Genomic DNA, 60,948 nt, shown 5'->3' with positions numbered 1-60,948 from the left:
AGAAGAAACTGAGGCCCAGAGTGGTGAGGTAACCTTGATTGTAAGCTCCTTAAGGTCAGGGACTGTCTTTGGCCTCTTTTTTGTATCCCCAGCACTTATTACAGGGCCTGACACATAGTAGGTGTTTAATAAATGTTTATTGAATTATTTATTGTTTATTGAAATTATAGATTTATTGAAATTATTTATAAACATTTATTGAATTATTAAATTGCCCAAGATAACAGAACATATTTACCTGCCTCCCAGGTCAGGGTCCCTTCCATCTCCGTTCACCAGCTTCCAAAAGTGTCGAGTTCTTTTCCAGGAGTGAGATAGGGAGAACATTTTCTAGCCCTCTTTAAAGTTTATGATTCATTCTATAGCCTTCTCTCTCCCTAGAGCCTCCCAACTCTGTCATTATCAGTTGACCAAGAAGGAGACCATGGCCCCCAGAGAATAAACAATTTTCCTTGGGTCTAATAGCTAATCAGTTGCCTGAGATGGATTTTGAACCCAGATCTCTCCAGAGCCCTGGTCCAAGACACTTATCCACAACACTCTGCTGTCTTTAAGTAAAAGGAACAGCAATATGCAGGAGTGTAGGAGTCAGTTTCGCACAAGCATAGAGAAAGGAACCTGTCACCTAAATGGATTTTCTTCATTGGGTTTAATGGTTTTTTAAACTAATTGCAAAGTCAATATAAAATTAATTTGGGGTTGATGAGCAATCATGATTTATTATTAAAAAGTAGACAATTTTCTTGTTCTCCCTGGCTATAATGTGGTCTCGATGATCCCAGAGGGCCTTTCCAGTTCCGACTTTCTATGACGGTGATTAGGAGTCAGAACACCTTGGTTGGATTCCCAGCCCTACTAAACTACTTGAGGAGTCACTTCTCTCTAGGCTTCTGTTTGCTTATCCATAAAATGAAGGAGATAGGATTAGCAAGTTTCTATATTTTCTTCCAGTTTCAATCATCTCTGAGTTTTTCAAGCTATGACCATTCCAATACTCATTAATATGTGTATCCCCTCCCATGATGAAGATAGCAACCCATTTATGCCTGCCCATCCTGTGAGACTCTCGTCTGTGTCCTCTTCTTAACCCAAAACAAGGGGTACACTAAAAGTGATAGAGGGGCATCCTTTTGATCTCTTGACTTTGTGCAGCTATCAGTAGACAATATATGACCCTACAAATGGGGGTAAATTAGTGACAACCAGCTTTTGAGCCCAGGGCAAGAGCAAGGGAGCGGTTATGGCACTGACTCCTCTGGCATAAGAGGATCTGGGTTCATAACCTTCCTTTGATACTTCCTAGCTGTGAGACCTTAGGAAAGTCACATCCCTGGGCCTCAGTTTCCTCATGTGTAAAATGAGGGGGTTGGGCTACATGTTTTCTGGAGTCTCTTCCCACTCTGAATCTATGAGCCACAGTTTAATAATCCCTCCCCGGAGCAACTGTCACTTTTTAGTGGGTTATTCCCAATAGTTTCCCTTCCTGTTTGTCAAGTTTTCAGCTTTTTCTCTCTCTAACCAGTCTGAGTCCCAACTCGAGATTTTTAAGAAGCCAAAAGAGGAAAAAAAAAAGGAACCAGGGTTATTTTAAGGAGATGTCAGGCAGGGAGTAAGTCACTGAGTCAGCAGGCGTGTGAGCAATGGTTATTCAAGGCAATGTGGGGGCTGTGTACTAGCTGTCATGCTCAGACCCTGCAGGTGAATGGTTAATCTGCTCTGGGGGGGAGGTGGGGGAGGTTCCAGGAGAGCTATGCATCTCATTTTAAGAAACACAGGTAAGCTGGAAGGCATCCAGAAGAGGGCACTGACGATGATCATGGGACAAGATAACACATATCGCAAACTGAAAAGTGGGGGTGGGAGGGGTGGGGAAGAGGGGGAAAAGAACTCCAGAGAGCTGAACCAAAGAATGAAGTGGGAGAAGTATCCCAGAGTGGAATGGGCTTCCTCAGGAGCTGAGGATTCCCCATCTCTTCAAGGAATGGCTGGTTGGCCATTTGTCCTTAATATTACAGAGAGGATTCTCAATGAGGCATAGGTGGGACCGGATGATCTCTCAGTGGTTCTATGACCTCCTCAGTCCAGGAAAAGGCCCTGCTGGACCAGACACCCAGGCTCTGGACCGGAGGAAGCATAGCTAAGTTAGGGGAGGGGTTGGCAAAGTTGCTTTTCATGCAGCACTCTTAACCCCCTCTCAGTGTTTACCCCAAACTCTCATCACCCAGACCCCCTGATACTAATCTCTGTTGGCCCAGGTGCCCCCTCCACTGTGGGGCCCCACCCTGACTCTTTGGGGATAGGTCCTATGGTTCTCATCTGTTCCTTTCCCCTACCCCCACCAGTACAGGTGTTCCCACCACCACCATCCCAGATCCTATCACTCTGAGCCTGGTTCTCTACATTTTAGACCAGTCTAAGAAATCAGGCTATGCTGCCATGATAATGGGTGCCCCTGAATTATTGTGCTGCCCCAACCAGGAAATATATTCATGGTGTAACCGGGGTCTCCTAGAGACAAAGCCTTAACCCAAAGGAGGGTGCTTATTTGTTACAGTTGTTGAAGAATGGATTGGATTAGGTGGTCTAGATTAGACTAGGAGGTTATATGGCATAGTGCAAAGTCTTGGGTTTGGAGTCAAAGATCTGACTCTGCAACTTACTACTAGTGTGACCCTGGGCAGGACCTCAGTTTCCTTATCTGTACAAAAATGAGTAGTTTGACTTGATGAACTTGAATGAATGAATGGATGGATGGATGGATGGATGGATGGATGGATGGATGGTGATCCCTACCAACTCTAAAATCCTGTGCTCCTAAATACTCTCTGAGTCCCTATCAACCACTGAGATTCTATGACTCTGATGAAATAATCAAACATTCCTTAAACTCTTAAAATATGCCAGGCACTGTGCCAAGTGCTGGAGAGACAAAAACAAAAATGGAACAAATCTTGCCCTCAGGGAGCTTACGGTCTGCTTTGTAGATTTCAGGCTGGCATGGGGGGAGCGTGGTGCCTTTAACATAGGCTGGTGCTGGGGATAAAATCGTTGGGTCACTCCCAAGGAGGGAAGAGTCCATAATATACTCCTCATCATGGCCCTGAATAAGATCCCATCCCTGGAAGCATTTAAAACATCCAATCAAATCCCACAGTAGAGCTTTGTAAAGCTTTCTCTCTGAAAATCACCTCATTCTTTCTTTGGCCCCTTCCCCACTCAAGGCTCAAAGAAAACTCATGGTCCTAAGAGAGTGTATTCCTGACCAGGCAATGTCAGTGACTTAGATCTAGTCCTGGTTTCACCACCAAATGACCTTAGGCCAGGCACATGTCCTCATTGGGCCTCACTTTCTCCATCTTGTAGAGATGATCTCCGAGTCCTCTTTGATGTTGATAATCTTAGGATCATTGCCTTCACGATCAGCATGACAAGATCCTTTAATCCACTATATTAGCTCGTAGGTCACAGAGAGGAGAGACAAGGTAGCAAGCTGACTAGTCAATGCCCTTAATTCCATCTCCTTGGGACCCTATCTCAAAATCTCATCAAATTTAATGAGCCATCAGCTAACACATTCACCAACCTTGGTGGAAATGTGATAACCAGATATATTCTTGCCCTGCCTTTAGGCAGTTTGGAAGCTTCCCAACTGAGCCAAAACCAAAGGGAGGTGCCTGTCTCTGTGGACACTGGGGGGTCCTGAGGTGACACTCATAGCATGCCCGTCTCCCTCTCATTCATAGAAGACCTTTCATTCACAGAGGACATCTTAGTGATACTCCTGTGACTCATGAAGGAAGAGTGAGCAGTGGTGTCCTCACTCAAGGCATTGACCAGCCTGGAGAAGATGGTCACCTTGAACTTCTTGAAATCCTGGCCCATGAAGACGTACAGAATGGGGTTCATGCAGCTGTTGGAGATGGCAAGGGCTGTGGCCAAGGGTAGCCCCAGACTGAACACAGAAGCTGGCACAGAGGTGTGGTGGAGCTCCAGCAGGTACAGGGTATGGTAAGGACACCAGCAGAGGAAAAAAGTGACGATGATGGTCACGATGATTTTAAATGGCTTCTTGGATTTGGCCAACCTGTTACGCTTTAGCTTGCAGACAATGATGAGATAGCACACCGTGATGATGAAGACAGGGAGGATAAATCCACACAGGAACCGGGTGACAGTCACTGTCACATGCCTCATGTATGCCACTGAGTCCTGGGCCAAATGGGAATGGTGGGGGTGGGAGACATTGGCCAACAGGCTGAAGTTGTTGAAGCAGACAATTTTGTTCTGGTGCATAGTTGTATCCCGGAAAATCAAGGATGGGGAGCCCAAGAAGAAGGCCAGGGTCCAGATGGCTGTACATGCAATGGAAGCCAGCCGGATGCTCCGATGGTTCTGGGACCACACTGGGAAGATGACAGAGACGCAGCGGTCAAAGCTGATGGTGGTCAGTAGGAAGACACTGGTGTACATGTTGTAGACCACCACAAAGTGGCTGATCTTGCACATGACCTTCCCAAAAATCCAGTGGTAGTCCATGGCAGCATTGATGATGTGAATTGGGAGGAAGACATTGAATAAAAAGTCTGCCACTGCTAGGTTGAGAAACCAGACGGTGTTTACAGTTTTTTTCATCTTGAAGGCAGTGATCACAATGACCAGGCCATTCCCCAAGAGTCCCAAAAAGCAGACTAAGCTGTAGACCACCACCAGGAAGGTCCTGGCGACCCCATCATCATTGGGGGTTGACTCTTCAGGAGCTATGACAAACCCATCACCTTCGTATTCATAGTAGCCATCAGTGAAGTTGTAATCGTCGGTGGCCATTCTCTGTAAATAAAAGACATAATTCAGTCATTCATCCATTCTTTTGGAAAACATTCCTTAAGCATCTACTCTATACTCCCTTGCCCACTCTAATCTGCACACTGCCTGAATTCCGTCAAGGCCCCAGCAGAGTGTGATCCTTTCCCTCTAACCGTTTTAATGCGTCTCTCTTTCCCCTACCTGGCAAGCATTTGTAAATATGGAAGAATGTTAATTATCAGGAAGAAGTCACTAGAGAAAGCATTCAAAAAGTGTAATGTGGAATCTCACTAGAGAGTCATCCAAGATTCAGGACTGTGGTCCTTGCCATACAAGGCTCATCCGCTTTCTGGCATTGGTGAGTTCCTCCTGGGGCTTCCGTTTTGTGGAAGGGTCGAGGCTGATCTGCTTTTATTCTCCTCTAGGACCCTGTTCCTAACTCCCTCTGGAGGAAAAAAAAAACCATGCCCCTTCAGTAGGTACCCACAGCCCCCATTCCCCTTGCTTTTCGGCTCCTCTCATTGTATTTTCTTCCCCTATTAGAATGTAAATTCCTTGAGGGAAGAGGCTGTCTGCATTTTTGCTCTTATTTGTATCTCCAGTACTAAACTATAGTACTTCCTTGCAACACATTCCAGTAAACTGAGGAAGTGTGTAGGTCACTTGAGTCAAGCATTCAATTACCGATTCCCACTTAAAGTACGTAACAAGATGCTATGCTCTAATACTTTCTTTGGAGAACGACAATAAGTCAGTCAGAAGCATGATCAAAGCCTAGACATCCCTCTGTCTAGGGATCAGTCAGTCAATCAGTCATAGGTTTTAGGCTAAGTTCAAAAAATCCTCAGTCAGTTAGAAGCCCTTGAACAACAGGGGGTAAAAGGGAATATTGCTACATTGGTGTTAACTGAGGAAACTTGGTCATGCTCTTTGGGTCTACTATAATTGAACAAGCAAGTTCAGAACCTGGGAATTCAAGTTTCTGGAAGCCTTCCAGCCGAGCCCCTGACAAGGAATAGATTGGGGGGAGCCTCAGTCTCAGCACCCTTCTCCCTTCCACGGCCAGAGGAGGAAAGTGTAACTTCAAAGGGTCTGCAGGACTTTGGGCTTCCCATTGACATTTTAGCGGTGTACCCAGAACACCTGGAGCCATTGTCTTCCCTGAGAGCAAACTGAGCACCCTGAAGAATGGAAGTTTCCAGACTCTACAAGAACCCCATAAATCTATACCATGCTTAAGGGGAAAGTCATGAGTATCCCCACCCCACAAAGGGAAGAAAAGTACTTTCAGGGATCAGAAGCTATGAATTATCCCTATGCCACAGAAGCTTTTTAAGTCTGACTCCACTTTCTCCTGGACTCTGTATGTACTTGTGGGAGAGTATGTCACTGACTCTATGGGGAAATGGAGAGAGAAAGAAATGGGGAGCTATTTTGCTCCAAATATTTTTATATCAGCTTAGTAAATACCCCTAATACCTAATTAATTCTGTCTGACTAATTGATTTAGAATGATGATGATGGAGGGGAGCACACCAGTGGGGGCCCATGAGCTATAGGACTAGAAAGGACATTTCTCCAACTCCTCAGGGCTACTCTTAAATCCTGAGGGGAGATAGAGCAGCAATGTTCTGGGGACCCAGTCTGCCATTGGGAATGGGGGTTAGGATGGTAGCTCCAGAGCAGGGGGCCACTGAACCGCATAGAAAGATACCTGCAGGCTACATATTGACTTAGAAAAGCACATGTCAACATTAATTATATTCTGCTGTATTTTTTTATTTTGTTAAGCATTTCCCAATTACATTTTAATCTGATTCTAGCAGTGCTGCCCGTGCTCCAGAGCATATGCTACATGTCTATTGGTGTAGATATTATCTCCTCCGTTAAAAACGTAAATCCCTTGAAGGCAAGGATTCTTTTTGTCTTTTTCTTTGTTTCTCTTAGTACAATAAAGACACAGTAAGTACTTAATAAATCCTTTTTGATTGGTTGTTTTATTGACTGGACTTCACTCAGCAAAGACCCCTACAGAAATCACCTTTTATATTGGGGACATACACTGGACTATTGCCCCACAGTCCTGTCCTTTGGCTATTACAGTGCAGAAGACTTGGAAAATCTCCACAAGACCCCCACCTATCATTTCTTTCCCTTGATTCTGAGAAGTTTTATACCTTCTTCATGGGATAATGGAAAAATATGGGATTCATGTCAAAGGACTTCAATTCCGATCCCCAATCTGCCAATTACAATATCATTAGGGACAGATCATATGCCCTCTCTGGACCTCAGTTCTCACATCTTAAAAACGAGGTGGTTGGACCTCTAAATATCTCTCCTAGCTTTAAATCTATAAAACTTTAATAGGGATCTATGCAGCATACCTTCTTCTAGGGTTCGGTCATATATTTAGAGCTAAGAGACACCTACAATTGAAGGACTTGAAGCCCAGCAAGTGACTTGCCCAAGGTCAAACATGTAACGTGTGGCTAAGCCAAGATTCAAATCTAGAACTCAGGGTTAGGGCTTCTGGTCTCACAGTTGTGTTGTAAAGATTATAGAATTGCTGGCTTAGAGCTGGAAGCATCCTGTGGACTCCTCTGTGGCCTCCAAGTCATATGTGGCCCTCTAGGTCCTCAAGTGTGGTCCTTTGATTGAATCCAAACTTCACAGAACAAATTACTTTAATATAAGAATTTGTTCTCTAAAACTTGGACTTAGTCAAAAGGCCATACCCGAGGACCTAGAGGGCCACATGCGGCCTCAAGGTCGCAGGTTCTCTATCTCTGGAACCCCTTCCTTTATCTTACAAATGGGGAAACAGAGGTTTTATTAGGTCCAGTGACTCCCCCAAGATCATGTAACTAGGATCATAGAATCACAGTCTTAGAGCCAGAAGGTTCATAGAGATCGCCTAATTTCATGGTTCTCAAATTTTTTGGTCTCGAGGCCCCCTTTACACTCTTAAAAATTAGTTTAGGACCCCAGAGACCTATTGTTTATGTGGGTTACACAAACATAGCAATTATACCATAATTGTTTAGTCGTTTCAGTCATATCTGTCTCTCCGTGACCCCATTTGGCATTTTCTTGGCAAAGATACTGGAGTGGTTTGCCATTTCCTTCTCCAGCTCATTTTACAGATGAGGAAACTGGGGCAAACAGGGTGAAGTGACTTGGCCAGGGTCACAGAGCCAGTAAGCATCTGAGGCCAGACATCAGCTCGGGTCTTCCTGACTCCAGGTCCAGCACTCTTGACTACGGCACCACCTAGCTGTCCCAATCAGAAATCAAAACATCTTAGTATTATTATGAAAATAGTTTTAGCCTTACAGGTCCTCTGAAAGGGTCTCAGGGATGTCCAGGGACCCCCAGACCACACTCTGAGAATTGTTGATCTAATAAATCCCTTCATGTTACAAACTGCGCTCTGCAGGCCTTAGACTCCCACTCTATCAAATTGGGATAATAATACGTGGGGTACCCTTTCCTGCCGGCAAATCTCCTGGACCGCGTTGGACAAAGTCTATAGTCCCAAATCTCAGATAGACACTTTGCTCATGGTGGAATCAGATGATCTGATATATGAGATCACTTTGTAAACTTTAAACCACCACATGCACATCGACTATTACACGGGAGCTGAGCGAGTTGGCTGAATGACCTCTGAGGTCCCCTCCCTACTCTAAATCTTAGAGCAAGAACGGGTGACGGGATTCTTTATCAGCAAACTCCAAGTGAGGGGCAAGAGAGCAAGGATTCTCATTATTTTCATTATCAACAGCGATGCTGATACCTTTGAGTTCAAAGTAGCAGGCTAAGTCTTAATGCCGAACCTGGAACAAAGGACACCCGAAGTCTGAGACTCTGAAATAGCTCTCGCCGCCTCATCCCGGGGTCATCCCCATCTCCGATTTCTGCCAGTCAGGGCAATTGTTCTGCAAAACACAATTTGGTATTTTTTTTTAACTCAGGAGATAGTGACTTTTTTCAACGTAAGAGAAAGGCTCTAAATGGCACATTAAAAGGGGCTGCCAATGGACACGTGGTTATGAATGACTTGAGACTCAGTCATCATCTGTATCCCAGAGCCAGCTCTAACCAGCTCCTGAGAGCTGATTGTTAGATTTTCGGCACTAGCATTTACACCTCAGAAACCGGAAAATGATGAAAAACAAGGCTTGATTGAATGTTTTGTTGATTGACTTGACTTAAGAAAGTGATGGAGAAAATAGCTAAACTTAAAAGTGTGTCCTGTATACATTTTTCTTTTTTCCAGAAGGCCAGTTGTTCAACCTTTACAGCACACCTCTGCCTAGAACTGCCTTGAGCTGTTCCTTCCTAATCACTGAATCATCTTACTTCCCAAATTTTTCCTGGGTATTTCTACTCATCATAGAGGGGGTGTGTTGAAGGACACAGAGAGCTGCCCTTGGAAGCCAGAAGACCTGGGTCCAAACCCTACCTCAAACACATACTGACCATGCGTCCCTCTGAGTAATTTAACCTCTGAGTGCCCCAGGCAACTCTCAGGGAATCTAATGTGTAAATAAGACATTGATCTGTGTCAGAGAAGGGAATCTCCGCACCAGGATTCCAGGGATTCTTCCTACTGATAAAATCACAAACTGGGTTTTAAAAAAGAAAACTAGAAAAAACATTGACTGAAAATGTTGTTTCCAGGAACCATTACCTCCCTTTGAGAATTCATATAAATGGAAATAAATATACTAGAATGGCTGAGATTACAGTAGAGTCAGAGGACCTGGGTTCAAATCTTTGCTCTTACTACTACTACATGAGTTATATCTATTAATATTTGTTGTATTAGCCATGAAAACATCTTAGCATTATTAGGACAATAGTTTTGACCTTGTGGACTCCCCAAAAGGGTCTCAGGGTGCCCCACTGACCCCCAGGCCACTCTTTGAGGACCCCCTACTCTATAAACTAAGATTGTCCATTCTATAGGAGGTACCAAGCTCCATTGGTCAAGGGAGTTGTTTCATCCACTAGTCTCCTATCCCAATTAAATCAAAGGTCTTCCTCTATCCTTCAGGCATCAGAGATACTTACAGACAGTTAAATCCTAGGGAGTTGTCTGGAGCACCTAGAAATTGAGTGACTTGACTAGGGTCATCAGTTAACAGGTGTTAGTTGTGGGATTTGACTTGGGGTCTAGATTCCAAGACTCTATGATGCTGTTAGCTCTCATAAGGCAAACTCTCCTTCTTCTCTCTCTATCATGGTCACTGCTCTCTCCCCCCACCCCCTCAGATCATAAGCAGGCAAAAAGAATCGATAGAATCCAAGGTTTAGCAATCTAAGAGAAGAAATCCTCAGCTCTCAGGACCATAAGGGACCTTGGTTCTAGTCCAATCCTCCACTCTTATTTTTTGTAGATAAGGAAGACGGGGACCAGAGAGGGAAGGTGAATTCACAGAGCAGAGGTGGGACTGGAAACCAGGCAGCCTGGTTCTGTGGCTATTGTCTTTTCCTGGCACCACAGCACAGCAGACATGACCAGCTTGCTTTGCTCTCTGGAGAATAGCGCTCCAGGCTTCTAGGAAAAGGTGTGAGTCACCCAATAGAAACTCTGCTGCCAAGGCTGTCCATTCTGTCAAATCTGGGTTGCCAGAGCAACACGTTAACCCAGAGCAGAACCTTTATTCCTGTTCAGCGGGCAGAGAAGAGGCAATTGCTTAATGAGGACCAATCCTTTTGTGCCCTTGAGGAGAGCTAAGAGCCTTGTCTCGTTTGAGAAACCTGAAGGGGGATTTTTAGCAAGAGGCACTCACAGAGGGGTGTCTGCACCTCCCAATCCCTCCATATACTCTAGGCTGTATTAATTGTGCATTGAGGTTCTGGAATGGACTATGCTGGTGCTTAGAGACAGCATCCTGGGCTGGAGACAAAGAATTTGAGTGCTTCCCTCGGCTCTATACTGGCTAGCTGTATCTCCTTGGGTAAGTCACTTCCTTTCCTGATGTGTCAAATCATGGGCTTGGGCTACATATTCTCAAAAGAGCTTCCCAGTTCAGAGATTTCAAGCTGGAAAGGACATTAGAAGTCAGCAAGTCCAACCCTCTTATTTTACAGGTAGAGAAACTGAGGACCAGGGCAGAAAGTGACTTGGGATAATAGGATCATGGTAAAAATAAAAAGTCAAGGCAGGCCTCAAGATAAAGCAGGCCTGAATTCAGCCTAAGGAATGGGCTGGAAAGGCTAGAAAGGGTTCTTGCTGAAGATGTCTGGGCTGCCTTTCTAAGTTCCTCTCAGGACACAAGCCAGCTAGCATCCTGCTCGTATCAGAGGTGTAACTAGTGTGGAGTAGGTTGCCCCAGGAGACCAACATCCGCAGAAGGGGCCACTTCCTCCCTAGGGAGGCATCTCTCCTCTCTGAAGTGACTTCTAGCCCAACATTGGTCATCCAGGAACACAAGGTAAAATCATTCCACGTCTCATAGAAGCATCAGTCTGGATCTGAAAGGTACCTCAGAAGCCATCTAGTAGGAAGGAGGGAAATGAGCATTTATTAAGCACCTACTATATGCCAGGCATTGTGCTAGGTGCTTCACATTCTCTCGTTGGCTCTTCACAATACCCTGGGGGAGTAAGTGTTACAATTATCTGCATTTTACAGATGAGGAAAAAAGAGGTGAAGTGACTCACCCAGGATGATCCAGCTAGCAAGTGTCTAAGGCTGGATTTGAACTCGGGTCTTCCTGACTCCAGGCCAAGTGCTCTGTGCACTATGGTGCCTATAGTCATAAGCATCAGAAGTAAGACCATATTACCTTCACATTCAGAGTCTCGCTGCCATGACATCTCTTCCCCTCCCCTCAACCCCCAAGAGGATGAGGACCAGACTCCCTGCAGATAAGCCACCCACTCTTCCGAGATGACTCTGCTTATACTGAAATGTCTTCCGCCCCCACCCCCCAAATGAATTTGCACCAGGCATAATTACTGCTAATTACAGCTTTGAGTCACAGCCTCAAAGTTGTGAAAAGCGGAGATAAAGATCAAAAGAAGAAGTCAGAGGGTCAAATCTGTCCTCCAACACTATCAGTGTAACCTTGGGCAAGTGACTCGACCTTCCTAGGTCTCAGTTTCTCCATCTGTAAAATGAGAGGGTTGAACTCTGAGATCCATTCCAGATCTAAAACCTCGATCCTGTGATCCCACTAATCCTCCATGTCCTTCCCAGGTGCCATCTTTAAGGAGAAGAAGCTTCTGAAGAGGCTTGTCTTTGTTGTTTAGCTAGCAGAGGAAACCAGGAAATGAAGCCCATGCTGAGCACGGGAAGAGAAGCTCAAGAAAGCTGCTGAAAGGGAAGAATTAAGGAATGTCTCACCAACTGCCGCTCCCCCCATGGATAAGCTGGAAGGCATCTGGGGTTATTTTGGGTCACGTTTATTTTTGGTGGAATGAGCAACATGTGGTCCTTCCCTGGGCTAAGAAGCACATGCATGCCTCTCCTAAGGACCCTGGGTCTCTAATATCATGGAGAGCTCCGAACTGAGTCCTGCTCCATGGAAATTCAATTCATGTCTCCCCACGACCTCTACATCAGCATCAAGGTGAATGTCAAGATGAAAAAATATGCCATCTGTCCTCAGCTGGCTTATATTGGGCCTGTTGGGCCTGGCAGGGGCTGGGGGAAGGAAGACAGACTGCACGTGGGTAAATGCAGCACGATGTGGACTGTGACGGTATACACTTGGTACATACTGAGCTTGTAGTGACCTGATAGGATCACATGCCACCTGCATGACTTTGAGTAACTCCCTTCCTCTGCCTGGACCTCAGTTTCTTCTTTGGTACAATGAGGGGCTCGGACTATAGATTTATAGCTGGAAAGGATCTCCAAGACCACCAAGGTCACACAGGTTAAGTACTAAAGGCTGAATTCAAACCCAGCTTCTCTGACTCCAGAGCCAATGTGTACTGTATGTATTGTCTCCCCCAACAGAATGCAAACTCCTTGAGAGCAGGAATCTTTTCATTTTAGTCGGTCTGTCCCCAGCACCTAGCACAGTGCCTGGCATGTAGTGTTTTACGTTAAGACATTGAGTCGTGTCTGACTCTTCTTGGCAAAGATACTGGAATGGTTTGCTGTGTCCTTCTCCAGTGGGTTCCCATTTTACAGATGAGGACTGAGGCAAATAGGGGTTAAGTGACTTGCCCAGGGTCACATAGCTAGTTAGTGTCTGAGGCTGGATTTGAACTCAGATCTTCCTGACTCCAGGCCCAGGGCTCTATTTACTGAGCCACCTAGCTGCCCTCTGCCCTACTACTTAGTAGGTGTCTACTAAATACCTATTTATTGATTCATTGATTGACTGAAAGACACAGACAAAATAGGAAACTTTGAAGAGACAGGGGACAGATAGGGGAAAAAAACATGGATGAAGAAGCACCTGCACTCAGCCTTGAAGGAAGGGAAGGATTCTGAAAGATAATCATGAAGAGCGGCTGTGCTCTAGCCTTGGGAAATGCACAGGGTGGGAACGGCTGAATGGTCCTTTTTGTCTAGGATGTAGAGTCCATGAAGGGGACTGATAGAGATAAGACTGGACAGGAATCAGACTGCGGAGGGTCTTCAATTTCAAGCATCTGCATTTTATCCAAGGGGAAAATGGGAGCCAGTGAAGATTTTTGAGCAGAAGAGTAAGGATTGTTTCTCAGGAAGAAGATTCTGGCAACTGTGTGAGGGGGGATTAGAAATGAAAGACTGGAGGAAGAAAGATCTTAGTAGGCTATTACAATAGTCCAGGTAAAAGTCGATGGTGGTCTGGGTTAATGTCCTGGCTGTGGGAACAGAGAAGGGGTGGAGGTGAGGGGGATGTTGTAGGCAAGGGGAACCCAAGTGTGTGACATACCCAAGACCCAAGAAGGATCTACCTTAGGAGGCCATCGAATGATGGGGAGGACCCTGGACCACAAGCCAGAAGACTTGAGTCTTAATCTTGCTCTGTTATGAATGTGTAGGCTTAGACATGTTATCTAGCCACCACTTGGTACCGTATGTCACAGGGTTAGTGTGAGGGTTAAATTGTTCAAAGTCATCAGAGCCTCATACCTTAGAGCTGGAAGAGAAGATCGTAGGTAAGGACTTTAGAGGTCATCTAGTCATAGGATTGGGCAGCTAAGTGGCGCCATAGTGCATAGAGCACTGGTCCTGGAGTCAGGAAGACCTGAGTTCAAATCCAGCCTCAGACACTTACTAGCTGTGTGACCCTAAGCAAAGCACTTAAACCTGTTTGCTTCAGTTTCCCCATCTGTAAAATGAGCTAGAGAGGTTACAAAGAGTCATATGACTGAAAAATGACTATAGAATTATAGGCTTGACCTGGAAAGGACTTATGTTTCCATTTCACCAGCCCAGAGAAGTCAAGGAATTTGTCTAGGGTCACACAGCTCATTAGCACCCAGGCCTAGAACCTGAGAGGAACTTTAGAACCTAGGATTAGAATTCCTCAATTCTAGGACCTTTCCACTACACTTTTGCTTCTCTGAAACTGCATAGAAAACAATGTTGGGGATTTCAACCACCCCAAGAATTGTGTGTCCATAAACCTAGTCCCAAAGACAAGTAAAGCTTTCACTGGAGTATAGCAGCTCAGGACCATGGTCCCCAGACCCTACACTCTAGAAGTAAGTCCCTTTAGCAGCCAGGAGAGGAGAACAGGACCATGGCTGGGCTGCAGCATCCAAGATAAAAGCAGGAGTAGCCAGGAAAGACCCTCTTCCTTTTCTTATTGTTCCCTTGGGTTGCTTACTGCCCTCTGGGACATCTCCTCCCTCTGACACCCCCTCCCCCCATGACTACTCTTCCTAAGGTCTGAGCCATCAGTGCCCAGGGTTTAGAGCCAAAAGGGACCTCAAAGATCTTACACACAGTCAGGCAAATTGCCCTTGGTGTCTTCTGAGAGCAGATCTCACCCAATAAAAATCCAAAACAGCAGGCCAAATCTATGGGAATGAAACTGAAGAGAATAAATGCAAATAGTGAGATGAAATGGAACAGTAAATATGACAGAAATAGGGGCTGGACGTGTGATTTCATTCATATACAGAGTTTCCAGATCAGCTTTCTATCGAAGCAAGCCAGCTCCTTCTTTACAACTTATGGTTTTAGAGAGAGGCAACTTGGTATAGTATACTGGTTAGAGAAACAACCTTCATGCCAGGAGATGAAATATAGTTAAGGTGAATGTAAAGTTCTATACTTAGGTTCAAAAAATCAATTTCATAAGAACCAGATAGGAAGTACGGCTAGAGAACAGTTAATCTGAACCCATCCAGAGGTTAGAGTGCTCTGCCAGCTCAACAGGAATTAAAAATGCAAGATGGCAGCCAATTCAATCTTAGGCTCCATTAAGAGAAGGGTATTTTCCAAGAATGAGAATGAAAATCGGAGATTTAGAACTGGAGGGACCTCAGAGATCCCTTCATTTTCCCCATAAGGAGGCTAAGGTCCACAGAGATTAAATGACTTCCCAAGAACCCACACTAATAATCATCAAATGGTATTTGAACCCAACTCTTCTACTTCCAGAGCCAGTGTCCTTTCTGCCATCTTTTCCACCATCCCAGAGGTGATAGTTTCACTCCAGGCAAAATCCATCTGGAAGAAAGTGTTTGTTTCTGGGCCCCACTATTTAGAAAAAAATATCAACCAGGTAGAGAGCGCCCCTAGGAGAGGAATAAGGACCCCAGAATCACAGGATCTGAACATGAGAAGAGACCTCAGTGACCATCTAATCCAGCCCATACATGAAAGGGGTCCCTCTATAACATACCTGGCAAGTGGTCATCCAACCTCTGCCTGAAGCCCCCAAGGAAGGGGAGCTCCCTGCCTTCCAAGGCAGCTCATTCCTCTTTGAGACAGCTCGAATCATTAGGAAGTGCTTCCTGACATCCAGTCTTGAGTTGTCTCTCAGAAACTTCCCCCCATTGTTCCTGCTTCTGCCCTCCTGGGGCTAAGCAGAAAAAGACTAATCTTTCCTCCACACAGCATCTTGAAGACTGCTATTGTGATCCCTCCCATACATTCTCTTCTTCAGCTAAACATGGATGTTTAATGGACCTCAGGGTCAAGGCCAAACGGAGATGGATCGAAGGAACTGAGAATGTTTAGCCTAGAGAAGACTGGGGGAGGAGAGGGGTATGTGGCCCAGAGCGTGATGTTCTTATGTAATCATTTCAGCTGGGACTCCCTGTGATCCTGTTTTGGGGTTTTCTTGGCAGAGATACTGGAATGGTGCCATTTCCTTCTCAAGCTTATTTTACAGATGAAGAAACTGAGGTAAACAGGGTTAAGTGACTTACCTAGGGTCACACAACTAGTAAATGTTGGAGGTCAGATTTGAACTCAGGAAGATGAGTCTTGCCGACTCCATGCCCAAAACTCTATGCAATATGGTGCCCGCCTAGCTGCCCATAGGGCATGATAGCTGTCTTCATGTGTTTGAAAGGCTGTCCTACGGAAGAGGGATTCAACTTTTTATGATTAACCTCCAGGAAGATTCGGGCTGGATGTAAGAAACAAATTTTCCAACTACTAGGTTTATCCAAACCTGGAACTGGGTACCTCTGGAGAGAGTTTATTTGCCTTCCCTAGAGGTCTAGACGGGAAAGTCTAGATGGCCATTTGCTGGGCATGTTATGGAGAGGATTCCTAATTAGGAACAGGCTGGACTTGGTGGTATCTGAGATCCCTGCCTCAGATTGGGTCCCTTTCTAATATAGGACAATGTTCTGTGAAGTTTGGATTCAGTCAAAGGGGCGCACTTGAGGACCTAGAGGGCCACATATGGCCTAGAGGTCAGAGGTTACCCACCCCTGCCCTAGGCCACACCACTGACTAGCAGTAACACTAATAACAATAGGAAAGCAGAGGCCTAGCCAGGAACTTTGCCCTCCAGAAACAGTGATGGCATCCATAAAGTCAAGGAGAAGACCATAGTCTCTCACTTCCCATTAATGTTACTGGCTGACTTAGTTGTCACTCAGCACTAAGCCCACCCTGAGTGGAGAGAGCTGAGTATTCCTTATGCCATCGCTGGGTGCCAGGCCATGTTGACCAACAGCTGAGCCAGTCAATGACAGGGGAATCTGACAAGGCCAAAGGATGATGGGACTGTCCTCCTCCTCCTTGATTCTATACAAGAAGGCAGTCCCAGGCTGCTGGATGGAAAATCTGGGCCCCAGCTCTGGGTCCAGAACAACAGTAGACACTCCCCAATCCTCTGAATGTTCCTTTCATGACTTAAGTAACTGAACGAGGGAGTTTGAGAAAAAGGACTTCCGACTGGGAGGGGTACAAGCACAATGTCCTGAGGGGGCCATGGTCCTAATTAACCCACTTACAAGCCCAACCTGCCAGAAAGGATTTTGCCATAAAAGAAAAGCCTGTCAGATGCGTCACATCAAAGTCCCACAGCTGGCAGCTGTTTTCACTAACATGTACTGGCCACTGGCAGCCAGATAGATTTAGCTCGTCGGGTCCGGGAGAATGTTTTCTCTCTGCTCCCACACCCACTCTCATGGAAACTTACCCAGAACTGCTGGACAAGGGGCCAAAAAAGCTCTGGCTGCCTTGGAAAGTCACCACCTCCACCACCAACACCCTGGCCTCCACCCCAACTCTGCCTGGGTTTGCAGAGGGCCCAGGCCTAGCATGGTGTCTCCCCTGAAGAAAGCTTTTGATAAACAGTCTTTGAATTGTTGAGAGGTTGTATTGATCATTCGGCTCACCGGGGATCTGATGGGAAATCCTAGGTGGTCAGAAGACCGCAGTGCCTTAAGGAAGGACGGTGGCATGTACTCGGGGCCCAATCCCACAATCCCATCACTTCCCATTCCACCCCTCTTCATTCACTTTTGTGAGCCTTCTTTGGCCCATTTTAAATGACCTTGGGAAAGGTCACGCCATTATCTGTTAATATGAAGGCGCCATGAAAGGCATTATGGTCTAATGGAGGGAAAGCTGGCCTTGAAGTGAGGAAAACATGAGTTCAGATCCCACCTCCGACACATGTCAATCGGTAAAAGCTGACTGAGGATAACACTTTACTAAGGACTGTTGTTCAGACTCTTCAGTTGTGTACTACTCTTCATGACCCCGTTTGGGGTTTTCTTGGCAGAGACACTGGAGTGGTTTGCCATTTCCTTCTCCAGCTCATTTATAGACGAGGAAATTGAGGCAAACAGGGCAATCCAGCTTACAAGTGTCTGAGGCTGGACTTGAGCTCAGGTCTTCCACAGGACCAAGCTGCCTCTACACCTAAAATCAAGGGCTCATGCCCTGTTGCAGTCAAAGACTGATTCCTAGACCCAGACACAGGCTGAGCCCTGACCTTGGTCACAAGCTGGTCCCTAATCCTTTCCAGAGGTTGATCTCTATTTCATCCTGGTCACAGATGGAAGCCTGACCTGGTCATGCACTGAGGCCTGATTCGAAGCATAGACTGAGCCCTACTCTGCGGCACAGACTGACCTGCAAACCCCCATCTGGCTCCTCAAAAACACAAGCTGCCAGTCGTAAGAGGTTTTACTTAATCCACAAGAGAGTTTGCATCTACACAAATTATTCCCCACTCTGGGAGAAGTAAGTCAAAGTATATTGTCCAGGGGTCACTCACATCTTCCTTATCTTGTCTAAACATACTTCCATGCACTCATAAATCGAGCTTATATACGGAGAGAATAGTGTGTATTCAACAGATGTGCAACCCACACAGATACACAAATACTCCCCTGCAGCTGAGGATAATTTTAAACAATTCAGTTGATAAGGCTCCTCCACTACCACCACCCATTTACGTTTCTCTGGATTTTAAAGCAACGGTAATCTCCTTAACTAAGCTTTCAGCCTGCTAGTAATAATAAAAAAAGGCTACTGAGACTCAAAGTAGCCAAGTGTTTACACTCCTCGGGACTGTTTACTGAGAAGTGTGGGGCCTGGCACAGAGAATCACAGGATCTCCTTGGCCATCTAAGCCACACTGGACCTGAGCAGGAATTCTGACTACAATATCCCTGGCCAGTGGTTCCCCGGCTTCCAGAAAAGGGGAGTCCGCTCCCTTTCAAGGCAACCCATGCCACATGGGGCAGCTCTCATTGTTAGGAAATTCGGGTTGTGGTATTTTCTTTTTTTCCTGATAATGAACTTAAATCTCCATCTTTTCTATTAAATCAGCCCTTTCTCCCATTGATCCAGATTTGCCCTCTAAGGCCAACCTAAAATTGGACCCTCTAGTCTAATCTGGGCCCAAAGGAATCTCTGCACTGATTGACAACCAAGTGTCTTGACCTGAAGACCTCCAGGGCCTGGGAGGCCCTTACCTCCTAAAAGGCACACAGCCTGTGCAAAGGCTTGGAGGTGGGAAATGGGAATGTCATGTTTGAGGAACAGCAAAAAGGCCAGTTTGGCTGAAAATTACAGTGTGTGAAGACTCTATGGCTGGTAGGGAAGACTAGAACCAGGTTGTGAATGACTTTAAATACCAAATGGAAGAGTCTGTATAAATTACCCCGTTTCATTTTTATCTCTGCCCTGTGCGTGGCGCAAAATAGGCACATAACGAATGCTTATCGATCAATTTTACAGAGGAGTGAAACTGAGAATCAGAGAGGGAAGGTGATTTGCCCATGGTCACAGTATCAGAATGGGATTCGAACTCAGGTCCCCTGACCTGCTCCATGGCTTATTCCATTATGCCAGGATGTTTCAGTAAAATCACTGCATTTTAAGTCTGGAAGAAGCCTCAAGAGATCACCCGGCTCAGGCCTCCGCCTCCAGGAAGGTAAAACACTATTGACTCTGTGATATCATCAGAGTAACTCAGGCTAGAGAGGACAGCAAAGTATAACAGAAAGAATACAGAGGCTTTGGGGTGAGAGGACCTGGGTTTGAATTCCACTTCTGACACTTACCTAGGTGACCTTGGGCAAGTCACTTAACTTCCTGAGGCCTCAGTTTCCACATCTGTGAAGTAAAGGGTTTGAACTAGATGGGCTCTCAGGCCCCTTCCAGCTCTAATAATAGCGATAGCTAGAACTTATTATTTCACTGAATCCTTCTCATTAGATCCTGGAAGGTAGGCACTATGATGATCCCCATTTTACAGATAAGGAAACTGAGGCAGAGGTTGAGTGACTTGCTCAAGGTCACACAGCTAATAAAAGTCTAAGGCTGGATTTGAACTCAGGTCTTTTCTGACTCTGGTGCTCTCTCTACTACTCCGCCTAGCTGCCTCTAGATCTCCAGCCCTCTGAAAGAGCTACTAAGTGGTAGAAGTTGGAAGTCTCTCACTTTCCTGGACTTCTCAGGGCTCTCTTAATCCACCCAACAGAGAGTGTGAATTGACACACATCCTTCCTCACTCTGGGAGGAACACCTGAAAGCCTATGGTCCAGGCAGGGGTCCCTCCCGTGCCCTAAACTTACTTGTTACTGACTCAGGTTCTGGGCAGGGGAGAGGAGCAGGGATGAGATGTCTTGGTTCTTCCCCAGGTGGAAAGATTGGTTGTGTTTCTGGAAATCTGCTCGATTCATTGAGGCAAATCTTATCTGGACTGAGGAGACCCATAGAGGAGTTCTGGGTAGGCAGAGTTCCCACCTGGGAACAAGTCATCTTTCTCTGCCTCTTTTTTCAACTCTAATTCCCTTTATTCTGATAATTATTTGTTTTTATCCTGTATATGACTCTTTGTTGCTGTTTGGTTTTATCTGAATTCTTTGTGAGCCCATTTGAGGTTTCCTTGACAGAGATACTAGAAAGGTTTGCCATTGCTTTTTCTAGCTCATTTTATAGGTGAGGAAACTGAGGCAAATAGGGTTAAATGACTTGCCCAGGGTTACACAGCTAGGAAGTGTCTGAGCCTGGGATTCGAACCGTCTTTGTATATGACTAGCTTTGTACATATTTCTTTGATGTTGCCTCCCCCATTAGATTGCCAGCTTCTTGAGGGCAGGGACTCTCTTTTGCCTCTTTTTATATCCCCAGCACATAGTGTGGTGCCTGGCACATAGTAGGTACTTAATAAATGTTTACTGGTTGAGTAATTGGTTTCAGGATGCAGTCTCCCAGGAGCTCAAGTGGAGAAATAGAGGTGTGGCTTCTTCCCACTCCATTGGATCCCTGCTCCGCGCCTCCATTACTGCCCACACTCACAAAGTGCTCCTGGGTCAAACTGTGCTGAAGCATTTCTTCAGAACTAACTCGTTCCCTACGGAGGCATCAGGGATCTGTGTGCGATGTAAGAAAATGATGAACGAGTATTTTCAGACTTGGTTGCCTCATCTGTAAAATGAAGGGATTTGATTAAAAGATCTCTAGTCAAACCCCCTCAAACCCCTTTCCAACTCAAGATATATGACTCTATGGTCTATTTCTTGCCTCTCTAGCATCTGGGCGCCATAGCGTGTAGAGTGCTGGGCTTGTAGTCAGGAAGACTCATCTTCAAGAGTTCAAATCCAGCCTCAGACACTTACTAGCTGTGTGAACCTGGGCAAGTCACTTCACCCTGCTTGCCTCAGTTTCCTCATCTATAGAATGAGCCGGAGAAGGAAATGGCAAACCACTCTACTATCTCTGACAAGAAAACCCCAAGTGGGATCAGGAAGAGTCAGACATGACTGAAACAACTGAACAACAAACAAACAACATCTGGGCTAAGTGGAGTCGCAGGGAGGGAAAGGAGGAGAAAGCAAGAGAGTTTCCAGGGGTGTGTGGCAGTGTGGAACAATGGAAAGGGAGATAGGCAGAGGTCCTGGGTTCAAATCCCATCTCTGGCTACCTAGGTGACTTTGAGTAAGTCTCGTGACCTCCCTAGACCTCAGTTTGTCTATCTGAAAAATGAGGGACTTAAACTAGATGATTTCTGAAGTCCCTCCCAGCTCAAAAATCCTCGTCTTACAAAGAAGAGAACTATTTCAGAGAATGGAAGTGATTTACCCAAGATCACAAGTAGATTTGGACTCAGAAGACCTGGGTTCAAATCCCAGCTTTGCCACTTATTACTGGGGAAATCACATAGCCTGCCTTGGACAAATCACTTAATCTTGCTGGGTTTTGGTTTCCCTACCTGTAAATCTGACAATCTGGATTGTCTCCCAGCTCTAGAAGTTGGATCGTATAGAGTTTTCTAAGCCTCAGTTTCTCCTTTCTGTAAAATAAAGGGTTGGACTTGATGACCTCTCTGGTCCCTTCTAGCTCTAGATCTCTGTTCTTAACCTTTGAAGACCAGCTCTTCCCTTCAACAAAGACTGGGAAAGAATGTGAAACCCAGAAAACTTGCTTACGCAAGTCACCCCTGTCCGTGCTGGACTTAACACATCTTGGAAGCACGAATCAGCCAAGCGGAACTTGGCATTGGACAGTCCGACTCTGGAACTCATCGGAAACGTGGACAGATGTCTTGGAACATTTGGTCAGTTGGAGGATGCCTGGAGATGGCACCTCCAGCCATTTCAGCCCCTGTTCATTTCTCTCCTGGTCTTTTTCCTTCTATTTTAGAAAACTCATAAAAGCCCATCGAGGTCCTGTGAGTCCTCTTCCCCTCAAAGATATCCAGAGCTCTGGGGCTTTAAAGATGGCTCTGGGCATACAACAGAATTCATTCTCCCCAAGGTCATCTTATTCCTGGAGACTTCCTGCCAAGGAGTCCTGGATGATCTCGCTAATGTAATTAAGAATGAAGAACAGAATAGAAACTTGCTCAACATTTGGCTGAAAGGATTTTGGTTTGGCATCTCCCCTTCCAAAGGATTAGAAAAACCAAGGCGTTGGCGGGAAAGACGGGGCTGGGTTAAGCCTTTCTTCCAGGGGAGATGACTCAAGCCTTGGGAGGGTCAGAGGTGATATCCTTTCACGGTGGATATAACCCTGATGCTGAGGTAATAGATGGTCTCCAGAGACCCTAAGAAGCCACGGTTATCCAGGACCGCTAGTTTGCCACCCATCTCTCCATTTGCAATTGTCTGACTCTTACAGATCATCCTTGGCACCTCAGAAGCTCCTCAGTTCTCCTTTCTTCCTGGAGGGAGGAGAACTCACTAGAGAACATAGTTCAGAAATGGGACAGCAGCATCACCAGCAAGGAATCTTGTCTAGGAAGTTCAGACTCTAAGAGCTTGAATGAGCCTCTCAGTCTTTGTACCTTGACACACATTTGCTGTTGTTCTTTTAAAAAGAAAATCCTGGTTTCCAAGGCAACCACAGACTCTTTAAGGAAAATCGTGGAGGCTGGAGTGAGGCCTGGGTTTAGGGGATGCTTGGGTGGGACCCCAAATCCTCTTCTCCCTGGCCCCATGGGAAAGGAAATGGCTTATTCCTTGAGGTAACTCTGGGCATCTCTAGGGGTCTCAGTTCTTGGAAGAGACCAGGCACCCAGGGGCTCAAACCCCTTGTCAGAGTTGGGGCAGCCCAGCTAATCAGCACATTCATGACTTCCATTCCCTGGCTGGGAGCTGGTCCCCATGGCAACCACCTTCTTCAGATTGGGCAGAAGAAGGCAGGAGGTACTGTGGTACATGCATCGGGAGGGTGACAGGATGATTGGCCACGTGGTGGCCAAGGTCAGCAAAGGATGGAGCCTCCATTCATCAAGACTCTAGACATAATATCATAGGGACATAGATGTCAAGACTTCAGGGGTCATGTTGTACAGCCCCTTCATTTTACAGATGAGGAGCCCAGGAAGACAGCTAGGTAGAGTCAGCAAAGAACTGAATTGAAATCTAACCTAAGACACTTAACTAGCTGTATGACCCTGGGCGAGTCATTTAACCACTTTCTGCCTTCATTTTCTCATCTGTAAAGTGGAGATGATAAGAGAAGCTGCTTCCCAGGATTACTGTGAGGATAAATGAAATAAGATTACTAAATCTTTCGAAATGTTAAAGCACTTGTATAAATGCTAGTGGTTATGATGATGATGACGGTGGTGGGTCTCGCCCAATGTCATACATGTTGTACACGAGATTTTATCCCAGGTCATCTGACTCCAGAGACAGCCTATTCAGAAGAAATGACATTTAAAGTGGAAGAGACCTTGAGAGAGAAACTGGTCTAACCTCCTCACTTTTCATTTTAAAGAAACCAAGACCCAGTAAGCGGCAAAGATTCAAACTCATCTCTCCTATCTCCAAATCTAAGACTCATTTCCTTCATTCAATTACTCAGATCCTTTCCAGTTCTTAGTCTATGAACTTGTACCCCCTTACTTATACCACATTTATAGCTCTTACCACATTCCCCCTTGTATCCAGCACCTAGCACTGTGCCTGGCACATTTTTGTCATTGTCCAGTCATTTTTCAATTGTGTCTGATTCTTGGTGACCCCAGTGGAGTTTTCTTGGCAGAGATACTGGAGTGGTTTGCCATTTCCTTCTCCAGCTCATTTTACAAATGAGGAAACTGAGGTAAACAGTAGGTGCTTAATAAATGCTGGTTGACTGACTGACAGCATCCTAGTTATACCCATGGCTACCATCCCCTACAAGGCGCTAAACTTTATGGAAGCAACAATCAGATGCTTCTTTATAAAAGGGAAAGAATAGTGAATTTCAAATCAGAGGGCTTTCTGCTAGTGTCTTCCCCTTTAAAGTGACTACCTTCCCTGTATTCTGCATCTTCTATTATATTCCTGTGTTGCCTCCCTTAGTAAGATATCAGCTCCTTGAGGTCAGGGATCTTTTTTATTCTCCCTTTATGTCCTTAGCCCTTAGCACAGTGCCTGGCACATAGTAAGCATTTAATTGACTGATCAAAATCCTGTCTCTGTCACTTGCTACCTGGGTGACCTAAGGCCAGACACAAGCTCTTGGGACTCAGTTTCCTCCTCAGTTAAATGGGACTGGGGCAAAACAAAATTATCTGTAAAGTTCCTTCAAGTTCAAAACCTAGCCTCCTATAACTCCTTTATTCTTTGTTGGTGGATGTTACTGTATTCTTCCTCAAAAGCTCCCTAAATATTCATGACTGATGCCCCTTGCTGGAATATAAGCTGCCTGAAGGCAGGAACCAAAAGTTTCATATTCGCCCTTGTATCCCCGACATCTCCAGGATGCAGAGCTTTCCACCTAGAGGCTTCTCAAAGAATGTTTGCTAAATGAATAAAAACAATCCTTCCAAACATCTCTTTTCCCTGCCCTGTTAACCAAATAAGCATTTATGAAGGATCTTTTATGTACCAGATATTGTACTTAGCCCCTCCATTAGCATGGCTGAGACTTCAGACACCATCAAATCCAAACCTTTCCTTTTATCAATGGGGAACCTGAGAGCCTAGAGTGGTTACGTTGTTTGCTCAAAGTCATCCAGCTAGTAAGTAACGGAGGTAAGACTTCAATCAACCAATCAACAAGAATTTATTAAGCTTACTTGTTATGCTTATTTATTATTTATTAGATACTTGCTGTGTGTCAGGCAAGCAACTAGGTGGAGCAGCGGATAGAGTACTGGGTTTGGAATCAGCAAGACTCATCTTCATGAGTTCAAATCCAGCCTCAGACCTTACTAGCTGTGTGACCCTGGGCTAGTCCTTAACCTTGTTTGCCTCAGTTTCCTTATCTGTAAAATAAGCTAAAGAAAGAAATGGCAAACCGCTCCAGTATCTTTGCCAAGAAAACAGTTTCATGAAGAGTCAGACACAACTTAAACAACTCAACAACAACAAAAATGTGTCAGGTTCTGTACCAAGAACAATCTAGAGATACAAAGAGAAAGCCCAAAAGGTCCCTGGACTCAAGGAGTTGAAACTCAGGTCCCTGGGTGATCTTTCCACACTACTAAGATGAAGTAATGCCCAGTCAAACCATTAATTCACAGAATCTGAGACTTGGAAAAGATCTCTGATCTAGGCCAACCCATACCCAAGCAAGCATGTCTTCTACAATGTGCAGAGGAATGGTCATGAGGAGCCACCACTTCCCAAGGCAGCCCATTAGCTCCACTTGAAGACCGATCTCATGGTTAGGAAGTTCTTCCTGACTTCCAGCCTAAATAAGCCTCTCTATACCTTCCACTTTTTGCTCCTGGTTCTCCCCTTAGGAGCCCTGCAAAGGAAAGCTAAGCCCTCCTCTCAATATAACATTCCTTTACATAACGAAAACTATCTCATCTGCCCAAGGTTGCTCTTCTCCACAATGAAGATCCCCAGTCCCTTGAATCAATCCCCGGAGGACGCATTCCCAGCCCTCTCCCCATTGGCTCACGGTCATCTGTAGGCTGAGCACATATTTCAGATGTGGTCAGATCAAGTCTGAGAAGACACGTCATGTGTCTTCCCCACCCTCTCTACGCAGATATCTACATACACACACTTCCCCTTCACAATGCATATCTGCAAATCAGCGCTTCTCCCTGACGGAGAATTGCTCTTGAGAGTTGAGAAATTCAGTTGCTCACTTATGGTTCATGCAGCCAGTAGGTGTAAAAGCCAGGACTTAATCCCAGATTTAAACCGGCCCTGTTTTTCAGTACACTTGGATGGAATATAGTAGATACTTTTAATTGAATTAAATTAAATTGGTCATGGGGTCATTGGTTAAAAAGCATTTATTAAATGCTTACTATGTGTCAGGCATTATGCTAAAAGCTAAGGATACAAAGAAAGGATCTGCTTTCAAAGAGGGGAAGGGAACAAGCATTTATTAAGTGCCTACTATGTGCCAAGCTTCCTAAAAGCTTTACAAATATTATCACATTGTAATGGATAATAATTATTTACTAAGCACTTACTATGTGCCAGGGACTGTTCTAAGGACTAGAGATTCAAACAAAGGCAAAAGATAGGCTCTGCTTTCAAAGAAGGCAGCTGGGTGGTGCAGTGGGCAGAGTGAAGAGCCTGAAGTCAAGAAGACTCCTCTTCCTGAGTTCAAATCCAGCCTCGGACACTTACTAGCTGTATGACCCCGGGCAAGTCACTAAACCCTGTTTGCCTCAGTTTCCTCATCTATAACATGGTCTGGAGAAGGAAATGACAAGTCATTCCAGTATCTCTGCCAAGAAAACTCAAATGGGGTCACAAAGAGTCAGGTATGACTGAATAGCAGCAAGAGCTTTCAAAGACAGGAAGAGAACAAGCATTTATTAAGTGCCTACTATATTCCAGGCATTATGCTAAAGAAATATTAGAAATATTAGATAAAGAAATATTATCACATTGTAATGGATAGGATAAGTCAAGTCAACAAGTACTTATTAAGCACCTACTGTGTGCCAAGCACTGTTCTAAAGGTTTGGGATTTGGAAAAAGAGCAAAGAGCAGTTTTTGCTCTCATGGAGCTCCCCGTGTAGTAGGGGAGACAACATGCAAACAGTTAGGTGCAGGCAAGCCATGGACAGGATAAACTGGAGAAAACCAGCAGAGGGAAGGCACTGGCTTACAAGTTTTATGGTTTGAGCCGAAAGGAAAAAAATCATCTGGTTTAATACCTGAAACGAAATTGAGGCACAAGAAATCAGGTGACTTGGCCATGTTCTCATGGATAATAAGCAGCAGAATTGAGATCTTTTCCTGCTCTTAGGCTCCAGGAATCCTAGAAGGGCTTAGATAAAAGCTCCAGCCAAAAGCCAGCTCTTTCCTCAAGGCCAGAGCAGTCATAAAAGAGATCTTAGGAGTTGTCACCTTGCCTGCCTTCACCATGAACACAGCTCAGCTATCTCCCTTGTGGGTTCTCTGCTTCCCTAGCCGTGGTCCTCCTCTCTCTCACTCCCACCCTCCACCCCCCATCCCCTGCCCAAGCATTCTTTCTGATGCTCCCCACATGTCTGGCAGAGGCCCTGACAGCAGTGGGACAGGGTGCACTCACCCACCCCCGCAAACATCAAGGCCATCCCATCTGGAGACAGATGGATGTTCTGGAACAGCTCTGCTCCAGAAAAAGGCTGGAAGCCAGGGTCTGCTTATCCCAGGAGTGGCCCCAGGGTCCTACCCCAGCTGTCCTGGATGGAGAGAAAGCCCAAAAGGCTAGAGATCAACATAGAACTGGCGCCTCCTCCCCATGGGATGGGAAAGACTCTCATGACCCTAAAAGAAAAGCATTACAAAAGATGGCTGGATTCCTAAGCTTGGAGGACTCCCCCACCCCTTGGTGATTCAACCAATAAGCAAGAATGTATGTAACAGCTAAGGGACACAGTGGATAGAACACTGGACCTGGAGTCAGGAAGACCTGAGTTCAAATTTGACCTCAGACACTTACTAGCTGTATGACCTTGGGCAAGACACTCAAATCTCTGTTTGCCTCAGTTTCCTTCTCTGTAAAATGGGGATAATGACAGCACTTACCTCACAGGGTGGTTGTGAGGATCAAAAAATATTTGTAAATTGTGCATTTAAAATTGAAAATGTGTAAAATATTTGCAAAATGCTTTCAAAACAGTAAAATACTACATGAATGCTAGTTATTATTGCTTATTATTATCATTAATTATCATCCACAATGTGCTGGGCACTGGGCTAGGCTCCAGGATACAAGACCAAGAAGAAACAGTCCCTGCCCTTAAGGAGTTTACATTATCTCAGGAGAAACCAGTACATGCCCATAAAAGTCAATACAAAGGGATTTCAGGGCAGGGGAGGCCCTAGCAGCTGGGGGTTGGGAGGGGAGAGATCAGGAAAGTCCTCACGTAGGACAGAGACTTTGAGATGAGTTTGAAGGAAAACCAGGGATGTTGCTGTTTGTCTTTTATTTTCAAAGAGGACCAAAGACATTGTGGATGACATCTTGCGTCATGGTGGCATCAGATCTAAGTGAGACAGAGTTGCACAAAGTCGTTGTTCTCACTCTCCCTCTCTTCCAAAGTCATTGAAGTTCAGCGTCAGAACAAAAGTCAGGACAACCAGCCATGGCCCGGGATGAGGCAGATGAGCTTGGCATCTTTGGCGTCTGACCAAACTCTAAGCACTCCATAGCACCTGCTTCAGCTACCTTCATGGCTGTTGGAATAAATTGTTCTCATCCACCCATTCCACTGGGGGAGGTCTTCACCATGCATGGCGTAGACATCCCCCTAACTCACCAAGTAGGTTTGAGGCCCACTGGTTGCCCTCAGCCTGGTTTAGCCCAGTCTGCCGAGACTTTTACCGGGGGTGTGGCCCCTGTGCATGCTACAGCTTCTTGGAGCCACAGGTGAGAGCTGAGTGCCGGGTGAGCAGCCCTGAAAAGGGCTTGGGGGCCCTCCTACCAGAGGTGCTAGGCCTCCTGAACACCCCGTACAGCAGGGAGGACTCAGGGACAGAGATGAGAAGAGAGTGCATGCCAGGCATAGGGAGCGACCTGTCCAGAGGTAGAGATGGGACGTAGGATGTTGGACTGGAGGTACTGCTATTTTGGCCCTTTGGGATAGAATGAAGAACATGTAAGCGGAGTATTATGATATGTCTGGGAAGCCGGCTAGAGCCAGGTTGTAAAGGTTTTTGATGCCCACCAGAGTTTCGTTTTACCCTAAAGGCAATGGGGGAATCCTGGAACAAGGGAATGACCTACTCAGATCTGAGTTAGAGGAAATGTCTTTTGGCAGTCATGCAGAGGATGGATTAGAGAGAGCATCTCAGCCTCCTAGAGCTGGAAGGGACATTAGAGGCCATCAAATCCAACCTTCTCACTTATAAAATGAGGAGACTGAGGCCCAGAGAACCCACAGTTAAACAATTAGTGAGTGTCTGGGGTGGAATTTGAACCCAGGTCATCCTGCCTCCAGGGTCAGAGCCCTTACTCCACAAGAAGGTGCCTTTCAATGAGGCAGTGAAGACATCTGGGATGGCATTATAATAGTCCTGGGGAGAGGAGGTAAAGACCTAAGCAGCTATATCATAGGGAGGTGTCTAAGGCACAGAGGGTTTAGGTGACTTGCCCAGGATGACACAGCTAAATAAGGCAAAATTTGAACTAGGTCTTCCTGACTCCCCAAGCTCAACTCTCTGAAAACTGTGCCATGTTGTTTCCTTCCTTATCACTGGAGAGTATCAAAGTCATTGGCCTCTCAAACCCAATTTACACACAAGTTTAAGACATCATCCTCATGATATCATTGGTCCTCTTGGAGAACGAAGGATAAACAACAATAACAGATCGCTATATAGCACAGTTGATACTACATAGCAGCATGGATTTAGAGGCCATGGAGTCCAACTCTCCCATTTTACAGGTCAGGAAACTGAGGCTGAGAAATGTTAAATGACTCAGGGTCTCACCATCGATGTGTCAGAGGATGAGACAATGGAGATAGATTAGATAGATAAATAACATTAGCTATGATAATAACTAGCCTTTATATATCATGTTAAACATTTTGTAAATATTACTTTTACAATATTACATTTTACAAAGCATTCTATAAACATTATCTCATTTTATCCTTACAACAGCCCCAGGAGAGAGAGGCTATCATCAGCTCTGTTTTACAAATGAGGAAACTGAGGTGAAGCTATCATTATTGTTGTTATATGTAAAGTGCTTTGCAAACCTCCAAACGGTATATAAATACCAACTGTTTGTTGTTTCTGCTGTTATCAGCAATTGAGAAAGTGCCTGCCCTCAGAGAGCTTATATTCTAATGAGGCAAGAAGCAGAAAGGGAGGGTGGAAGATGAAATGGTGATTGGGGCCGAGGACTCGCCTGGGATTTGAACCCGGGTCCAGCCTGCTGTCCGCTGGTCTGTACAACATGATTATATAGCCTACAGTCAATGACCCAGTCTAATAGGATGGCTTTTGAATTTACATATCCAGCACAGCCTTTGATCCAAGGCAGAAATTACTATTCCCATTTCCTAGAGGTTAACTGTCTTGCCCAAGGTCACACAACTAGTAAGAACCATCAGGTCTCCTGAGCCCAAGTTCATAGACTCTACCATCTTGTTGGGAAAAATCTGGCCACCCCATTGCCTTCACTGGAATCATGGAACCGAGGGAATCCTCCTGTCCATCCTTCTCTCCTCTCCAGGCAGGGTTATACCCATGCATTCCAGAGAAGTGGCTTCCTGGCCCTTTTGGAAGAAACTCAAGGAAAACAATCCCCCAGCCTCTCTTTGCGATCCACATGATAGTTTGGAGGCCCTTATCTTCCTGAGGGACAGGTACTTGCTTGCTGGAGACCTCTGAGGGGTTTAGAGAGATCAATCTCCCCTCTGTCTCAGACCAAAGAAGAAACAACGCCCATTCACAGAGCTAGCTTTTCCTTTCAAATCTCCAGGAAGAGAGACTCCAAAGCCTTCCTGAGTGAGTGCTCCAGCCAACCTACTATCAGCCCACTAGGGAACCTTGAACGGATCATTTGGCCTCAGCTTCCCCACCTATGAAAAGAGTTGGATTCCACGGTATCAATCAATCAAAAAGCATTTCTTTAGGCATGCATAGAACATAGGAAGACGTGTATGAAATAGCCCCTACCCTCAGGAACTAACATCGTATCAGGGAAAACAACACACGCACACAATATCTGTAAAGCACTTGGCACGCCGCCTGGCATGTAATATATAATATTCTAATCATAATCCTATATAGTAATGTATTATAATCATACATAATAATATGATATGATATATTATGCTATAACTAACCTTTATATGTCGTGTTAATAACTAACCCTTGTACATCATATGTATCATTTATACATAACTAGAATAACTTGCTTTTATATATCATGTTTAAGAGACTCTTTGTAAATATTAACTCATTTTATCAACACAACAACCCTAAAAGGAAGATTCGATTATTGTCCTCATTTTACAGATAAGGAAACTGAGGCAAACAGAGATGAACAGAGTGACTTACCCAGGGTTATACAACTACTAAATGTCTGAGGCTGGATTTGAACTCAGGTCTTCCTGGATCCAGGGCCAGCACTCTATCTGCTGGGCTACCTAGGATGACCCCAAGTTTGTGAAGCTGGGTGACTGGTTGGATGGTGGGGCCCTCAACAGAAATAGGGAAGCCGGGAAGAGGGTTGGGTTTGGAGGGAAAGACAACGAGTTTTCTTTGGGACCAGGCAAGTTGCCGATGGCTGTGGAACATCCAGTCTTAGACACCCACTAGGCAGTTGCTGACATGGGACTGGAGCTCTGGAGTAAGACCTGAACTATATCACTGGATCTGGGAGGCATCTGCAGAGAGACTAGAACTGGAGTCAGAAAGGGTGGGGAAGGAAGAAGGGCCCAGGAGCAAGATGGCGCTCCCAGGTCCCCTCCTGCTCCAACATCATAGGATCCTACAACATTGGCAGGGACTTGGCAGGGGGAGGCTCTTGGCCCGGGTCAGAAGGAACCCGAATGGAGATGAAGAGGCGGAGGGAAAGGGAAGGCCCAGGAGCCCCCAGGCCTCGTTTTGGACAATTGACGCTTTTGGTCTGGGGCCAGCCTCAGTTCCATCCCAGCCTTTCAAAGACTCTTTGGTGTCATCTGCCAGCCAGCAGCGGAAGTGGTCACTTCCTCCACAGTAAATACTGGAGGGGCCTCTCATTAGCTAATTAAACCACTACCGCCCTTAGTGCACGGGCCCAGCCTGGCCCTGGCTCCTGGCTCCTCGAGGCTCTGCTGTCTCCGACTCTGTGGGCGTGTGAGCTGAATGCCAAGGAGATGGATGGGAAGAGGAAGGTTGGAGCAGCAGACAGCTCAGCCTCAGGGAAGAGAGGGAAGGGGCCGGCAGGGGGACAAAAATGGGATCGGAACCAGGCTGCAGAGGCAGGTTGTTGACTTTGGACCGGCCTCGTGCCCTGTGGGTACCTGAGCGTTGGGGCATATCATAAAGGCCTTATTCGGTCCGATGACTCGATTCTGGCAAAGACTGCTTGCTGTCTGTCCTCTGCCTCTCTGTCACTTTCTACAACCCACACGTCTAGAGACAGCTCGGCTGAGTTCTGGGAACCCGGCTTTGCAAGCAAAGTTCAAGTCAATCTGAGGAAAGAGGAGGTGGGAGGGAGGAAAGTCTGAGCTTTCTAGGCACTAGGGTATGGCAGGGGTACAACTTTGGAGGGGCCCAAGGGCCTAGAGGAAAGAAACGGAGGGAGAGAGAAAGATGAAAGGGAGATGGAGGGGTAAAAGTGGAAAAGAGAGGAAAGGAAAGACAAAGAAAAAGAGAGAGAAAGGGGGGGCAGGAGAGAGGGAGAGAGATAGACAGAGACATAGAGAAAGAGACACAGAGACAGACAGACAAAGAAAAGGAAAAACCAGGGAGGAAGGGCAGAAAAGAGAGAGACAGAGACATAGAGAAAGAGACACAAAGACAGTGACAAGGGAGAAAAAGATACATGGAGACAGAGAAATTAAAAACAGAGGGGGTAGGAGGGAGAGAGACAGAGATATAAACAGACAAAGAGACAGAGACACAGAAAGGGGAAAGAGACACACAGAGACAGTCAGAAAAAAAACAGAGAGGAGGGGCAGAAGGAAGGGAGATAGAGACATAGAGAAAAAGACACAGAGATAGGGAGACAGAGGGGAAAGAGACACACATGGAGAGAGACAGACAGAAAAAGAAAAAACAAAGAAAGAGAGGGGAGTGAGAGAAGAAAAAGAGAGGAGAGAGAGAGGAAAGAGAGAGGAGAGGCAGAGACAGATATAGGGGGAGAGAGAGACAGAGACAGAAAGACAGAGACAGAGAGAGAGCCAGAGAGAGACAGAAACAGAGAGACAGGGGGAGAGACAGACAGAGAGAGAGAGAGGGAGAGAGAGAGAGAGAGAGAGAGAGAGAGAGAGAGAGAGAGAGAGAGAGAGAGAGAGAATCTGGCTGTTATGCCCCATATAGGGCAGAGGGTCAGGATATTTAGGCAGCGCTGGACTTTGCCCCACTGCTAGATAAAGCCTGCCCACCCACCCATCTCCTTGTCCAGGCTGGGTAGAATGGCCCTTGCCTATACATTTTAGAAGCATATGTCAAATTATCTTGTCATAAGGGCTCCCGTAACCCGGGCAGGGGTCAGACAGAGCACACCCAGCCAGGAAGCTGAGAGCAGGGAGGGGCAGCCTCCTTGAGCCAAGAAAGACCTGAAGGCAAGACTGACCCAAGAACCCCAAGAACAGCCAACACAAACACACCAGTCCTTTTCCGTCTTTTTTGGGTCTGAGTCACAGAATGTCTCAGCTAGAAAGGACCTTAAGAGAAATTCTACTTCAATCCCTTCACTTTAGAGACAAGAAAATTGAAGGGGTGAGAAGGAAATCACTTACCCAAGGTCAGAATGGCGATTAATAAAATCCATGCCAGCCCGGATTGCCGGACCCCAAGGTGGGTGATCTTGCCTTGGACTCTCTGAATGGAAGAGTACTAACCTCAAGTCTTCAGTCAGCCACAGAAGTCTTTGTCACTCCCCTCTGCTTTTCCCTCCCACTACCCACAGTCCACCTTAGACTTTGGGGACCCTTGAAAAACCAGGACAAGAGGAAGAGAATTGTCCTCAGCTCACAAACCCTAACTCTGGCCTCCCTTTACCTTTCCTTGGTCCTAGCCCCTACTCCCCTGCTTCATCTCCCCTCCTCATCCTCTCTAACCACACCTTGACTTGAAACACTTGCTCTCCGGCCACCCAGCCCAATGGGTGTGCAGTAGCTACAGTGCTGGGCTTGGATTCAGGAAGAACGGAATTCAAATCATCTCTTGGGTACACACTAGCTGTGTGACCCTGTACAAGTCACTTAACCTCAATTTCCTCACCTGGAAAAGAAGGTCATTCCACTGATTCTTTGGTTCTGTTTGACTTCCTGACTCTAGGACAGCTAAGCTCCCCCAGTCCCTTCTCTCACTGGTAGCAGCCCTTCATTTCCTCTTCCCTACCTGATGACTTTTTTTTTATTATCACTAATCTCTTATACACTGACTATAGATGCAAAAAAGTGAAATATCACTGTGGCCTTGGGAGGGAGTAAACATGTATTTTTCTAATAGACAAAGTCATGATAGTTTAGCTTCAGATCAGGCTTCTCCTTGAATGACAACAGCTGGTATTGTTAGAGGCTTTAAGGTTTTGGCACTGCTTTGCAGACATCGTCACCTTTGATCCTCATGACAGGCCTGCGGGGTCACTATCTCCATTTTATAGATGAGAAAACTGAGACTCAGAGAATGTAAATAAATAACTTGGTGGTGGTCAGTACAGCGGGTAGGTATCAAAGGTGGAATTGGGACCCTGATCCCAGAACTATCCTGGTCACCCTCCTCTAGACTCTATCCAGCTGCTGGAGAAGTTTGGGGGCACCATAGTGCATAAAGAGCTGGGTTTGGAGTCAAGAAGACTCATCTTTCAGAGTTCAAATCTGGCCTCAGACTCTTACTAGCTGTGTGACCCTAGTCAAGTCACTTCACCCTGTTTGTCTCAGTTTCCTCATCTGCAAAATGAGCTGGAGAAGGAAATAGAAAATCACTCCAGTATCTTTGCCGAGGAAACCCCAAACGGGGTCACAAAGAGTCAGACAAAACTGAACAATCACCACAACCTGGCGCTTAAATCACTACCCCACCATCCTCCTGTTTCAAATCTAGTCCTTCAAGTGTACCCTCATACATCCCTTCCCAGCAGACCTTTATATAAACACAACAGAGACAAGCATGCCCATCGAATAGACATGGAAACCGAGACCCAGAGAGAATCTTGGCATCAGAGGGACCTTACAGGTGAGCGGGTCCAACTTTCCATCCAATGCAGGCATCTCTCCAGCGACAGGAAGGTCACTCCCTTGTGAGATCATCAATTCCGAAAATCACAGCTCACCAACGTCACAAGTCCTTCCCTGACACTGACACTGTCCAGCCTCTATTGGAATACTCTAGCGACAATATTCTCACATGAGTCCGTCTATACTGGACAGCTCTGATTATTAAGGTGTCCCTTTTTTTCATATTTAGAGATCTCCCTCCCTGCAGTTTTTCCCTACACTGCTCCTCTGGAGCCAAGCAGACCAAATCCAATCCCTCTTCCATGTGGCAGCTATTCAGGTGATAGCAGTAACAGTAATTATAACTCGCATTTATGTAGAGTTTTCAGCACTTTGCTCACAGCACTTCAAGAGGTAGGCCACTTGACCCATCTCCTGACAGAGCGGTGGGCTCAGGGTACAGAACGAGACATACATTTTGGGGATATGGCCACTTGCAGGAATTTGTTGTGTTGGCTTTGCTTGACTATGCCTATTTATTATAAGGGATTTTGTTTTTCTCTTTTTTTCCAGTGGTGACAGGGAGAGGAAGTGGTAGAGAGAGAGAAAGTCTATTTTTGTTCACTGAAAAAAATTAAATTTAAAAAATATTGACACAAAAGTAGGTGCTTTAGTATTATTTACCCCCATTTTGCAGATGAAAAACTGAGGCCCTGGGAAGTTAAGTGAAGTCCAGGGCTTCACAGTACTAAGCCTCAGAGCAGGGAGTCCAACTCAAGCTTTCTAACTGTTAAGAGCAGTGCTTGTCCACCACCCTCCCCCCCTTGCCCCCCCCCCCGCCCCCCTGACCCCTCACACACACACACACACACACACACACACACCCCAGAGGAGACAGCAAGCATCCTTTCAACCAGAACATTCTAAAACAGAGTTTGTAGACTCCTCCCCTTCATCGTCCTGATCATCCACCTCTGAACTCCAGCCCGTAGAGAAGTTCACTGTCAGTGACACATTCAAAGCTGGAACCCAGGTACCATTCCTACTATTTCTAATTAGCATAAAGCATAGCACTTGACATCTAACCAGGCGAGTTTCCTTTCCCCATCCTGACCCTTCACGGTATCAGCAGGTGAGCAGCCCGCATCAGCAACTTCTGTCCCCTGGCTAGAGCAGCCTAGATAGAAGAGGCTCCCATGGCACCAGCAAAGGAGACCCACTCACCTCCAGCTCCAGTCAGAACCAAACGTCCTCTGAAAAGTTCTAGTCTAGACCTCCACCTCTGGGAGAGACCACCTTCTCTGAGAGGGGAGTGCAGCAAGCCTACCCGGCACTGCTGTGCCTTGGGAGAGAACTGAGCCCTGGCTGCCCCCAGCTGCTAGCTGGAGAGATGGAGGACTGGGCATGAGCCCCATTGGTTCCCTTGCCTCTGGAATTCCCTGGCCGGGAACCAGGCAGCTGATGCACAGGGGCTGACCTGCTGCCAGCTCCCCAGACAGTGAAAAATCCCACTCTGTTTCCAAATGGGAGTCTGAGAGGAAAGACCCAAATTGATCCTTACCACCACACACAGACACCACCAGCATCCCCAGGCTACACAGTGAGGGCTGACCAATTCCTTCATCTGGGACAGTCCCCACCCCCACTCCTAATTCCAGCTACAAGTATGAACGAGGTCACTCTAGGAGCTGAGAGAGAGAGAGAAGCCTATGCAGGGGGACTGGGAGAGGGGAACACATTGAGCCTGCATTATTAGAAGTGGGAGGCATTAATGCACTGTTGGTGGAGCTGTGAATTGAACCAGCCATTCTGGAGAGCAATTTGGAACTATGCCCCCAAAATGATTAAACCATGAACACCTTTGACCCTCATACCAGTTCTATACCAGTCCTATTCCACAAAGAGATCAAAGAAAGAGGAAAAGGACTCCCCTGCACAAAACTATTTGCAGCAGTTCTTTTGGTGGGAGGAACAAAGTAGAAACTGAGGGGGGACCCACTGATTGAGAGATAGGTGAACAAGGTAGATGAATGTGTTAAAATATTGCAAGAAGTGAAGAGACAGTTTTGGAGAAGCCTGAGAAGACTCGCATGAACTGATGCAGGTGAAGTGAACAGACCAGAAGAACAATTTCTATAATTACTATGATATTATAAAAACAATCAACTTTGAAACAACTCCAATCAACTTTATGACCTTCCATGATTCCATGCTTTGTGACAAAACATGCTGCCTACCTCTGACAGAAAGGTGAGGGACTTGGGGTATGGACTGAAGCTTTTTATTTTTAACTTGGCTGATATGTGGATTAATTTTGCTTGTCTATACATATTTATTAGAAAGATCTTGGTTTTTTTTCTTTTGTCTTTTCCCCAACATAGAGGGAAATGAGAAGAAAATAAAATAGATTGTTATTCATTGAAAAAAATTAAATTAAAAACATTTTTAAAGGGAGGAATATTGACACATAGAACACAGAACATTGGAAGGACCTTAGAACTACAGTATGTTGGAGCTGTTGCCAACTTAGACCACACAGGAGGAGCAACATGATAGAGTTTTTAAAAGGGAGGGCCATATTTGGAGTCAGAGAACCTGGCTCCAAATCCCGGATTTGCCACTGATGTGATCTTTGGCAGCAAGGTGGCACAATGGACGTCCTGTCAGAAATACCTGAGTGTGAATCCTTCCTCAGATACTTACTAGCTGTGTGACCCTTCCCCCAACAAGTCACCTAACTTCTTTGTGCCTCAGCTTCCTTATCTGCAAAATGGGGATCATAATAACAGCCCCTGCCTCCCAAGGTTGTTGTCAAGATCGAATGACATAATAATTGTAAAGCTCCTTACAAACCTTCAAGTACTATAGAAATACGTCGATTCATCCCTCCGAGTCTCAGCTTCCTCCTCTTGTAAAATTAGGGATTTAAATTAAATCTGAGGTCCCTTCGACTTTAAAGTCTATGATTCTCAGAATGTCGGAGCAGGGAGAGGCCTTAGAACAGAGGATGTCAGAGCTGGGAGAGAGCTTAGAACAGGGAATGTCAGAGCTGGGACGGCCCTTAGAACAGGGAATGTCAGAGCTAGGAGGGGGCTTAGAACAGGGGATGTCAGAGATGGGAGAGGCCTTAGAACAGGGGATGTCAGGGCTAGGAGGGGCCTAAGAACAGGCAACGTCAGAGCTAGGAAGGACCTTAGAATATGGAATGTCAGAGCTGGGAGGGGCCTTAGGACAGATAATGTCAGAGCTGCGAGGGGCCTTAGAACAGGGAGTATTAGAACCAAAAGGGACTTTAGAACATAGATTTAGAACATGGATTTAAAGCTAGGAGGGACCTCAGAGCCATATAGTCTAATCCCTTCATTTTACAGAAAGGGAAACTGAGGCCCCAGGAGGTGAGATGACTTTGTTCCCACAGGTGTTTTTTTCACATGAGAAGTGAGATTCGAGCTCAGGTCCTCTGACTCTGAAACTACTGCTCTTGCCACTGAATTTCCTGTGAATGTCAGAGCTAGGACATCCAAGCCTTTCTAGTCCATCCTCCCTCCTCTTGCCCCTTCCGTTTAGAGACTGTGAAACCAAAGCCCAGAGAGAGGTGAACAGGAAAAACCGACCCCCCAACTCCCACATGCTACCTCCTGCCACTTCCCAGGGAGGGGACCCCAGAACAAGGAAGGGGCTGCTATTGGGAGGAAGCCACCTTTGCTTCCTGTGTGGGGCACTGGCCTGATTTATGCCATTTCCAGGAAGCAGAGCCACAATGGGTGCGGAGGGCCGGGCGATGAACTGGGTGGCCTTTGGTCTCCTAGGCCAGAGTCACAAGTGTCTGCCCTCCCCGCCCCGCCGTGAACACACACACACACACACACACACACACATACACACACACACACACACACACACACACACACACACACACACAGTGGCTTCCGACCTCCAGGACTTCCTGGAGTAGGGACAGGGGCAGTGGCTTTGAGGTTTCATGCTGAGATGATAGAAAGGATAACCCCCCCCCCTCCTAAACACTGTCCGGGTGGCACTCACATCTGTTACATCATGTTTCCCCACACGATTAACTTTTCTCACTGTGTTTAGCCTCAAAGAACATTGAAAGATTAAGAGATGCCCACATCTGCCAGCTATCCAATAGATGTTGAGGAGACCTGGGCAGTGGGAGAGATGCTCTGGGTCTCTGATCATAGATGAACTTCCTTGGGATATCTTTCAACCCTCCCCAGTTTGAAGTGCGGTGACAACTCTGAAGCTATGGAGGGGATTGATATCCAGGTAGAGATTCGACTGTCAATCATTCAATCAATGAGCATTTATTGAGCACCGACTGTGTGCCAGGCATTGTGTTAAGTTCTGGGGATACAAAAGACAGACAGTTCTGCCTTCCAAAGGCTGACATTCTATGGGAGGTCAGGGGGGGAGGCAGGATGTTCAACCTTGAGACAGATGGATACATGCCTACATACATAAACACAGATAACATGCAGGCACCGACACAGATATAGACATAGATATAGATGGAGATGATATAGGTACAGATGTAGATCTAGGTATAGGTATATGTATAGGTTAGGGGTGAATATCAGTCAGCTAGGTGGCTGAGTGCTGGACTCGGAAGGAAGTCTTGGGTTCAGATCTCATTTCAGACACTCAATAGTTGTTTGACCCTAGGCAAGTCACTTCACTGATCTCTGTGCCTCCCTTTTCTCATCTGTAACATGGGAAGCATAACAATGATGATACTAGCTGCACCTCTCTCCCAGGGCTGTTGTGAGGAGCAGACAAGATAACTTATGTAAAGCCTCTGGCAAACCAGAAAGCCCCGTATAAATGTATTAGGTATGAGGGGAGATTATAGGGAGAGGCATGAGATTAGAGACAGAGATCACAACTTTTTAACCTGGGACCAGGAAATCCCAAAGGGCCCTTGGAGAGAGTTGGGAAAGGTGGGGTCTATGACCTTGGATCGGGAAAAAGAAAATTATATTCTTAATTTCATTAACCTCTGACTGAAATTTAGTGTCTCCTTCAATTATGATACAGGCAATAAACATTATCCTGAGAAGGGATCCCTGGGATTCCTCAGCCTGCCAAAGGGGCCGATGGCACAAAAAAGCAATACTGTTCTGTGTGGCATATTTTCTATGTAGATCATAGTTCGCATATCGATATATATTACATTTATTTGGTATATGCGTCCATAACAAAGGAGATACAAGTATGAATATAAAGACCCAACACAAGGGAATTTGGGAAGAGGAGGTGGGCTGCTGGGTTCTCTCCAAGCTCTGAGGCGCTTTGGTTGTCTTCTGTTACGTACAAGTGTATTAGGGTAGGTGAGGACGGTGATGGAGGGTGCCAGAGTCAGCTTGGGGGTACAGTGAATAGAATTCTGGGTCTGGAGTCAGGAAGATCCCAGTTTGAATCCAACCTCAGACACTTAACAGCCGAGTGACCTTGGGCAAGTCACTTAATGTCAGTTTGCCTCAGTTTCCTCATCTGTAAAATGGGGCAATCATAGCACTTAGCTCCCAGGGTTGTGGGGCAGATAAAATGAGGTAACAGTCGTAAAGCACTGAGTGCCTGGCACATAGTAGGCGCTGTTTAAATTAGCCATTATTATTACGGGTCGATGGAGATTTTTTAGAATAGTGGAATCCAAAGGTCTTGGAATTCTATCTTAGTATTCCAGAATCTAGAATATTACTACTTTTGTGATGAAACACAAACTCCTCAGCTGGGCGCTGCAGTAGATCCAGTAACATTTTCCGTGGGATCAACACCCCTAAGGGTGGGAAATATGGTCAGCAGCTTAAAAGACAGTGAGTCATAGGATCCTAGAGCTGGAAGGGACCCCAGAGCTCATCTTGTCCAACGTCTTCATTTTACAGGTGTGGAAACTGAGGCCCAGGGAGTTTAAGCCCAAGGTCACCTAGGTAGTAGGCATCAGAGATTAGATTCGAGCCCAGGTCCTCTGATTGAAAAGTCAGTGCTTAACCCATTGAAAGATGCCGTAGGAGAAGGTCATCTAATGCACAACCACATAAAATGTGGAGGGAAGGAAGAGGAGAGATTGGAAGGGTCATGGGGGAGGGAGAGGGTTATGCTGGGAATGCAGCTGGGACTGAGCCTCAGGCAGGATGCCTGTCAAGAAGCCCTCCAGGGAGGAGCGCCACAACCTCCCAAGATGGTCCCTTCTTTGTCTTTATGGACAGCCCTGACTGTGAGGAAGTTTTCCTGATGTTGGGTTTCAATGTATACCTTTGCTGGAGAGAATGTTACAGCATCAGAGCCAGTTGGAAATGTAAACTCATAGAATGTCGGGGCTGGGAGCGACATTAGAACAGGGAATGTCAGGGCTGGGAGGGGCTTTGGAACAGGGAATGTCAGGGCTGGGAGGGACCTTAGAACAGGAGATGTCAGGGCCAGGAAAGTAGTCCAACTGATACAAAAGAGAAAACTGAGGTCCAGTAAAGGAAAATTCCATGTCCAAGGTCACACAGGACTAGAACTTAGAGTTCCTGAATTCCAAGTCAAACCTCTCCCTCCATTGTACCACAAATCGACACTTTCACTGTCTAGCTCCATTTAACCAGAAGTTCACATTGCAGTAATGATTCCTTTCCCTTCCCAGGATGCTAGAGCCAGGCTCCCAACTCCTCCCAGCCACAGTCTCCTAGAAAGCAGGAGCCCTCTGGGAATAGTCTCAGCCCCTTCACCCAGAGCAGTGCACGTGCCAGATGGTAGGAGCCACCCGGAAGAACCAAGGCTGAGCTCACCCAAGCCTCCCCTTCCCATTGACTTCTGCTTAACAGGAAAGGCCAACAGCCAAGGAGGCCAAGAGGATGCAAGGAGGAAGGAGGAGACAGAAGAGAGAGAGGAGGAGGAAGAGGAGGAGGAAGAAGAGGAGGAGGAGGAGATGGAGGAAGAGGAGAAGGAGGAGGAGGAGAAGGAGGAGGAGGGAAGAGACAGAGAGACAGAGAGAGTGTGAGAGAGAGAGAGAGAGAGAGAGAGAGAAGAGACAGGAGAGAGAGACACAAAGGAGAGAGAGGGAGAGGGAGAGAGAGAAGGGAGGGAAAGAGACAGGGACACAGACAGGGACACAGACAGAGAGAGAGAGAAAGAGAAAGAGAGATGAGAGAGAGAAGAGACAGAGAGAAGACAGTGAGAGAGAGTGAGAGAGAGAGAGAGAGAGAGAGAGAGAGAGAGAGAGAGAGAGAGAAAGAGCAGGGAAAGAGACAATAAAAAACAAGGTCTTCTCTATCCTCTTGGATCCCTTGGAGAAGGACAAGGGAGCCTAGGACAGCACCAAAATAATACCTTGTACTGGGGATGAGTTCAAATCAGTTCAACAGACATTAATTAATCACTTAGCAACAATTAGCAACAAAGGTGTAATGGAGCTAGCCCTGAGTTTGGAGTCCAAGGACCTGAGTTCAAATCTTAGCACTGCAGCTTCCTGGCTGTTTGACTATGGGAAACTTACTTCCCTTCTCAGGGCCTCAGTTTCCCCCTCTGCAAAATAGGACATTGGACTAATTTATCTTTACTGTCCTTTTCAGTTCCAAATCTAATTCCCGACACCCACTCCCTCTAGTTGCCAGTGGGTGGGGAAGAGGAGTATTACTTTGTCTACCTCATCTCCCACTATTCCAGTAGAATTTCTGTTCTTCTGTTAATCAAGTTAACACTATATAAATATTATAATTAATAATAATGATAACTATTCTTCTATTAGCCAATCCAAACAGGAGCCTTGAGGACAGGGACTGTCTCATTTTTGTCCCCAGCGCAGAGCACAGTGGCTGGACCATAATTGGTATAATCCCATGTTTGTTGTATGGAATGAACAGAGCCCACCTCATATGGGAAACAGATGCTGAATGCAAAGGGGAGGGAAGCAGGGTGGTTTGCCAGAGTGAAGCCCAGACTCAGCCTCTTTGGACTAGGGTTCAAATCCTGCCTCTGACATTTGCTGACTATGTAATAAAAGTTTTTCTACCCCCATTCCCTAGTGGCACAGTGGATAGATCATTGGGCTTGGAATCAGGAAGACTCATCTTCATGAGTTCAAATCCAGCCTCAGACACTGACAAGCTGTGTGACCCTGGGCAAGTCACTTCACCCTGTTTGCCTCAGTTTCTTCATTTGTACAATGAGTTGGAGAAGGAAATGGCAAACCACGCCAGTATCTTTGCCACAAAAACCCCACATGGGATCAGAGTCAGACACGACTGAACACCAACACTCTCTCAGAGGGTGGGAACCGTCATAAACTTTAAAGCATTCTAGAAATGGGAACTGATGTTATTCCCATAGAAACACAGACCATTTTGTCCCTATCAATACATCAATCTCAGTAGATGACCTTGAATTAAGGGAGAGGATGGGAACAGAGCTTCATTGGGAAGGGGAAACGTTTTAAAAGAGAAGTCAATAGAAAATTCCTCCCGGAACCCAGGCCTCCAAAGCTAGGCTGGCCGGGCACAGATTGGAATTTTCCCAACCCCTGGGGTGGTACCATTCAATTTAAACACACACACCTAGTAGCTGAGTAACGGCCGGGTTCCCCCAGGGGCTGATGTCATTGTGGTCTGTTGCTAAGCAATCCAAACAGGTTGCCCCCCAAACACACACACACACACACGCACGCACGCACGCACGCACGCACACACACACACACACCCCTTTCTCCAGCCTCTCAGAGAGCATTCGAGGCAGCCTGTCCCTTCCAGTGGAAGAGTTCATAATCTTTGTTGAGTAAGTTAGCCCTCTGGCAGTTTTTTTTAAATAATTGGAGGAAATGCTGTACTTCAGATAGAGGTTAGTGAAAACAAAGAGGTAAATTTCTTTCCCCAAAAGTTCATGGACACTTGGGGTAAATAGAGCTCAGGGTGGTAGAGATAGCGAGGTAACTAGAATGGAGCAACTATGTTCAGGGCACCAGAAATTCAGAGGTAGAGTAGTGTTTCTACTAATGACCTTTCAGGGAGGTTAAGAGGAAAGCACTTTGTAAACTTTGCTTCTCTGTATGAGCTGTATGTATGTACGAGCTGTCAGGATCATGGGGTTCAGAGCTGGAAGGTATCTTGGAACAGACAGAGCTGGGAGGGGCCTTAGAGCAGGGGATGTCAGGGCTGGGAGGGGCCTTAGAACAGGGGATGTCAGGGCTGGGAGGGGCTTTAGAACAGGGGATGTCAGGGCTGGAGGGGCCTCAGAACAGGGAATGTCAGAGCTGGGAGGGGCCTTAGAACAGGGAATGTCAGGGCTGGGAGGGGCCTTAGAACAGGGGATGTCAGAGCTGGGAGGGGCCTTAGAGCAGGGGATGTCAGAGCTGGAGGGGCCTTAGAACAGGGAATGTCAGGGCTGGGAGGGGCCTTAGAACAGGGGATGTCAGGGCTGGAGGGGCCTTAGAGCAGGGGATGTCAGGGCTGGGAGGGGCTTTAGAACAGGGGATGTCAGGGCTGGAGGGGCCTCAGAACAGGGGATGTCAGGGCTGGAGGGGCCTTAGAGCAGGGGATGTCAGGGCTGGGAGGGGCTTTAGAACAGGGAATGTCAGGGCTGGAGGGGCCTCAGAACAGGGGATGTCAGGGCTGGGAGGGGCTTTAGAACAGGGGATGTCAGGGCTGGAGGGGCCTTAGAGCAGGGGATGTCAGGGCTGGAGGGGCCTTAGAACAGGGAATGTCAGGGCTGGAGGGGCCTTAGAGCAGGGGATGTCAGGGCTGGGAGGGGCTTTAGAACAGGGGATGTCAGGGCTGGAGGGGCCTTAGAACAGGGAATGTCAGAGCTGGGAGGGGCCTTAGAGCAGGGGATGTCAGAGCTGGAGGGGCCTTAGAACAGGGGATGTCAGGGCTGGAGGGGCCTTAGAGCAGGGGATGTCAGGGCTGGAGGGGCCTTAGAGCAGGGGATGTCAGGGCTGGAGGGGCCTTAGAGCAGGGAATGTCAGAGCTGGGAGAGGCCTTAGAGCAGGGAATGTCAGAGCTGGGAGGGGCCTTAGAGCAGGGGATGTCAGGGCTGGAGGGGCCTTAGAGCAGGGAATGTCAGGGCTGGAGGGGCCTTAGAGCAGGGGATGTCAGGGCTGGGAGGGGCCTTAGAGCAGGGGATGTCAGGGCTGGAGGGGCCTTAGAGCAGGGGATGTCAGGGCTGGAGGGGCCTTAGAGCAGGGGATGTCAGAGCTGGGAGAGGCCTTAGAGCAGGGAATGTCAGAGCTGGGAGGGGCCTTAGAGCAGGGGATGTCAGGGCTGGAGGGGCCTTAGAGCAGGGGATGTCAGAGCTGGGAGAGGCCTTAGAGCAGGGGATGTCAGAGCTGGGAGGGGCCTTAAAGTTTCATTTCAATTTAACCAACATTTATTAAGTACCTACTAGGTGCAAAACAAATACAAAGTTTATGTGAGTTTTAACTTCCCCACAAGGCAATGCTGGCCCCGGTTGTTAGAGTGCCAGCCCTGCAATCAGGAAGACCTGAGTTCAAATCTAGCCTTAGACACCTCTGTGTAGCTCTGGGCGAGTCATTTACCCACTATCTGCCTCAGTTTCCCCATCTGTAAAATGAGGATAATAACAGCATCTACCTCCCAGATTTGTTGTGAGATAAAATAGAATAATATTTATAAAACTCTTTGTAAACCTTAAAGCCCTATATAATTGCTAGCTATTAGTAAGATGATGAAAAAACTCCCCCTCATCCTCTCCTACTTAATTATAGACCTAGAAAGAAGTTGGGGGTCATTTAGTTTAAGCCTCTCATTGACAGATTAGGAAACAGAAGCCCAAAGAGGTTCAATAGTTTGCCTCATGTCTCAGCTTGGAAGAAGCAGGTGTCTGGGGTCCCTTCCAACTTTAAATCATATGGTATAGTCAGTGTAAGAGAAAGAGGGAAGAAGGCAGAACAAGGGGGCACACAGAATCCTCGAGCTAGAGCTGCAAGGGGAGTTGGAGGCTGTCTAGTCCAATCCATTCATTTTACAGGAAGGGGATAAAGGAGAGAAGTGAGGTGACTTGACCAGAGGCACAGAGTTAGTGAGAGAGGGAAGCAGGCTTCCGATCCCTCCATTCCTCACTGAGAGTTCAGCATTCCCTGCCCTACAGAACACAGTCTAGAGAAATCCCTGGGTTTTCCCCATGGGGACTCCTGTCCCCACTCAGGACATATTCCCTGAAAGAAGCCATTGGAAAAGTCCTTTATAGCCATTCTCCCTTGGAGTCTGCCCAGCTGGAAACAGAAGCTATTCAAAGAAAGAAGGGATTCTCCCCCCAGGGAAGTGAACCAGGTTTTAGTCACACATCCAATCAAAAAATATCAGTCACAGATAAGGGGGCAGCCTCCAGCCCCAGTGAGGAAGAGAGTGCCCTATTCTCAGTAATGCCGTACATCACGATGGATTCAGCCTCAGTGAACTAGCCCTGCCTCCCTGCCCTTTACCTGCGGCTGGATCAAAGTGTTCCATCTAAGGCTTCTGCCACTAATTTCCCTCTTGCTGAGTAAGTCTACAGGTTCCTGGGCACCCTGGGCATGGACCAAAAGGTCTAGTGCTGCCAGGAAGGGAAGGGAAGACAGAGCTGACTTTGGAGCATCTCTGCACCTCTGTGTGGTCAGGCTTCTTTAAATGCTCTCAAACTTTCTAGGGCAACAGCCAGGGGCAAGAGAGAATCCTGGATGAGGATTCACAGAGCAATGAAAATCAGGAGACACCTAAGAACATAGAATGCCACCTCTGGGAGAGTCCTTAGAACATGGAATGTCAGACATGTGAGGGACATTAGCAAAGAGAAGGTATATCAGAGACTGAGTATCCTTAAGAATGTGTGAGACCCTGGAACATAGAATGTCAGAGGTGGGGGACCTTAGAACAGAAAATGTCAGAGGTGGGAGGGACCTCAGCAAAGAGAATGTCAGAGATTGAGAATCCTTAAGAACAGAGAATGTCAGAGGTGCAGGACCCTAGAAAAGAGAATGTCAGAAGTGGGAGGAACCTCAACAAAGAGAATGTCAGAGGTGGAGCACCCTAGAACAGAGAATATCAGAGGTGGGAGGGACCTTAGCAAAGAGAATGTCAAAGATTGAGAATTCTTAAGAACAGAGAATGTCAGGGGTGGGGGACCCTAGAACAGAGAATGGCATGTCTGGGGGGGCCTTAGAAAGGAGAATGTCATCAGTAAAAGAGATAATATAGAAATGTCAGAGCTAGAGGAACCTGAGAATATGGAATGTGACAGCTGAAAGGAACCTAAGAACACGGAATATCAGATCTGGAGGGACTTAGAAGGAAGGTGAAAAGAACCTGAGAACAATGCCAGAGCGGTAAGGGATCTTAGAATACTCAAGTTCCAGAGTTGGAAAGAAACTTAGAACATAAAATGTCAGCACTGGGAGGGACCTTATAACAAAACATCAAAGTTATTTTCAGACAGGTAAACTGAGACCCAGAGAGGGGGATTGTCTTACCCAAAATGACACAGTGAATCTGTGGCAGACCCAGGACTACAACTCCAAGTCTTCAGGATCAGAGCCCAAAATTCCTTCCACTGCCCCAGTGACGACCCAACTATAAAAATTCCAGCAGGGACCAGGTTGGTGAGTCCAAGCCTCTGTGCCGTTGAGAAATCTCTAGGCACAGCTTGTCCTGATCACAGCCACCTTCTCGCATGGCTTTTCCACCCCCAAACAGCTCAGAACGATCAGGTCCTCTCCTCAGCCGATAACAGTGGAATGTAGTCCCCACCAGCTGAGGAAGGTTTGCTAACACCAAGGAGCCAGAGACTTAGATTCACCCAATGCCTGCAAGCCTGGGGTCCCTGCCTTCTTCATCCTCTCCTCCTCAGCCACAGGATGCAGCTGCTAACACCACTTCTCTATCCCTGACTCCCTCCAGTCAAAAATGACAGGCAGATGGCTTTCACAATTGCCACACACACACACACACACACACACACTCAGAGACCCATTACTTCCTCCCACTCTGGGAGCTCATGGGAGTAAGCCAGAGAGCCTCAGTGCCTGGCACACGGTAAAAGTTTGTTGACTGATTGACAGTCCACAGCCAGATTTTTACAGAAAAGGAAACTGAGGCCAGGAATAGTGAAGTGAAAGGTCATATAGCTGTGGCAGACCCCCTGACCCTCCTCTGAATGGAGTCTTTACCTTTTAATCAAAAAGATAAAAGCATTAGCCTCAAGTGCTCAGTTGTGGGGAGTGACTGAGATATAAGTGGGGTACAGGGTCTGGGACAAGGAGGCAAGTGAGGGGGAAGAATGAATGAATGGATGGATGGATGGATGGATGATGGATGGATGGGTGGATGGATGAATGAATGGATAAATGGATGGATGGATGGATGGATAAATGAATGGATGAATGAATGAATGGATGTAGGATGAATGAATGAACGAATGAATGGATGGATGGATGGATGGATGGATGAATGAATGGATAAATGAATGAATGGATAGATGGATGGATGAATGAATGGATGGATGGATAAATGAATGAATGGATAGATGGATGGATGAATGAATGAATGGATGGATGAATGTATGGATGGACAGATAAATGAATGAATGAATGGATGAATAAATGCATAAATGAATGAATCATTTATTAAGCACTTACTACATGCAAAGTACTATATTAAACACTAGAAATACAAATAGAAAAGTCAGACTGTCCCTATTCTCAATGACTTGACCTTCTAGTGGGGAGACAATGTACACAGAAGATTTCAACCACAAATCAGGTGGAAAAAAGTCCCATGATCCTTAGGGTACATGAGGAAGAGAATGCACATTTATTAAACACCTACTATGTGCCAGGCCCTTGCTAAGAGCTTTATGAAGATGATCTCATTTGACCCTTACAACAACCCTGTGAGGTAGGTACTGTTATTATCCCCATTTTTCAGTTGAAGAAACTGAGGCAGATAAGGGGTTAAATGGCTTGCCCAGGGTCACATGGCTAGGAAGTATCTGAGGCTGGAGTTGAACTCAGGTCTTTCTGATTCCTGACCCAACACTCTGTCCACTGAACCACCAGCTGCCAAGCACATGGTAATGCCTCTTCTTTAAGGATATGATCATGGTGAGAAATCAGCCTAAAATTTGTCACTTTTTTATGAGAGGGGAGGTCTAGACCTATGACGTTCACTGTTTGGAACTCCTAGTGTGGAAATTCTATCCACTAATACAGAACAGCAACTCCTCTATAACTTACAGTCTTGGAGACTTGTCTGAGGGGGAAACAGCACAGTTAGTACTTTTTGCTAGCCCTGTCCACAAACCTCAGTGGGGACAAGACACCGATGAAGTAAGAAATGGACGCCTTGGTGTGAACCACAGTTTTCTCGTCTTTCCAATTAGGATAATGTTCCTGGCCCTTTCTAGCTCCCTGGACCCCTTAGGGGCTTAAATGAGACAATAGCAACAAGACGCATGTGAGTGTGGCTCATGAGTCACTGAGGAAGGCCTGAGTCTGAGAGCGCCAGGGATGGAAGCCCGAGACAGGGCTCCGAGCCCAGCCAGGGCTGCAGCTTGGATGCTGTTGCGAAACCTACCTGTCCCTCAGGGGGAGAGAAACAAAGGGGGAGGCTCTGCTGCTGGCCTCCCCAGCTCCTTCCAAAATGGGAAACAGGCCGGCCTTGGCAGGAGCCAAAGACACAGAGGCCCCGGCTGGACCTCGTTAATCTCGGCATGTTCTTCCTGAGGGACCTCGAGAGGAAGAGGATTCAGGAAGGGGCCGTGCTGTCTCTAGGCTGTTCTGACCTGAAGTCTCCCCTTCCCCCAGCCCCATTTTCTTACTGCTTGTGACCTTGGACGGATCAGAGTCCTCATCTGGGCCAAACTGTTCCTTCTACAGGGAAGAAAACTGAGACCCAATGGGATTGGGACTTTTCCAAAGCTTCTTTAGGTGTAAAATGGTATTGGAACTTCTTCCTAGCTCTGACAACTCATGCTCTAAGGCCCCTCCCAGCCCTGACATTCCCTGTTCTGAGGCCACCCCAGTTCTCACTTTCTAAAGCCCCAACCCGTTCTGACATTGGGGAATCTCAGACTCCTTCCTAGGCTCTAGGTGCCCCAGCCCCTCTGCTGCCTGCCCTGTGCTACATTCCCATCACATCCCATCTGCTCTTCCATCAGCCTCCTTGACCTGCAAGCTTTTCTAGTCCTGAGTTTTTCATTTGTTCTCAATTCTTCTTTGAAATTTGGCCATGATTGGGGGTAGGATTGTAGGGAGACAGTTGAAAGATGTAGTGGAAGGTGCGGGGGAAGGCAGAGGCCAGGAGGGACACCTGAAGCAGAGTCCCTGAGGACAGCTCACCCTCTCCACATACACACACCCAACCTGGAGACTGAGAAGCACCGTCAGCCCAAGCTGGGTGAAAGGGAATGGGGAAGCCAGGCCCAGTCCTCGGTCAAACTGGGAAACCAGCAAGGTTGTGATCTGGAGCATCCCATTCTGAAACTGAAACCTCACAGTGTGCTGAGGGCAGGGCTGAGGGAGATAGGAAATCCGGGGTTCTGTGTGTTAGCTCTGTGACACTGGGCAGGACATTTCCTCTGACTGTTCCTCATTCTCTGGCGTAAAATGAGGAGAAGGGACAGAATCATGTCAGAAGTCAGAGGATCACAGAATTAGAGCTGGATGGAACCTTAGAATTCATCTTATACAACCCCCTTCCCTTCATCTGGGGTCCAGCCACAAGGCCAGGAGATGTGTGCAAAGCTAGGAAGCTGTTGAGTCAGAATTTGAATCCAAGTTCTGAGCCACTAAATCCAGCACTTTGTCCATTACACCACAAAAGCTGACAATCTGGGGACTATATTCTATGTACTAAGTTCCCTCCCTGCTTCCAGCTATGCTCTAAGTTCCCTCCTAGCTCTGTCCTTCTGTGTTCTAACTCTCCCAGCCCTGACATTCCCTGTTCTAAGGCCCCTCCCAGCCCTGACATTCCCTATTCTAAGATCCCTCCCAGCTCTGACATTCCCTGTTCTAAGGCCCCTCCCAGCCCTGACATCCCCTGTTCTAAGGCCCCTCCCAGCCCTGACATTCCCTGTTCTAAGGCCCCTCCCAGCCCTGACATTCCCTGTTCTCAGGCCCCTCCCAGCCCTGACATTCCCTGTTCTAAGGCCCCTCCCAGCTCTGACATTCCCTATTCTAAGGCCCCTCCCAGCTCTGACATTCCCTGTTCTAAGGCCCCTCCCAGCTCTGACACTCCCTGTTCTAAGCTCCCTCCCAATTCTGACATTCTCTGCTTTTGTTCTAAGCATATCTAAGAGCCCCTAGATGGGCCATAGTCTTTGCTGTATGATTCTATGTTCTCTGCTTACCACGTAGTGAGTATGACCTATTGTCACAACCATTTTGCAGCTAGGAAAACAGAAGTGGAGAACAGAGAGAGGGCATGCCTGAGGGAGCCCTCTGTGTGCAGATTCTCAGAACACCCTCTACCCACGGTGCTTCCACCCCCTCCTCCACTCTCTTCTCCCCTCTCCAGCTCCTCCAATTACTCCTTTCTTAATTCAGCTGAAGCTTTTGCCTGATTGACCCAGATCCTTGGCCAGTGAGGCAGACCCTTGCCACAACAAGACACAAAAACACATTTCCATGAAGGAATCTGGCCATTACCCAGACTCCCTGAAGACCCCTTCTTGACGTCAGTAAGCCTCTGGCAAGGAGAGAAATAATGAATTCTGGTCTCCTGGACCTTTCCCCACATGCCGATGACTAGGACTTGGCTGGGGGGCCTTGAGGTAGGTGACTTGGGGGGGGGGGGATGGCTGGTGGCTCTACCCGGAAAGGACGTGACCTTCAGAAGGTCCCAGCAGCCAAAGCTGTTGGCCATACTATACCTTTAACCACACAGGCAGCAGGTGAGATGCTAAGTTTCACACCAAGAGCAGTCAGCCAGGGACTAGAGGCTCCTGAGTGTTACCCTTCCAGCTGGTAGAAAGGTAACTAACTGAGTTAGAGGACCACCTCTGATATTTACCACCTGTGTGGCCTTGGGCAAGTATTGACCTCTGTTTCTTGATCTACAAAATGGGAATAACCATTTCTGTAATCCCTCACAGGGTTCCCGTGAGGCTCAAGTGAAACAGAATAACATAGTGGTACAATGCATTGTAAATCTTAAAATGCCTTTAAATGTCAGGGCTTATGTTGACTATAAAGGTCAACTCTGGAATGGCTGAAAAAAGCAGGGCAGTCTGGGTGTGCAGCCCATCTGTCGAGAGATGCAGGATGGTTGGTCCAGTGCTCATTTCCGTGTCTCATCAGGGGTTTCCTGAACTATCCCAAAATATCACTGGGATGTTCCCTCCTGACCAGACGGAAGCTGGTGGCTGGCCCGAAGCCCAGAGAAATGTGTGGCAGGTAGATCTCCATTCTGAGTGGACAGTCTTCAGGACAGATTGCCAGGGTGGGTGGGCTGGGAAGAAGGGTAGATAAGTAGGTCTCTCGGGTTGGGGGAAGAAAATGCCCTGCTGCTTGAAGATTTCTGCAAATATGCAGGGAATTCAGCAAGAACACTGAGGCCTCGGATGTTCTCCACTGTTGTTTATTATTTTTTCAGTCATGTCTGACTCTTGATGACCCCATTTGGGGTTTTCTTGTCAAAGATACTGTAGTGGTTTGCCATTTCCTTCTCCAGCTCATTTTACAGAGGAGGAAACTGAGGCAAACAGAGCTAAGTGACTTGCCCAGGGTCACACAGCTGGTAAGTGTCTGAGGCCGGATTTAAACTCAGTTCTTCCTGACTCTAGGCTGAGTGCTCCAGCCACTGTGCCACCCATATTCTCCCTAGGGGCCAGAAATTCTGGGTATGTGCCAGCTCTGCCTTGACTGACCTGCTTTAAGCAAACTGCTGGGAATGAAGAAACCAGCCGCAATCACATAGCGATGTGATTTTGCGAATGAATACTTTTCCCCATTATGGTCTCATTCCCCTCAAATCTGAATTGAGGGAACAGAATATATACCCCCTAAGGCCTCTCCCAGCTCTGATCTTCTCTACCTAAAAGCTCTCCACTAGCTCTTGGCACCCTAACATGGCTGGTGTTTTGAGGGGGTGGGGGGGGGAAGGATAGGGACTCTTTTGCCTCTTTCTGTATCCCAAGCACTTAGCACAGTGCCTGGCACATAGTAGGTGCTTAATAAATGTTTATTGACTGACCAACATTGATCTGAAACCTGACCCTCTACCACTTCCACCACCACCACCACCCCCTCCATTGCTCTGTCCTCTGGGGCCAAGCAGAACAAAGCTAATCCCTTGTCCACGTGATAGCACTTCAGATACTGGAAGATAACTCTCAAGTGCCCCTACCCTCCAGTCTTCTCTTCTCCTGGAAAAACATTCAGTCCATCAATAAGTCCTTCAAAGTGCCCTTACATGGGATGATGTCCAGGTATTTGTCCATCTTGGTCACTGTCTTCTGAATATCCTCCAGTTTGTCAATGTTGTCACTAAAATTTAGAGGCCAGGATGTAGTCTGAGCAGGGCAAAGAACCTCTGGACTCTGAACATCCCTGTACTATATGCTCTGCGTCTCAGATGCAGCCCAAGCTTAGACCATTCTGTGATCTGGGGCAAGGCACCAAAAGACCAAAGCTCCATGGTAGGAGTGCCCTCCGAGGCCAGCTGGCCCAACTAAGACCTGAACAAGAATCCTCCCTCCACCATAGCCAACCAGGGCTCATCCACCCTGTCCTTGAAGACCTCTGAGGAGGTGACACTTCCTTCCTCCATGGTGGTTCTACTTCTGGAAAGTTCTAATTGTTAGAAAGTCCCTCCTAGCATGGAGCCAGAATCTGCCTTTCTGCAATTTCCACCGATTCTTCCTGGTTCTGTTCTCTAGAGTTGAGCAGAATCAAAATCTAATGCTTCTTCCAAGTGACAGCCTAGAACTCTAGAAGCCAGAAACCATGGACCCACTAAGTTTGCTTTTTCTTTTCTCCAAAATAAACATCCCCAATTTTTTAAAGCAATTCTTATCTGGCATTATTACCAGCCTGGTTACCCACCCAATCAATTAACATTTGTTAGGCACCCACTATGTGGCAAGCACTGTGCTAAATGCCAAGGATACAAAAATTAAAGACTCATCAATGTCCTTAACCACTCTGGGTCTCAGTTGCTTCATCTATAGAATGGACAGAAGATCATAGCTTTTGAGCCAGAAGGTCAATCCAACCTTATCACTGAACAAATGAGGAAACTGAGGTAGACAGGTCAAGTGACTTGTCTAGAAGTCACACAGTGAGGAAGTATCTGAGATAGAATCTGAACCCAGGTCTCCAGGTCCAGCACCCTATCCACTGCATCATGCTGCCTTACTCAACTCCCAGAGCTATTGTGAAAAAATAAGAACAATGATAATAATAAAAACAGGAGAAATGAAAGCAAGTCACAAAGAGGCAGGTGTGGGCTTGATGGCAGGAAAAATGCCCTAACAAAGAGAGCTACCTCAAAGTGAAATGGGCTGCCTCAGAGAGAGATGGACTGCCTTCATTAGATGCCCACTACTGGTGCTGGAAGACCATAAGCATGGAATGTTGTAGATAGGCATGGGTAGGACCTGGTTGGCCTCTGAGCATCCTTCCAACTCTGAGATTCTTTGATCCTGTGACAAAAATCCCTCACAGGTACATACGTAATAATAACATCTGGCACTTTTATATCTTTGAAGAGAAGCAAAGCCATCGACATATGTTATCTTCATTTGAGCCAGTGGCAGAGGTGGAATGGGGACCCAGGTCTTCCTTTTTCCAAGATCTATCCAACATGCCATGGAACAGCAGAAAGAAAGCCAACTGTGGAGTCAGAAGACTGAGGTTCAAATCACACTTCTGATGCTTGCAACCTGGATAACTGTGAACCATCTTTATCCTCTGGGTCTTGGTTTTCTGTTATGCAAAATGGGATGGTTGGACCAGAGGGCTGCTGGGGTCCCTTCAGCTCTCCATCTATGGTTTTGTAATTTGATAGAAATGGTGGCATACAGGCTCTGGGAACCCCCTTGAACTCTCCTTGAATCTTCCCACTTGATTTGGCATTCCCTTGAGGCTATAAGCCTTTCGTTATTGCTATGCCCAATTCTGTTACCCTTAACCTAGCCCAGCCCTCCATTGTCTGTTATCTTCAGATTCCTTCTGCTACTTCCCGCTCTTGATCCTATCTAAAACCCCATTCTCTTGGTTTCTGGTTTCCGACCTCTAGTCACCCAGACTATTTGGCCACCCCTAGATCCCTCCCACAGTCTTTCTGTATATACGATCCATCTTGCCTCCATGAAGGTGCTCAGATTCAATCCAGCCACTTACGTTAGTGTTTCTAATGTTCGGATTCCTTACGAGCCTACTCAGTATGGCAGATCTCTAATAAACTTTGTTTCTCTCTGGCTGAAAGAAGGCTTGAGTCGAATTCATTCAGGCAGGACCCACATGTTGCTATTTCGGGGTCCCAGCACCCTTAAACCTTGACGGAAGCATGGTCCCTTATGTGTCACTTGTGGAGCAGTGTTGTGTAGTGGACTGACCACCTGACCTGTAGTCTGGAATTCAAATCCCTGAGGTCAGATCCCACTTCACAGTGCCCATCATTTAGCAAGTGGTTAATAAGTATTTATTGATTAGAGCTGTGGACCTGGAGTCTGGAAGACCTTGTTCATATCCTGCCTTAGATCCTCACTTGTGTGTGTGACCTTGAAATTTGGGTTAGTTAAATGTGAAAGTTACTTAACCGTTGTCTGCCTCAGCTTCTTCATCTGCAAAACAGGGATAATAATGGTACCTACCTCCCAGGGTTGTTATAAGAATAAAATGGCATAACATTGATAAAAGGCTATACGAACATTGAAGCAATATCTATCTAAGTGTCAGCCATTACTGCCCGGCTGACCAACCTCAGACAGCTTGCTAGCTCTATGACCTTGGGCAAGTCATTCAAACTGTCTAGACCAGAGGTTCCGCATTGGATGCTCACTGTCCTCTTCCACCTAATCCAACGAGCCCCTTTCCATCTCTTGCCTCTTTCTGCGTTGAAGAAGCCAGGAGTAAGAAGGGCCATTTGGCAGATGGGAAAACTGAGACTCGGAGTGACCATCACACAACATCAGAGTCAGGGCTAGAACCCAAGGCTCTAGGCTCCTATAAACACAGCCTAACTGTAAAGTTGCCGTAATGGATGTCGTTTTACAAAATATGCCTTGCATAATTGCCTGGGGAATCTGGTCATTTTGTAAAGTAGGGTTTGCCCCTAAGGTTTAGACCTTTCTCATTGCCCCAAAGGGCCCCTGGGCATGAGTCCTGAAGCCCAGAAGCAGGAATTGAGGAAGCTCCTCACGCCAACCTGTTACACAACAGGCCCAGTGGGTGGCCCATGAAGGCTCCTCAGGAAGGCCAGGCACTTGTCAGGACAGCGGTATCCATCACCCTTGAGGACCTAGAGGGCCACATGTGGCCTCTGGGTTGCAGGTTACTCACCCTTGTCCTTGGGTGATAGATATAGTTGATTTGGATTTAGTCAAAGAGCTGCACTTGAGGACCTAGAGTGGCCTCAGGTCCCCCACCCCTGCCCTAGGGGAAAGGGCACTGGGGGTGGGAAGAAGAACTGAATCTAACCTTCAGAAACCTCAAAAAGCAGCTGACTCCACACTGCTGACTCAGCTGCTGGTATTTCCAATTCCTGCCATGGAAAGGGTAGAGGGAGGGGTAGAGGAGAAGGGGCAAACTGCTTATGGCCCGGCCTTGTGCTTAGGCACCCATAGGGAGGTGGGAACACAATCCACTGCTCTCCATCTCACTCAAGGTGCCTATAGCTTAGAGTTATAGAGTGCTTTTCTTCCAAAAAGACCAGAGGGAGGAAGTACAAGGGTGGATGTTTCTCATTCCATAGATGAAGCAGCTGATGCCCCAAGAGGGCGTGTGACTTGCCTCAGGTCTGTCTACTGGACATCTGGAACTGAACATCCCATAGACATCTTAAGCTCAATATGGCCTAAAATGAACCCGTAATCTTTCACCAAAAATCTCCCATCTTCCTGACTTCCCTATTATTGTCAAGGGTACTACCATCCTCCCAACCCCCCAGGCTTGCAACTTGAGGGTCATCTTCAACTCCTCACTTCCTCTCAATCAATTGTCAAGTGTTGTTTCTAGAACATACCCTCTTCTCTCCTTTGACCCAGTCACCATCTTGGTACAGGTGCACATTGCTCCATGCCTGGACTACGGCAATAGCTGTTGGGGGGGGGGGGATCTGCCTGCCTCAAGTCTCTCCCCACTCCAGTCTATCTTCTAGTCTTTCTAGAGCATCATGTCCCTCCACTTCCCCCTCGTCATTCCATAAATTCCAGTGGCTCCCTATAACCTTCAAGATCAAATACAGACATACCTCGGAGATATTTCCAGTTCAGTTCCAGACCACTGTAATAAAGTAAATATCGCAATCAAGCGAGTCACACTAATTTTTTGGTTTCCCGGTGCTTGTAAAACTTAGGTTTACACTATACTGTAGTCTTTTAAGTGTGTAGTAGTGTTATATCTAAGAGAACAATATATGTACTTTAATTAAAAATATTTTATTGCTAAAAAAAAATGTTACCATCTGAGCCTTCAGCAAGTTGTAATCCTTTTTGCTGGTGGAGGATCTTGCCTCAATGTTTATGGCTGCTGACTGATCAGGGTGGTGGTCACTGAAGGGTGGGGTGGCTGTGGCAATTTCTTGAGACAACAATGAAGTTTGCCATTGATCCACTCTTCCTGATACTTGCACACTTAGAGGCGATTATAGGGTTATTCATTAACCTAATTTCAGTATTTTGTGTCTCAAGGAATAGGGAGGCCCAAGGACAGGAAGAGAGATGGGGGAATGGCTGGTCAGTAGAGCAGTGAGAACACATACCACATTTATCGATTAAATCTGCAATCTTCTCCGGGTGTGGTTCATGGTGCTTCAAAACAATTCCAGTAGTAACATCAAAGACCACTGACCACAGATCACCATGACAGATATTAAAATAATTAAAAGCTTGAAATATGGTGAGAATCACCAAAATGTGACACAGAGACACAATGTGAACACATAGGTGCTATTTGGAAAATGGCACTAGTAGACAAGCTCAATACAAGGTTGACACAAACCTTCATTTTGTAAAAAAAAAAAAAAAAAAAAACACAATATCTGTGAAGTACGATAAAGCAAAATGCAGTAAGACAAGGTATGCCTGTACAAGATTCTCTACTTGGTGTTCAAAGCCCTTCGTATACTGGTGCCCTCCTCCTGTCCAGTCTTCTTACACCTTACTCCCCACCATATACTCTTTGATCCATCAGTACTTAGTAGAGTGCCTGGCATATAGTGGGTGCCTAATAAATGCTGGTTGACTGACTGATAATCACAGAATCATAAGGTCCTGAATCCAGAGCTGGAGGTGACCTCAGAAGCCCTCTCATTATGGGTTGGATTATAGGGTAGTTCAGTGACTTTCCCAAGGTCACATAGGTAGTAAGCATCAGAGGGAAGAGCAGTGCTCTTGCTAAGTTATTCCTCAGCAATTAGAGCTGTCCAGGAGTAGGATGGACTAGCTAAGAATGTAGTGGGGTTCCTATCACTGCGAGTCTTGAGGCAAAAGCTAAAGAACGCTTGTTGGAGATGTTGTGAGGGAGAATTTTGTTCAGGATTTCACTGGACTAGGTGTCCACTGAGGTCACTGCCAATTCTGAGATTCTGTGAGGTGTCAGAGTTGGGATTCGAACTCAGGTTTTCTGATTCCTAAATCTTATGCTTTTCCCCACTAACCCAAATCCCTCCCTCCATCAAGGATCTTGTCCCTTCCTCCTTGGATATTTAGCAAGTCCAGCCAATAGCCACAAATTTTAGGTGCTTTTAATATTAGTGGGACCAAACAGGGCAGTATGGCAGAATAGAGAAGATGCTAGATTTGGGGGTCAAGGAAAATGACATCAAAAGTCAGCCTGATGACTCAGTGACTGTAGGCAATTCACTTCTCCAGGTCCTTCCTCTGAAGAATAAGGGTATTGGACTCAGTAGCCTCTGAGATCCCTCCCACCTCCAAATCTATGATCCTATGATCGTTCTATGTGAGCTGATGATGGAAATAAAGTTTTACCTGTGGGTTCCCTGATCTCCCAATCTGCCTGGAATCATCTGAATGATGCACAGCAAACACCAAGGAAAAATTGTTATTCTTTGGTGAACCAGTCTGCTGTTTCACATTTCTGTACTAATAATCTTCCCTTGGAAAAAGAGAGAAAGAAAAGAAGGAAGGAAGGAAAGAAGGAAGGAAGGAAAGAAGGAAGGAAGGAAGGAAGGAGGGAAGGAAAAAGAAAGGAAAAAAGGAAGGAAGGAAGGAAAAAAGGAAGGAAAAAGGAAGGAAAAAAGGAGAAAGGAGAAAATGAGAAAGAAAGAATGAAAAAGACAAATCCAGAGTTCAATCCTTTGTGGTCAAAGCTACAATGGGATCTGGGTCATCTTTGAACCTCCAAAATTCATTCTTGGTTTATGAAAACATTCTTAGAAAGTGAGGGTAAACAAATGAACAAACGAATGAAGGAATGAATAAACTCGACTGTGCAGCAGGATGTAGAGGTCTGGGCATAAGGAGATTAATGATCCTTACCTATTTCTGCCACCAACTCACAGCCTTAATTCCTTTCAAACCATAACATTCTGTATTCTAAAATTCTGTGTTCTATGTTCCAAGACCCCTCTAAGCTCTGACATTACACATTCTAAGAGCTCTTCCAGCCGACTACACTCTGCGTCATTGCTAATTGAAACCTAGGGCGTTCTCTGGTCCCACTTAACCATTTATGCCACAATTTCTTCTCCTTTCTGGGCCAGAGGACTTTGGTGGGTTCAATGGCCTGTCACCCTGAGATTCCCCAGGCAGGCAGCGGCTGGTGAGTTGCCTCAGCTATTTCCCAAAAAGACCTCAGGGATCATCCAATCCAGAGCTTCCCTGAATTGCCGTATAATCTCCTAGCCAAGTTCCTTAAGGGTAGAGACTATTTAGTTATTGTCTTTGAATCCCCAGTGTCTAGCACAGTGCCTTAGCAGTAGTCCCTTAATAAATGTTTGTTTAGTGAATGGAGACCTCCAGGTGTTATCTCAAGGTACAGTGGAAGGAGGGAACCACACACACACACACACATACTCGCGCGCACTCGCACACACGCGCGCACGCGCGCACACACACACACACACACACACACACACACACACACACTGCAGAGGGCATGGGACCCTGTCTGGGAGAAGGGAGGTTGGGCAATAGCAGTAAGCCCTGCCAATCAGCAGAAATTCCTGACCATTTACCCGACCTCTTGGGGATCAGGGGAAGAAAGGTTATCCAGGACACTCTAAGGTATATTTGGATTGAATGCCAGAATTTTTCAGATAACATTCAGATTAGTCATCTTGAGTTTGGACCCAAAATCAGAGAACATAGTATATAAAAGATTAAAGAATGTGGAATGCCAAGCTGGAACTGATCTTTGAGTCCA

At 46.5% G+C, this 60,948-nt stretch overlaps 1 protein-coding gene across 1 annotated transcript; it reads right to left on the bottom strand.

Annotated features, from left to right (window-relative positions):
• Positions 1-1,342: 1,342 nt before the first annotated feature.
• On the bottom strand, positions 1,343-48,215 carry CMKLR1 (chemerin chemokine-like receptor 1). Its single transcript, XM_036741285.1, has 3 exons — positions 47,875-48,215; positions 8,603-8,744; positions 1,343-4,827 (listed from the first exon to the last, which is right to left on the bottom strand). Exon 3 carries the CDS (start codon positions 4,822-4,824, stop codon positions 3,712-3,714), a length of 1,113 nt encoding a protein of 370 aa, XP_036597180.1. The 5' UTR covers positions 4,825-4,827; positions 8,603-8,744; positions 47,875-48,215; the 3' UTR covers positions 1,343-3,711.
• Positions 48,216-60,948: the final 12,733 nt, after the last annotated feature.

The sequence above is a fragment of the Trichosurus vulpecula genome, chromosome 1 (genome assembly GCF_011100635.1).
Source record: "Trichosurus vulpecula isolate mTriVul1 chromosome 1, mTriVul1.pri, whole genome shotgun sequence".
Taxonomy (NCBI): Eukaryota; Metazoa; Chordata; class Mammalia; order Diprotodontia; family Phalangeridae; genus Trichosurus; species Trichosurus vulpecula.
The sequence above is the reverse complement of the archived record's forward strand: the minus strand, read 5'-3'. Positions and strand labels throughout refer to the sequence as shown.

Bases quoted from the DNA above. Each gene is read 5' to 3' on its own strand.
- CMKLR1 (XM_036741285.1), bottom strand. From the start codon at position 4,824: ATGGCCACCGACGATTACAACTTCACTGATGGCTACTATGAATACGAA.